The sequence below is a fragment of the Oncorhynchus masou genome, chromosome 11, assembly GCF_036934945.1.
Source record: "Oncorhynchus masou masou isolate Uvic2021 chromosome 11, UVic_Omas_1.1, whole genome shotgun sequence".
Classification (NCBI taxonomy): Eukaryota; Metazoa; Chordata; class Actinopteri; order Salmoniformes; family Salmonidae; genus Oncorhynchus; species Oncorhynchus masou.
Window position 1 is genome coordinate 11940280 of NC_088222.1, and position 60000 is coordinate 12000279.

The 60000-nt window shown below is 44.0% G+C and overlaps 1 protein-coding gene across 1 annotated transcript; it reads right to left on the minus strand.

The window, feature by feature from the left end:
* Positions 1–26964: 26964 nt before the first annotated feature.
* On the minus strand, positions 26965–48733 carry LOC135548114 (UV excision repair protein RAD23 homolog B-like). The gene is made up of 10 exons (XM_064977402.1): positions 48514–48733; positions 47730–47811; positions 44488–44567; positions 34006–34181; positions 33386–33441; positions 32993–33120; positions 31193–31313; positions 28972–29099; positions 27838–28017; positions 26965–27561 (listed from the first exon to the last, which is right to left on the minus strand). The coding sequence occupies exons 1-10, from the start codon at positions 48577–48579 to the stop codon at positions 27448–27450; spliced, it is 1131 nt and encodes a 376-aa protein (XP_064833474.1). The 5' UTR covers positions 48580–48733; the 3' UTR covers positions 26965–27447.
* Between the last annotated feature and the right edge of the window lie 11267 nt (positions 48734–60000).

Sequence of the window (60000 nt, forward strand, 5' to 3'; positions counted from 1 at the left end):
AGAGAGGGGGAGGGGGTAATGGGGAGGCAGTGGGAGGCATGGGGAGGCAGGGGAGGCATGGGGAGGCAGGGGAGGCATGGGGAGGCATGGGGAGGCATGGGCAGGCATGGGCAGGCAGGGGGAGGCAGGGGGAGGAATGGGGAGGCATGGGGAGGCAGGGGGAGGTATGGGGGGCAGGGGGAGGCATGGGGAGGCAGGGGGAGGCATGGGGAGGCAGGGGAGGCAGGGGGAGGCATGGGCAGGCAGGGGGAGGCAGGGGGAGGCATGGGGGAGGCATGGGGGGCAGGGGGAGGCATGGGGAGGCATGGGAGGCATGGGGAGGCATGGGGAGGCGGGGAGGCATGGGGAGACAGGGGGGAGGCATGGGGGCAGGGGGAGGCTTTGGGAGGCATGGGGGGCAGGGGGGCAGGGGGAGGCATGGGGAGGCAGGGGGAGGCATGGGGAGGCAGGGAGGCAGGGGGAGGCATGGGCAGGCAGGGGGAGGCATAGGGAGGCATGGGGGGCAGGGGGAGGCAGGGGAGGCATGGGGAGGCATGGGGAGGCAGGGAGGCATGGGGAGACAGGGGGAGGCATGGGGGCAGGGGGAGGCTTTGGGAGGCATGGGGAGGCAGGGGGAGGCATGGGGAGGCAGGGGGAGACATAGGGAAGCATGGGGGGGGCAGGGGAGGCAGGGGGAGGCATGGGGAGGCATGAGGAGGCATGGGGGGCAGGGGGGCATGGGGAGGCATGGAGAGGCAGGGGGAAGCAGGGGGAGGCATGGGGAGGCAGGGGGAGGCAGGGGAGGCAGGGGGAGGCATGGGGAAGCAGGGGAGTAGGGGAAAGCAGGGGAGCAGGGGGAAGCAGGGGGAGCAGGGGAAGCAGGGGGAGCAGGGGAAGTGGGGGAGTAGGGGGAGCAGGGGGAGCAGGGGGAGCAGGGTGAAAGTGGGGGAGTAGGGGGGAGCAGGGGGAGCAGGGGAAAGCAGGGGGAGTAGGGGAAAGCAGGGGGAGTAGGGGGAAGTGGGGGAGTAGGGGAAAGCAGGGGGAGCAGGGGGAAGCAGGTGGAGCAGGGGGAAGCGGGGGAGTAGGGGAAAGCAGGGGGAGTAGGGGGAAGAGGCTATGTGTGTCTGACCGCGCTGAAAATAGCCACTTTGACATTTGAATTAGCTTGAAACAAGACAGTTGAAGTCGAAGTTCGGTGCTGCAGATATTTTGCTCAGTGAGAAAACAGCCAGAGGGCCGGGGAACTGGACTCATTTCAACAGTGGTGAAAAAAGTACCCAATTGTCATACTTGAGTAAAAGTAAAGATACCTTAATATAAAATTACTCAAGTAAAAGTCAAAGTCAAAATATTACTTGAGAAGGGCCTCCCGGATGGCGCAGTGGTTGCTGTGCCGCCAGAGACTCTGGATATCAGCCCAGGCTCTGTCGCAGCCGGTCACGACAGTGAGGTCCATGGGACGACTCACAATTGGCCTAGCGTCGTCCGGGTTAGGGAGGGTTTGGCCGTTAGGGATATCCTTGTCTCATTGCGACTCCTGTGGTGGGCCGGGCGCAGTGCACGCTGATCAGGTCACTAGGTGCACGGTGTTTCCTCCGACACATTGGTGCGTATGGCTTCCAGGTTGGATGTGTACTGTGTTAAGAAGCAGTGCGGCTTGGTTGGGTTGTGTTTCAGAGGACGCATGGCTCTCGACCTTCGTCTCTCCCGAGCCCGTACGGGAGTTGTAGCGATAAGACAAGATAGTAATTGCTAACTATTGGATACCATGAAAGGGGGTAAAAAATATATATTACTTGAGTAAAAGTCTAAAGGTATTGGTTTGAAATATACTTAAGGAGAAACAGTAAAGTGAAAATATTTTCTAATTCCTTATATTAATCAAACCAGACGGCACCATTTTAGGTTTTTACCTATTTATCGATAGACAGGGGGACACTCCAACACTCAGACATAATTTACAAACCAAGCATTTGTGTTTAGTGAGTCCGCCAGATCAGCGGTAGTAGGGATAACCAATGTTGTTCTCTTGATAAATGTGTGAATTGGTGTCACACCCTGACCATAGTTTACTTTGTATGTTTCTATGTTTTGGTTGGTCAGGGTGTGATCTGAGTGGGCATTCTATGTTGGATGTCTTGTTTGTCTATTTCTATGTCTGGCCTGATATGGTTCTCAATCAGAGGCAGGTGTTAGTCATTGTCTCTGATTGGGAACCATATTTAGGTAGCCTGGGTTTTACTGTGTGTTTGTGGGTGATGGTTCCTATCTCTGTGTTTTGCACCAGATAGGACTGTTTTAGGTTTTTGCACGTTTGTTGTTTTGTTAGTTTATTCGTGTACAGTTTCTTTATTAAAATAAAATGAATAACAACCACGCTGCATTTTGGTCCGCTCCTCCTTCTACAGACGAAAGCCGTGACAATTGGACCATTTTCCTGTGCTGCTAAGCATTCAAAATCTAACAAATACTTTTGGGTGTCAGGTCAAATGTATGGAGTAGAAAGTACACTATTTTCTTAAGGAATGTAGTGAAGTAAAAGTAAACGTTCTCAAAAATCTAAATAGTTAAGTAAAGTACAGTTACCACAAAAAAATACTTAAGCGGTATTTTTATTTAAGTACTTTACACCACTGAATTTCAACAATGATTAACACTCAATATAGGTGGTCAATCTGACCCCATGGTCAGGACTCAGGAGTGGACCTCCTGCACCAGCATCACAAAAACGTGTAGAAACAAAGGATAGAAACTAACCTCAATCGACTGACAATAAAACGGCAATTAGCATTTATGAAAATATAAATGTAGTCTAGACGAGCTATATTAAATTAAAAGGATATTTTACGTGTGTATAATTTTCCGTGAAAGCAAAACGATGTCTGCCAGAGAGCGACGGCTTAAAGCATTGTATTTTCTAAAAGACGTCATAACCCTCTACAGCTAATTGCTGATGCGAGGGGAAAGAACGCTTCTGTTTGATGAAGTCTGGATCAAACTGCCATGTTGGAAAAAGCTCATGGGTTTCATTGTTGAGCTTACTTCATTTTTGTTATATTGTCATTGAAGTGGTTGTTAACATAAGTGAGCCATAATGTAGCTCTACAACTATGGTGTTGAAGATCACAACCCATTCTCTCTGAGCAACGTTGTGGGGGGTTTTTCAACACAGTGACCGACTGGCATCACCACTGTCTCTTACTACAAGGCATTAACCCTTGAAGTGTTAGAAATTGGTCAAATGTCAGCATTTGCATGATGTCAATTCAATTGTTCATTTGTCAATAATTTACAACTCAGAGTTACTACTACTGAAGCACCACATAGTTCTAGAAACCTATAAGAATTCTGTGTGGGAATTAAGTTATGTCTCTTTTATAGACTATAGCAGTATATTCTGTCTGTGTAAAGAAACCTTTAGATTGCTGAGTGAACAAAGTTGCAAAGTAAATTGGCTAGCCAGTTAATTAGTGGAAACTCCTATAAAGGAAGCAGCAGCTATTATTTCTGTGATAGCAGTGGAAAAGCTGTGTACACATAGCGTGTTCTACAACACAGCATGTAATATATCACACGTTTATGGGCTCATGATAAACAGAATTAGAGCAAGCAACATTCTCAGATGTGAGTGAATGATTTATAGAGATGTTCTTTTAAGTTTCTAACTTTACTTTATGAGTGTAGCGGCTCTCGTTGGTAGAAGGAAGAGTGGACCAAAGCGAAGCGTGGAAAGTGTTCATGATACTTTAATCAAAAACACTCAAACAAAAATAACAAACGCGAAAACGAAAGCGTACAGTTCTGTCAGGTACAGACACTAAACAGAAAACAAGATCCCACAAAACCCACAAGGAAAATGACAACTTATATATGATCCCCAATCAGAGACAATGATAGACAGCTATCGGAGCCATGTGTGGTTCCCCTCTGATTGGGAAATAGAAACATAGACTTTCCCACCCGAGTCACACCCTGACCTAACCAAACATAGAGAATAATAAGGATTTCTAAGGTCAGGGCGTGAGCCAATCATTTGTCTGATTTAAAACATAGGCATCTTTACCACAGACTTTACATTAAAAATTTTGTTTTGTTTTTAACTTTCAAATAATCTTTTCCTTATTCCTTGTACTTTTGAACCTTCGTAGCATAAACACCTGCCATAATCACGTTGATTTATTTCTCTCCAGACCAGCTTTCTTTTAAAGCGCAATGAATGGTTTGTTTGATAGAGAGGAGAGTTAATGTTACAAACAGGATATAGTTCAAAAATAGGATGTATTTATTATTTACCAGTGAGTGTAAATAACTCAGTGTCAGTGTGAAACGTACACAAGGTGACGGTAAGCAGTCGTCAACTTTGATAATAGCCTTCATGCTTTGACACATCTTTGTATGAGTTTATCAACAAATGACATTATTTTAACATAATAATCAATTGACAACATTACTTAATGGTACTCATGACTGTTCAAAAGTCTCTTTAAAGAATACCTAACAACTGTTAGGCCTATATCTGAGGTAGTGTCCTCATGGGGCCTCTAACTACACGTGGGACAGGGCAGATATACTATAGACAACCAAGGTCCAAAATAGCTGGTTATAATTTCTACCGAACAAGCAGTTCATTATAGCACACAGAGAAGACGCTGACTGCTGATATTTCTGTTTGTTTAAACTTTTACTCGCAGTGAAATGACATTAATTATGGTTTGTGGGATGTTGGTGGTTTGGGGATTATGGAGTCCGTGTTAAAGGGACAGTACAGTCAAAAGCATGATTTTCCTGGGTTTCATATACACTGAGTATACAAAGCAAGCTCTTTTCATGACATAGATTGACCAGGTGAATCCAGGGGAAAGCTTTGCTCTCTTATTGATGTCCTTTGTGTTAAATCCAATTCAATCAGTGTAGATGAATGGGAGGGGGAGGTTAAAGAAGGATTTTTAAGCAATTGAGTGTGAGAAATTGAGTGTGTATGTGTGCCATTCAGAGGGTGAATGGACAAGACAAAAGATTTAAGTGCCTTTGAACGGGTTACGGTAGTAGGTGTTTGTGTCAAGAACTGCAACGCTGCTGGGTTTATCACGCTCAACAGTTTTCTGCGTGTATCAAGAATAGTCCACCACTCAAAGGACATCCAGCCAACTTGACACAACTGTGGGAAGCATTGGAGTCAACATGGGCCAGCATTCCTGTGGAACGACACCTTGTAGAGTCAGTCAGTATTAGAAAGGTGTTCTTAATGTTTTGTACAGTCAGTGTACAATGGTTAGATGTACATATACAGTGCATTCGTAAAGTATTCACACCCCTCGACTGTTTCCACATTTTGTTACGCTACAGCCTGATTAAATTGTTTGTTTATCCTCATCAATCTACACACAATACCCCAAAATGACAAAGCAGACACAGTTTTTTAGACATTTTAGCAAATGTATTAAAAAAATAAAACAACTGAAATATTACATTTACATAATTATTCAGACCCTTTACTCAGAACTTTGTTGAAACACCTTTTGCAGTGATTACAGCCTCGAGTCTTTTGGGGTGTGACGCTACAAGCGTGACACACCTGTATTTGAAGTTTCTCCCATTCTTCTCTGCAGATCCTCTCAAGCTCTGCTAGGTTCGATGGGGAGCGTTGCTGCACAGCTATTTTCAGGTCTCTCCAGAGATCAGGTTTAAGTCCAGGCTCTGGTTGTTCCACTCAAGGACATTCAGAGACTTGTCCCGAAGCCACTCCTGCGTTGTCTTGGCTGTGTGCTTATGGTCGTTATGGTCTCACAGTCCTTGCCGCTGAAAAACCTCCCCACAGCATGATGCTACCACCACCATGCTTAAACGTAGGGATGGTGCCAGGTTTCCTCCAGATGTGACACTTGGCATTCAGGCCAAATAATTCTATCCTGGTTTCATCAGACCAGAGAATCTTTTTTTCTCGTGGTCTGAGAGTCCTTTAGGTGTCTTTAGGCAAACTCCAAGTGAGCTGTCATGTGCCTTTTTACTAAGTAGTGGTTTCCGCCTGCCTCTCTACCATAAAGGCCTGATTGATGGAGTGCTGCAGAGATGGCTGTCCTTCTGGAAGGTTCTCCCATCTCTACAGAGGAACTCTGGAGCACTGTCAGAGTGACCATCAGGTTCTTGGTCACCTCCCTGACCAAGGCCCTTCTCCCCTGATTAGTCAGTTAGGCCGGGCAGCCAGCTTTAGGAAGAATATTGGTGGTTCCTAACTTCTTCCATTTAAGAATGTGGGAGCCACTGTGTTCCTGGGGACCTTCAATGCTGCAGAAATGTTTTAGTCCCCTTCCCCAGATCTGTGCCTCAACACAATACTGCCTCAGATCTCTGCTGACAATTCCTTCGACCTCATGGCTTGGTTTTTGCTCTGACATGCACTGTCAAATGTGGGACCTTATATAGACAGGTGTGTGCCTTTCCAAATCATGCCCAATCAATTGAATTTACCACAGGTTGACTCCAATAAAGTTGTAGAAACATTTCAAGAATGATCAATGGAAACAGGATGCACCTGAGCTCAATTTTCGAATCTCATAGCAAAGGGTCTGAAAACTTATATAGCTAAGGTATTTCTGTTTATATTTTTACTACATTTTCATGCATTTCTAAAAACCTATTTTCGCTTTATCATTATGGGGTATTGTGTGTAGATTAATGAGGTTTTAGTTCATCCATTTTAGAATAAGGCTGTAACGTAACAAAATGTGGAAAAAGTCAAGGGGTCTGAATGCTTTCTGAATGCACTGTATTTGATCCTTGATGAAGATGAGCAAAAACAGACTGAATAAAATAAATAATACAATTACTGAGCTAAATTCTCACAGAAAAAGGAAAATTGTATTATTTTATACCAATACACTTGCTCAGAGAAAGAGATTTTGTTAAACAACTAATAAAAAAAATCGAAAAAAGTTAAGTGTCAGAATTCCTGCCACCCCTTAGTTCAATATTCCGGCACCCTCCTCTTGCAACGATAATGGCCCTGAGCCTTTTCTAAAATGTTTTATGAGATTGGAGAACACATTCGGAGGGATCTTAGACCATTCCTATATACAGAATCCTTCCAGATCCTTGATCTCCTTCATCTGCGCTTATGGACTGTCCTCTTCAATTAAAACCCCAGGTTTTCGATGGAGTTCATGTCCGTAGTATCAGATATGAAGGTAAGACCCAGATGCAGACAACGTCGAATTAACAATGGTTTAATAATCCAACAGGGGCTGGCAATAGACAGGTCAAGGCAGGCAGGGTTTAGTAAACAAGAGGTAGGGCATCGATACCGGATGGCAGGCAGGGTCAAGGTAGGCAGAGTGGTCAGGCAGGTGGGCTCAGAGACGAGAGCCCTGGTGAAAGGCAAGCCTGGAGGAATGGGCCCACTCCGGGACCGCAGAGCGGATATCGTCAGGCACAAACATCCGGTTTTCTGGGCCCCCCAGGGTTCGGGTGGGACTGCTGCGCTTCCCGGACCTGTTTCCCTGTACCCCAGCTGAGTGCCGTCGCCAGGCACGAGGTGGGAAGGATGGTCTCTGTCTCCGGGGTGTAAATCGTGGGGTTATAGCTGCGAGACAGGGCATCCGGCTTGACGTTCTTGAACCACGGCCGGAAGAGAGGGAAAAGTTGAACGGGATAAACAGCAAGGCCCATCTCGCTTGCCTGGAGTTGAGGCGCTTGGCGGTGTGAAGATACTCCAGGTTTTTGTGGTCGGTCCACACAATGAACGGATGTTCCGCCCCTTCTAGCCAGTGCCTCCATTCCTCCATCTCCATGTTCACCACGAGAAGCTCCCGATTCCCCACATCGTAGTTCTTCTCCGTGACGTTGAGGCGGTGGGAGAAGAAGGCGCAGGGATGCAGCTTAAGGTCCAGGGCAGAACGTTAGGACAGGACAGTCCCCACTCTGACATCCGAAGCATCGACCTCCACCACAGGAAGGGTCAGGATGAACCAGGATAGGAGCAGTAGTGAAGCAGTGTTTAAGGTCCCGGAACGTCCGGTCAGCGGCAGATGACCACGTGAATGGAACTTTGGTAGAGGTGAACACAGACAGGGGGAGGCCAGGGTGCTGTAACCCCGAATAAAGTGGAGATAAAAGTAGGTGAACCCCAGGAAGCATTGCATCTGCACCCAGGATGTAGGCTGAGGCCAATCCACCACAGCTCTCACCATCTCGGGATCCATCTGACACTCTCAGCAGACATGATGTAGCCCAGAAAGGGAATGGTGGAGTGATGGAACTCACACTTTTCCACCTTAACAAACAACTGGTTCTCCAGAAGGCGCTTGAGAACCTGTCGGACGTGGAGCACGTATTCTTGGGGGGAGAGGGAGAAAACGAGGATGTCATCAATGTAGCCGAAGATGAACCGGTTCACCATGTCACAGAGAACATCATTCACCGGAGCCTGGAACATGGCAGGGGCGTTGATGAGGCCAAAGTGCATGACCAGATATTCGTAGTGGCCACTGGCCATGTTGAAGGCGGTCTTCCACTCGTCCCCCTCTCATATCTGCACCAGATGGTAGGCGTTACATAGATCCAGCTTGGAGAAAACAGTGGCCCCCTGGAGCAGTTCGAAGACAGAGAAAATTAGTGGTAGCGGATAACGGTTGCAGACAATGTCGAATTAACAATGGTTTAATAATCCAACAGGGGCTGGCAATAGACAGGTCAAGGCAGGCAGGGGTCAGTAAACCAGAGGTGGGGCAACAGTACCGGACGGAAGGCAGGCTCAAGGTCAGGGGCAGGCAGAGTGGTCAGGCAGGCATCTCAGAATCAGGACAGGCAAGAGGTCAAAACCAGGAGGGCGAGAAAAAGAGAGACTGGGAAAAGCAGGAGCTGAGACACAAAAACACTGGTTGACTTGACAAACAAGATGAACTGGCAACAGACCAACAGAGAACACAGGTATAAATACACAGGGGATAATGGGGAAGATGGGCAACACCTGGAGGGGGTGGAGACAATCACAAAACAGGTGAAACAGATCAGGGTGTGACACGGAGACTGAGAAGGCCTTTGCAAAATATTGATTTTGTGGACAATTAACAATTTCTTTGTGGATTTTCATGTGTGCTTGTGGTTATTGTCTTGCTGGAAGAGCTACAAAAGCAATTGTATTAGCACAAAATAATAAAATGTAACAAAAAAAAGATTTAAAAAAGTGAGTACAATATGTTTTGCATTCACTGTTTCATGCAGTCTTTATTGCTCATCTTCATCAAGGGTGACAATAATTTCGCTCGTGACTGTATATAATTGTATGTTGATTTTCAACTTTCAAATGGTAAAATTATAAATTTAGCAAGACAACACAACATCATGTTCCTCGGTAGTCCTTTTAAATGGGAATCCTCAAAACATTTATACAAAAGATCCAAAGAGTGTTCAGGCTCCTGGTTGAAGAATCATTGAATAGCAGAGTGAATGTGAGAGTCCCATTCCCAGCTAGTATCATGAGGTTTCGTTCCCACTAGTCCCAAAATAGTCCCTGAGGACTTTTCAATTATATGGACCATTCTGTACTATGGAAGGGGGCAATCATAAAACCAGAGTTTACTTACCCTGAATCTTATGTTCCTTTGATGGAGTCGAGGAGAAGAAGAAGAAAGCTTGGATCTGATGCGAGCAGGAAACACTGTACAATGACATCTGTAATTGTCAACCATCTTTGACATGAAGCATAAGAAACAAAGCTTTAGTGCACCACTACTTTAGTTCAAACTATAAACCAGAATTATAGAGTACTCCAAGTTCAGCCATGATGAAACAGTTGAGATGTGGCTCAGTTGGTAGACCATGGACCTCTCGTCTCTCCATGGTTGTCGGTACGCTTCCCATGGGGGACCAATACGAAACAGTATGAAAATGTATGCATTTACTACAGTAAGTCGCTATGAATAAGAACTTCTACTAAATTACAACAATGTCAAACGTAGATATACCGAAAAACTTCAATTAATAGCCTGGCTGTTTATTTGCTTGAATCACAACACAACAGGTGCTTATGAGAGACAGGCTTAATTTTGAGCCAGGTGTCTATTTCCTTAATGTACACAGCTTTTGCTAATTTGCATAGTTAATTGCTTAATTCCAGCATTCACTTTAAGTAATTTCAATCCATTTCTTCATTTCCTGCACTAATGTGTTATTGTGTACACACTGTCGCATTTCTTTTCTCTCAGGATGCCTCTATAAAAAAAGAATTATCCTTGCCAGAATAATTATTGTAAGTCGCTCTGGATAAGAGCGTCTGCTAAATGACTTAAATGTAAATGTAAATTATTCTCCTTTTTTGACTGTGCATTTGTCAGTTCTTACTTTCGTCACTAGAAGGCGATCAGACAACTCCCGAAACCTGTTGATTGTTTTTGTGCTTGCCAGTTAGCTAGCAGTCCTAAGCTGTTATTAGCCAATGGCTAGCAGTTCTAAGCTGTTATTAGCCAATGGCTAGCAGTTCTAAGCTGTTATTAGCCAATGGCTAGCAGTTCTAAGCTGTTATTAGCCAATGGCTAGCAGTATCTTACTGACGATAAAAACGGATGTTTGCCATAATTATTTAAAGTCATTAATGAATTGTTTAATGTCACAATGTCATGCTAAACCTCGTAAACAATTCATGGTAATTCATGGTAACCCTGTAAGCAATTAATTTAAACCCGCCTGTATTTGAAACAGGTGTTTCTTTGCTGAAATGTGTGCCATTGCACTGCTATTAAAAGGGATTGGGGGCTATTTGAGACTGCGTTTATCTTAAGTTTTACATTAGATAGGTCAAACTAAACAGAGGCCTTGCCTTAAGTCTCAAGCATTGTATCTTCAGAAATATGGTTAATTTAGCATCATGCTAGCACAAAGCTGGTAAAATATGATTCAAAAATTACTTTAATGTACAACGCTGTAAAATAGTCTTTTGTGATTTGAAGACAAAGGGTGGTGTCAGAGTATTCCCTCGCCGGCAACATGAAACAGGGCTGCTCTGACGGACACCCAGGTAACACATGACTGTGTGTGTGTGTGTGTGTGTGTGTGTGCGTGTGTGTGTGTGTGTGTGTGTGTGTGTGTGTGTGTGTGTGTGTGTGTGTGTGTGTGTGTGTGTGTGTGTGTGTGTGTGTGTGTGTGTGTGTGTGTGTGTGTGTGTGTGTGTGTGTGTGTGTGTGTGTGTGTGTATAATGAGTGTGTAATTACACCTTTGACTGTAGCGTAGCGGGGTGGGGCTTTAGAGGTGGGAGGAATTTTGCATACCGTACTCATTTTCCCATGATTCATAGTCATGTTGTGCTGCTAGATACCTGTAGGACCGGATGAGTAACAGCTCTCTCATTGTCTTAAATCAGGCAGAATTACTCCCATGAGACGCTCGTATCTGTACTAACAAAATGCTCTCAACGGCCCACACGGTACAGTAATGGTGATGTGTTGTCGAACTCAGGGTTTCCCTGAGTGTGAGCCTTGATATTAGAAGGCAATACCATTTACTATCCATATACTATAACCAAGAGTACACAACTGACTCTTTGGTCCACCGATATTGACAGGTGATGCCAAACTGTAGCAAAGTCGTAAAGAATAAATTAAAATCTTCTAAAAGAAAAGGCTTTGATACAGCATAAATGATTCATGCGCTATTTTAAGGGTAACTTTGATTTGTTGATCTTTTATTCAGCAGGTCAGTGGCAGGATTAACAGCCTTGCAGGTCTATGTCTCATGGCTGGGTGCTATGAGGATTGGATACGTCCCAAATGGCACCCTATTCCCTGTATAGTGCACCACGTTTGACCAAGGCCTATAGGGTTATAGTGTGCTATGTAGGGAATAGGGTGCCATTTGGGATGCACACTAGGTATTTTAACGAGCTCATGGGAGTAATCAAGATAGGTGGTAAATTAATCCTAATGAATATTTTAAAGCCAGGCATATATCAACATTATCAAAGTGGACTAATTGATGTGTATCCACAAACGTTTTTTTCTTTAAAAAGAATGGATCAGAACAGAGCAAATCAGAGACTTAAAGTTGATCTGATTCATAAAAAAACGAATGGTTTCTTTCAATGCATTAGTCCAGTGTACTAGAATCTTACAGTATAATGATGCTGTATCTACATGACACTGTCAGGTCATCAATGGCAGGCAGTGTTTTCTTTACTTTGTATGCCGGGTCTTTGGTGTTGTGATTTTTTGATGTATTGCACCGAGAGGCCAAATCAGGAAAACAAATCATATTTCTTCGACAACGACGAGCATCAAACACTTTTCCCATTTTCCTCAGTCGCTATGGAAACATGAACATTGCAACCAGTGCCCTCTATAAAACAAAATGTAACATAAGGCTTTTGAATTCATTAGTCTGATCAAGCTGGTTGTTTGTGTTTGATATTGTGCAGAAAATGCTGATGACCATATGAGAAATACCGTCAATACCGACTGTGCAGAGGTTTCTGCCGAGGTCAGAATCTAACGCCCGAGGGAAGCAGGACAGACGTCAAATAAGGATTATTCATGTTGATCATGACATGACGAAAGCAACCCTTTATACTGCTGGAATAAGGTATAGGTTTTCACAGTCTTTTTACTGTTGTTTTATTTCTTTACTTACCTATTGTTCACCTAATACCTTTTTTTGCACTGTTGGTTAGAGCCTGTAAGTAAGCATTTCACTGTAAGGTCTACTACACCTGTTGTATTCGGCTCACGTGACAAATAAACTTTGATTTGATTTGACATGGGGTTAGTGAGAGAGCTGGGAAGCAGGTATCAAAGGAGGGAGAGGGAGAGTGAATGTCATGCCTACTCCTGCTCCCCCTGTCCGGCACTCGATGGTCTACTAACCACCGGTCCTGGCAACCCATCACTACGCACACCTGGCAACCCTTCATTAACCATTATCACTTCCCTGATTACTCCCTCTATATATAGCACTCAGTTGTCATTTCCCGTCAAGCGTTATTGTCTCTGTTTATGTTCTCATGTCCAGACGCTTCTCTTGTTTTTGTATCATTACGTGTTAATTTATATTAAACTCTCCGACGACACCTGCTTCCTAACGCCCTGCGCCTCCATTACAGTGAGAATCAATCAAGCCAACTTCTGTACCGATGCTGATAGAATAGAGTGTGGCATGTGTGAGCCAAGTCCCCGAGGCAGCTCGTTAAACACATTAACCTTATCAGTCCCAAGATTCCAGCAAAAAAAATAGACTTTGAATAGATCTGACTTTCATTTACAGTAGCTGCATGTCCAGCCCTTTTACATTAAAGCCTCACAATGAAGTGTTTTACCATTGTCTTTTCAGAACAACCAGGGCGACAAAAAGAACACTAAACTATTTGCCATAAACAGTTTCATTCATGAGTTTTATTAACAAATGTCAATGAAAAGTAAGGTCAGCCAAAGCAAAAACCTGATAAAAATGGATTTATATGAATGCTGTAAGTATAGAAATTGTTTACTCGCTGGAAAATGAATATAAAAACGAATCAGTGACAACTGTGTGGAGTTTGGAGTTTGTGACAGCAACTATGTGAGCTTATAACAGTATTATAGACAATATGTCCTGTGATTTATTATGATCTTCTATGTAGAAGAACCCCTTACTGCCTAATGACTCTTGTATAGCTTGTGAGTCTCAGCTTTCCATAGATAGCTTTTAATAGTTTGTAGCTCAAACTATTCGGACTCTTCAGACGTTTTTTGTATAACAGACCCTTAGGTCCCTATAAAATCTTTTTTTTATTTTTTTTTGCCTGATTCTGTTTAGTTTGTATAGAAACTAAATTGGATGCTCTAAGTCCACAACAATGCTTAAACTATATCAGGAGACCACTTTGTTTATTTTGGGGTGTAGTTACCATAGCAAGAGGCTGTTGTTTTGCTCTGTTTTTGTAGCGCACGTAATGGTAGAGTTATCAAAACTAATACCCACTGGATTGATGCTAATAATCATGATATCATTACGCCAGGTAAGCATAGGCTACTTTGTAGTTAACATTTCACTGAGAAGGTTTTTGGGAAAGCTTTTCCATCTCTCAGAAGATTTTTTTATTTAGCATCATTGCTAACGGCTACACACGGTGGTAGCTGCACGCACCGCACATACACAGACGGGGGGATTCTTGTTGCCGCTTCAGAAAGCTGCTGGAGATACGAATAACTGATGCATTCTGTTCATGTCTTATGATCAACTTATTCCCCACAGTTGAATATTGTTGAATTACGTTTTATTGTCCGGGCGGCAGGGTAGCCTAGTGGTTAGAGCGTTGGACTAGTAACCGGAAGGTTGCGAGTTCAAACCCCCGAGCTGACAAGGTACAAATCTGTCTTTCTGCCCCTGAACAGGCAGTTAACCCACTGTTCCCAGGCCATCATTGAAAATAAGAATTTGTTCTTAACTGACTTGCCTGGTTAAATAAAGGTAAAAAAAAAAATTCTGTGATTTTGTCTGCGTTCTCTGTATCACAGATTTGATAGGGCCCCCTTGGGATCCGCCCGCCTCACAAACACCGCTCAGCCCCCGTTAATCACATAGATTGATACCAACAGAGACATAAGAAATACACTCTTAGGGAAAAAAAGTGATATCTAGAACCTGTCTCTGTCTCTCTCTCGCTCATAGTAATGTCTGAGGTAGTTCAGTGTTACTGCGTGGATCAACTCCAGCTTTATGGGACTGGCTAAAGCTAAGTGAAGATAAGTGATATGAAAATGACAAAGGAATCACTCTTATACCAGAAACATGCCAGCGAGAGAGAAGGAGAAGAGAGAATGAGAGAGAATAGGATAATGAGAAGAAGAAAGAGAGATAATGAGAGAGAGAGAGAGAGAAGGAGAGAGGGGGGAGAGAGAAGGAGAGAGGGGGGAGAGAGAAGGAGAGAGAAAAGGAGAGAGAGCAGGAGAGAGAGAGAAGGAGAGGGAGAGAAGGAGAGAGATCAGGAGAGAGAGAGGAGGGAGAAAGAGCAGGAGAGAGAGAAGAGAGAAGTAGAGAGAGAGAAGGAGAGAGAGCAGGAGAGAGAGAGGAGAGGGAGAGAAGGAGAGAGATCAGGAGAGAGAAGTAGAGAGAGAGAAGGAGAGAGAGCAGGAGAGAGAGAAGTAGAGAGAGAGAAGGAGAGAGAGCAGGAGAGAGAGAAGGAGAGAGAGAGAGAGCCCGAGAGAGAGACTCACTCATCAGAGACAGAGGACTGGCACCCAGTCAGGTATACTGTGAGACGAGCCACATTAACAGATCCTCATGACAGATTTAACACTCCAAAACATCACAGGGGAAGACTGGAGTTGCGTACCAAATGACAGCCTCTTGCCTACATAATGCAGTACTTTTCACCAGAGCCATATGGGTCCCGGTCAAAAGTAGTTCACTATATTGGGAATAGGGTGCCATTTGGGACACAGCCTAGTGTCCAGAAGACAGCTTCATATTGCAGTAACCAAAGCAAAGAGAGAAACAATGTGTTGATGGGTGTAAAGACTATAATCTACTATGTAAAAAAAATGTAACTATAATTTGGCAATGACTTTGTATGGAAAGAAGAGCAATAATGGTCATAAAAGAATGATGACATGCCAAGGCACACTGTGAACTGTCCTCCAGTTGGACAGGGATATAGACTGTCACTGTAAAACCATTATAGACACAGCCAAAACAACAAGCCGATGATAAACATCAAACCAATCAAAAGCATCATGCTTGTTACCAGGATCAAGTAGTTTGACAAAGATCAATGTCGCTGACATGGTCAGCATGTAGTCTACATAGATCACACTGATGATTAAACGATTTGAGTGATCAGGGGCCTCCCGCGTGGTGCGCCTGCGTTCCTACAGTATGCATCACTACAGATCCGGGTTCGATCCCAGGCTAGGAGTCCCATGAGGCAGCCCAGCGTAGTCCAGGTTAGGGGAGGGTTTGGCCGGCTGGGTTATCCTTGTCCCATTGAGCTCTAGCGACTCCTGTGGAGGGCCGGGCGAAATGCACACTGACAAGGTCGCCAGGTGTACAGTGTGCAGTGTTTCCTCCGACACATTAGTTACGGGTTAAGCGAGCATTGTGTCAAGAAGCATTGCGGCTTGGCAGGGGTCGTGTTTCGGAGAACGCACGGCTCTCGACCTTCGCCTTTCCCGAGTCCATAAGGGAGTTGCAGCAATGGGACAAGACTAACTACCAATTGGACATCACGAAATTAGGGAGATTTTTTTTTGTTTTTTACAAAAATAAAATAAAATTTCAGTGATCTCAAACTCAAATGTTTAGATGTTAAATAATAAAGAGACAGCATCCGCGATCAACTGTTTGTAGACCGACGGCCCGGGGCCACTATGTAGGCTACATAAACCTTATTGTCATCACATACTGCCGGGTTGGCCTATGATAGGTCAGTGCTATCTGAACCCTAACTCTAACCTACCCTAACCTTTACTTCAATGGGGTAGGGATGTCCCAGGGATCCCAGATAGCAAGTACCTGTAACGGTTTTCTTGTGGTGAAGGAGAGTCAGACCAAAATGCGGCGTGGCTATTTAGATTCATGTTTAATAAAACAAAGGTAACACGAAACAGGTAGCCTAGTGGTTAGAGCGTTGGACTAGTAACCGGAAGGTTGCAAGTTCAAACCCCCGAATTGACAAGGTACAAATCTGTCGTTCTGCCCCTGAACAGGTAGTTAACCCACTGTTCCCAGGCCGTCATTGAAAATAAGAATTTGTTCTTAACTGACTTGCCTGGTTAAATAAAGGTAAAAAATAAAAATACAAAAACAATAAACGTAACATGAAAACTGAAACAGCCTAAACTGGTGCAAACTAACACAAGAATACTCACCCACAAAACCCAACACCAAACAGGCTACCTAAATATGGTTCCCAATCAGAGACAATGACTCACACCTGCCTCTGATTGAGAACCATATCAGGCCAAACATAGAACTTGACAAACTAGACATGAAACATAGAATGCCCACTCATATCACACCCTGACCAAACAAAACATAGAAACATACAAAGCAAACTATGGTCAGGGTGTGACAGTACCCCCCCAAGGTGCGGACTCCGGCCGCAAAACCTGAACCTATTGGGGAGGGTCTGGATGGGCATCTGTCCGCGGTGGCAGCTCTGGTGCTGGACGTGGCCCCCACTTCACCATAGTTTTAGTCCAACACCTTGTCCGCTTCCGTGGTCTCCGAACCACGGCGACCCTACTTAATGACCCCACTGGACTGAGGGGCAGCTCGGGACAGAGGGGCAGCTGCTCGGGACAGAGGGGCAGCTGCTCGGGACAGAGGGGCAGCTGCTCGGGACAGAGGGGCAGCTGCTCGGGACAGAGGGGCAGCTGCTCGGGACAGAGGGGCAGCTGCTCGGGACAGAGGGACAGCTGCTCGGGACAGAGGGGCTCTGGGAGACTCCGGCAGCAGCGCCGAACAGGCGGGAGACTCCGGCAGCAGCGCCGGACAGGCGGGAGACTCCGGCAGCAGCGCCGGACAGGGCGGGAGACTCCGGCAGCAGCGCCGGACAGGGCGGGAGACTCCGGCAGCAGCGCCGGACAGGGCGGGAGACTCCGGCAGCAGCGCCGGACAGGGCGGGAGACTCCGGCAGCAGCGCCGGACAGGGCGGGAGACTCCGGCAGCAGCGCCGGACAGGGCGGGAGACTCCGGCAGCAGCGCCGGACAGGCGGGAGACTCCGGCAGCAGCGCCGGACAGGCGGGAGACTCCGGCAGCAGCGCCGGACAGGCGGGAGACTCCGGCAGCACTGGAAAGGAGGAAGGCTCCGGCAGCACTGGAAAGGCGGGAGACTCCGGCAGCGCTGGAGAGGAGGAAGGCTCCGGCAGCACCTGTACGGATGAGCCGGAGCGACAGCCTGGTACGGAGGGCTGCCACCGGAGGGCTGGTGCGTGGAGGTGGTGACGGATAGACCGGACCGTGCAGGCGCACTGGAGCTCTTGAGCACCGAGCCTGCCCAACCCTACCTGGTTGCATGCTCCTAGTCGCCCTGCCAGTGCGGCGAGGTGGAATAGCCCGCACTGGGCTATGCAGGCGAACCGGGGACACCATGCTCAAGGCTGGTGCCATGTAAGCCGGCCCACGGAGACGCACTGGAGACCAGATGCATAGAGCCGGCTTCATGGCACTTGGCTCGATGCCCACTCTAGCCCGGCCGATACGCGGAGCTGGAATGTACCGCACCGGGCTATGCACACGCACTGGGGACACTGTGCGCTCCACAGCATAACACGATGCCTGCCCGGTCTCTCTAGCCCCCGGTAACCACAGGAAGTTGACGCAGGTCTCCTACCTGGCTTCGCCATACTTCCTGTGAGCCCCCCCCTAATAAATATTTTGGGGCTGACTCTCGGGCTTCCATCCATGCCGCCGTGCTGCCTCCTCATACCAGCGCCTCTCCGCCTTTACCGTCCAACTCATCCTCCCATGTCCAGTCTTCCAAATAATGCAGCCTCTCCCACTGCTGCTGCTGCTGCCTGTTGTCACGCCGCTTGGTCCTGTTGTGGTGGGTGATTCTGTAACGGTTTTCTTGTGGTGAAGGAGAGTCGGACCAAAATGCGGCGTGGCTATTTAGATTCATGTTTAATAAAACAAAGGAAACACGAATCAATACAAAAACAATAAACGTAACGTGAAAACCGAAACATCCTAAACTGGTGCAAACTAACACAAGACAGGAACAGGAACACTCAAACACAAAACCCAACACCAAACAGGCTACCTAAATATGGTTCCCAATCAGAGACAATGACTCACACCTGCCTCTGATTGAGAACCATATCAGGCCAAACATAGAACTAGACAAACTAGACATGAAACATAGAATGCCCACTCAGATCACACCCTGACCAAACAAAACATAGAAACATACAAAGCAAACTATGGTCAGGGTGTGACAGGACCAAAGATCTTTGGACTATAACATCAAAAAATACTAGGCCTACTTGCCAATTTTTGATCAAAAAGTTTCCCTCATAGGGGACAGTGGTAGGCTACTACATTTTGATCGAACAGGATTGGCTGAGGATGATCAAAGAGTAGTTTTGACATGTCTTCAAGCAGGGACGTGAGAGGAGCAATAATTCACCTGGCCTCCATAGTTCTGTCTTCTCCTCCCCTCCCACTGGGTTTGTGAAAATGTTTCTGGGAGCCAAGGAGGATTGGAGGCGGTGAGGATGGGAGGGGAGGTTGGGTGTCTGACTGGAGCTAAGCTGGCTTTGGTCTGTCTGACAGGTAGTTCTTCTGACTACCACAGGTGATGCAGTACAAACTGCTCGTCTGTCATCGTCGATGTGATTAAAACTGTAAATTCAGGCTGAAGGCTTTAGGGCCCTTTAAGCCTTTTATTGTATCTGGAGCCTGGGACGATTTTACATCTGTTGCACAAGGTACTGTCAGCTGATACAGTTGAAGTCGGAAGTTTACATACATCTTAGCCAAATACATTTAAACTCAGTTTTTCACAATTCCTGACATTTAATCCTAGTAAAAATGCGCTGTTTAAGGTCTGTTAGGATCACCACTTTATTTTAAGAATGTGAAATGTCAGAATAATAGTGGAGAGAATTATTTATTTCATCTTTTATTACTTTCATCACATTTCCAATCGGTCAGATGTTTACATACACTCAAATAGTATTTGGTAGCATTGCCTTTAAATTGTTTAACTTGGGTCAAATGTTTCGGGAAGTCTTCCACAAGCTTCCAACAAAACGTTGGGTGAATTTTGTCCCATTCCTCCTGACAGAGCTGGTGTAACTGAGTCAGGTTGGTAGGCCTCCTTGCTCGCACACGCTTTTTCAGTTCTGTACACAAATTAACTATAGGATTGAGGTCAGGGCTTTGTGGTGGCCACTCTAATACCTTGACTTTGTTGTCCTTAAGCCATTTTGCCACAACTTATGCTTGGGGTCATTGTATGTATGCTTGGGGTCATTGTCCATTTGGAAGACCCTTTTGTGAGCAAGCTTTAACTTCCTGACTGATGTCTTGAGATGTTGATCAATTTATCCACATCATTTTCCTGCCTCCTGCCTCTATTTTGTGAAATGCACAGCACCCTCACAACATGATGCTGCCACCCCCGTGCTTCACGGTTGGGATGGTGTTCTTCGGCTTGCAGGCGTCCCCCTTTATCCTCCAAACATAACAATGGTCATTATGGCCAAACAGTTCTATTTTGGTTTCATCAGACCTGGGGACATTTGTCCAAAAGTACAATCTTTGTCCCCATGTGCAGTTGCAAACCGTAGTCTGGCTTTTTTATGGCGGTTTTGGAGCAGTGGCTTCTTCCTTGCTGAGCGGCCTTTCAGGTTATGTCGATATAGGACTCGTTTTACTGTGGATATAGATACTTTTGTACCCATTTCCTCCAGCATCTTCACAAGGTCCTTTGATGTTGTTCTGGGATTGATTTGCACTTGGAAATTGCACAAAATTGACACAAGTAATTGCACAATTACTTGTGTCATGCACAAAGAATATGTCCTAACCAACTTGCCAAAACTCTAGTTTGTTAACAAGACATTTGTGGAGTGGTCGAAAAAACGAGTTTTAATGACTCCAACCTAAGTGTATGTAAACTCCCGACTTCAACTGTAGATACTGGGGTTTTGATGTGTAGAAAGTCAATGTGAGAGATTTGTCAAAAATGTTGCTACTTCAGGTGATTGTGCAATACATATCATGGTTGCACAATCAGATGCATTTTGCATACAGTAATGCTAGTGTGTTATACATTCAAATGGGAAAAAACATTATCATGTATATAGAGATAACGTGACATGACACATGGCTGCACACACACACATACACACACACACACACACACACACACACACACACACACACACACATACAGAAAAGCTATCTGTGCTTCCACCTTAACCAACACAAGGTACGGCATCCGGCTTGTTGGCAGGTTGGTTCTACCTCCAGGGCCTTTGTTCCGTGACAATCCAAGCGGCAGCGTCAGCAAGACATGGGTCTTCCCTCAGACGGCCTCCCGTCGCCAAGACAACCTCATTCCAGACTCTACAAACATCAGGGCAGACTGGAGCTTAGCATTCCAGAGGAACTCCCGGGAGGCAGGGTTCTCTCTCTTGTTGTTGTTATTGTTTGTTGTTGCTAAGGAAGTGCAAAGCTGGCAGGTCTACTACCTCTACCTACTGTACGGAGGCTATCCCTCCTTTATTAAAGCTGATATTGCTGCCGTTGACAGTGTCGTACATGTACTTGCAGAGCTAACCACTATGGGAAAGATGTGTGTTCTTTCGAAGGGTAATCCTTCAGGGAGTATTGCAGAGCGAGGCGTTGTGTGACTTAACAGTCTTAACAGTTAGTCTTAACAGTGCCATTTAATTAAAGCACAACCCAGAACTCTTTGTGGAGTTAGCTGACTCGACCCAGGACCTGCTGGGGTAGAGTAGTCTGGTGTGTGTGTGTGTGTTTCGTCATGTTCACTCGGGAGGCGTGAGCATCACAGCCGTTTTGCACAAACACAAACCAGGACCATCTGCAGCTTTGGCTCTGGTCCAAGAGCAATACTAAGACCTGTACACTTTCCCTTCATCTGCTCTCAATAACACACACACTGCATGCCTGTGATGTCATGGTTCTGGGTGTACATGTAAATGGCTGCCTGCCTCTCTGTGTTTAAATGTCCATCTAGCTACAATGTCAAAGGTTCAGGAACCAGAACCTTGTAATTATGTAGTCATTTACACTCTGGGTGAGTTTTATGACTATAGTGACTTATTCAGCTGGTAGAGAGGCCATTTGTAACCATTACGATTATAGTTGTGGTATAGACAAGAAACAACATTCACACAGAGAGGTAAAGTATTAATGATACCTCTCCTCACCAGCTACAGTTCAAGCAATAGCTTAATTCAGCAAGGTAATGTTGTTGAGAGGAGCAATGGGAGCATTAAGCACCATCCAGAGAGTTAGAACAGTATTTAGTAGCAGCAGGCCTGAGTGAAGAATACCACAGTCAAAGCCAGAGTTCCCATCCGGTTCGCATGCTGCAATGTTTTTCACAGAACATTTGAAACTTATACAAACCACAGAGCCAGGGCACAGTTTCTGTCACATACCTCTGGCAGTCCACGGTCTGATCTGTACAATGTAGAGCAGGAAACTTTCTGTGTGTGTGTGCCTATCAACGCACACTCAAGGGTCTTCAAAAGGGTCATTTGGTTTCAATTGTATCTGGCGTGTTGTGTCGACTTCATAGCTGTTAATGAACATAAGATAAATGACCTACACCAGGTTACCATGACACCTAATGGACTTCTGATGTTCCCACTGTGTCATGTTAAAATTTGGGAGCGGGCCTCGCGGTTGAGCGGTTGGCAGTTTAACTGGTATGCTGGGATCCAGAGAGGGCTATTGGGCTCAGATTTTAAGAAAAATTGGCAGGTTTTTTTGTTTTTTCACAATAGAACCTACACATAAAGTCAACGGAATTTTCATAAGCAAGCTGCTTAAGGGATTTGATAGAGTAAGAAAAATATTTCAGGGATACGTTGTATCTCGGCTGTATTCCCCAATCTCAACTAAAAACTGCCCTTCACAGTCCTTTGTAGACCATAGCCTTCCTTCAGACCGCCTCACCATCCAGCAGTAAGTCTGGGAAAGAGGGGTCCTCCCTGGCTCTGGCCTTAGACAATAGATGCGGTAAAGAGGTCAATGGAACTCAGCCAAAACAATGGAAATGGCATGAAGGTGCGGTGAGATCCCCAATCTCCTCATTGTCCCCCAGCAGAATTAGGCTACATTTAGGCTATTACTTGTGTTTATTTCACTCTATGTTGTGGTAAATGCCATGGGGAAGGTGCGGTGAGATCCCCAATCTCCTCATTGTCCCCCAGCAGAGCTAGGCTACATTTAGGCTATTACTTGTGTTTATTTCACTCTATGTTGTGGTAAATGCCATGGGGAAGGTGCGGTGAGATCCCCAATCTCCTCATTGTCCCCCAGCAGAGCTAGGCTACATTTAGGCTATTACTTGTGTTAATTTCACTCTATGTTGTGGTAAATGCCATGGGGAAGGTGCGGTGAGATCCCCAATCTCCTCATTGTCCCCCAGCAGAACTAGGCTACATTAAGGCTATTACTTGTGTTTATTTCACTCTATGTTGTGGTAAATGCCATGGGGAAGGTGCGGTGAGATCCCTAATCTCCTCATTGTCCCCCAGCAGAATTAGGCTACATTTAGGCTATTACATGTGTTAATTTCACTCTGTGTTGTGGTAAATGCCATGGGGAAGGTGCGGTGAGATCCCTAAACTCCTCATTGTCCCCCAGCAGAGCTAGGCTACATTTAGGCTATTACTTGTGTTAATTTCACTCTATGTTGTGGTAAAAATGTGAGCATAATGCTTGTATGGATGTCAGGCCATAAACGACTTCAACCACCACCACCAAGTTCTGTATGCTAGCTATGCTAACCAGGCTATACAAACAGCAGTCACTTGTTCTAAACCTGAAAAGGAACAACTTCTAAATGTTATGCAGACAAGCAGCAGCATCCTATGGTCAATGAGTCAGGCAGACAAGCAGCAGCATCCTATGGTCAATGAGTCAGGCAGACAAGCAGCAGCATCCTCTGGTCAATGAGTCAGGCAGACAAGCAGCAGCATCCTATGGTCAATGAGTCAGGCAGACAAGCAGCAGCATCCTATGGTCAATGAGTCAGGCAGACAAGCAGCAGCATCCTCTGGTCAATGAGTCAGGCAGACAAGCAGCAGCATCCTATGGTCAATGAGTCAGGCAGACAAGCAGCAGCATCCTATGGTCAATGAGTCAGGTAGACAAGCAGCAGCATCCTATGGTCAATGAGTCAGGCAGACAAGCAGCAGCTTCCTATGGTCAATGAGTCAGGCAGACAAGCAGCAGCTTCCTCTGGTCAATGAGTCAGGCAGACAAGCAGCAGCTTCCTATGGTCAATGAGTCAGATAGACAAGCAGCAGCTTCCTATGGTCAATGAGTCAGGCAGACAAGCAGCAGCTTCCTATGGTCAATGAGTCAGGTAGACAAGCAGCAGCTTCCTCTGGTCAATGAGTCAGGCAGACAAGCAGCAGCTTCCTCTGGTCAATGAGTCAGGCAGACAAGCAGCAGCTTCCTATGGTCAATGAGTCAGGTAGACAAGCAGCAGCTTCCTATGGTCAACAGGCTGTTACACTCTTGATCTAATGAACAGTGCACTGTTGGGAGACATTTGGACAAATGGTCTGTTGATGTGGGACATGACGCTGTAGTACTGTATTTACATCATCATCAGGGGGTGCACTCAATGGCCAGTTTATTAGGTACATGCATCTATTACCGGGTCAGACCCCCCCCCCCCCCACACACACACACCTTTTTGCCTCCAGAACAGCCAGAATTCTTCAGGGTATCACGCAGTTGCTGCCAACAGCATGAATGCATCTCATCCCAGAGACTCTATTGGGTTTGGTGAGCAACAATTCTCAAATAGGCTGTGGCGTTCAATCGTTGCTCCATTGGTATCAAGGGTCCTAACGTTTGTACACCAACACACCAGTACACCAACACCAACAGCCTGTACCGTTGACACCATGCAGGATGGGGCCATGGGCTCAAGCTTCCTATGTGAAATCCTGACTCCGCCATCAGTATGACGCAACAGGAACTGGGATGCATCAGACCAGGCAATGTTTTTCCTCTCCTCATTTGTCCAATGTTGGTGATCGCGTGCCCACCGGAGCCGCTTGTTGTTTTTAGCTGATAGGATAGAACCCGGTGTGGACATCTGCTGCAATAGCCCATCTGTGACAAGGAGCACCCTGGGTATATAGGTAGGTAAACCCATAATGCAAAAAAAAAACAAATACAATTATCTTGCTAAACAGACCTAAACCCTATCCACATAATAAAAAAGGTGGGGAAACTGAGGTTCTTGAGTTTTACCCTTACCACTGATTATCATATGGGGAAGATTTTAACTTAAAAAAGGTACTGCCAAAATTTTTTTAGGCACGTGCAGATAGGGCATTGCCTGTGCAGAACACATTCCCCATTTGCCCTTCATCTCTAGTGTCCTTTTGTTTTGGGTAAAAATACCTTTTTGTATACAGATTGTCGTTGTTATTCTGAACCCTCTGCCCGCAAGTTGTTAAACTTACCGTTAATGTGTCATTTAATTAGCCATTAATATTTGGCCATCTATTGTTTTTTTTTTTGTAACAATAAATCAAGCCATAATTGCCCAACGAGTCTGTGACCGAAGGCTTCGGGGGGATTATTCTTTTTTTTTTGGGGGGGGGGGGGCTTTTTTAAGTTTGAGCACCTGTCACCAAAAGGCCTGCGCACGGGCCTGTCTAAATCCATTATATTTGGACATGATCATGAGTGGGAAAGATGTCATGCTTGAGCGCTACAGACAGATGAGTCACCCAGGCAGGTTGATGTACCCGGGGAAAGTCGATGTTTAGGTAACAATCACACAGAAATCTGCTGGTAACTGCGCAGAACTGAGGGTATTATTTATTGGTACTGAAGAGGGCTAGACATGCGCAGGGTTGGGGTGACGTTATCCTTAGACACTAATCCTGGGTCAGTTTTGCATTGCTCCGACTTTCAATGCGTGGAGGGGCAAGCTGATCCTTGTGTCATGTGTTTTTATAACTATCCTAATGCAATCTCCCTTCTCTGAGTGAAATCATATACTTGACTTGAATGTTTGCCATTTGACTGACTGATCTTGAAGACTTAACATTCAAATTATATTTAACCAGGCAAGTCAGTTAATGGCTTCCTACAACGTTCTCTTTTCCTATGTTAGATGATCACACGCTGTTCCGTCAAAGTTGGCCTTGCATAAATCAAAATGTCTCCCCAGCTTCATATCATAGTTTGAATTAAAGTAAATCAGAGCCAGCTTGCATTATAGTGGTGAATTTTGATGTCAGACAGTTACAACAAATGTTGACTTGAAAATAACATTTATATTCGGTTTCTGAGTGGAAACAGAGAAGGCTCATTTAAGGGTCATAAATCACAAAATATCAAACCCTTGAAAAGAATAAAACACTAGATATTTAATTGCCAAAGTTCGTTATAGAGATGTCAATAAGCAACACAGATGCACGATGCCGAACTTCACTTTCAAACGGAACACATGTCACAGTACAATAATGTACCAAGCGTAGTTAAGTCAGTCAAAAATGTCTTTCATTGAGTGTCAAGTGACATATAACATGTGGAACGCCGGTTCACACACACACGCACACCTAGTGGTCTGGATCGAGCATTTCAATGTATGTTGGTCAATACTGCCCCCTGCTGGTCTATGTAGAACAGTCTGCTCGGGGAGGGAGGATTGTTTACATGTGATCGAGTATGGTCGCATGGTTTCCTCTCATGTAGGCATTTTTTTTATACCTTTATTTAACTAGGCAAGTCAGTTAAGAACAAATTCTTATTTTCAATGACGGCCTGGGAACAGTGAGTTAACTGCCCATTTGCCACTTTCACCGATTATCATGGGTTTTCAGATGACAGCATACCAATTAGATAAAGACTTGTGTAGAAGACTATGGTGGTACAGAACCTGACCAAATGCATTTTTAAATAAGAACAATATCCTATTCCTAGTCTTGAGTATTATTCATGGGGTTAACTGTTAAGTCAAGAGGTTTTTACCCCCACCAACACAAATTGGGCATTATTCATGTTGAAAAGTTTTATTTATGTAAAAATGACAGTAAATCAAGTTGATAGTAACTGTAAACACTAAGCAAGAGAAACCATATACATGCCTCGGATGACAAAGAACTAGGTTCAATTTCTTTTTTCAGGTTGCATGAAAATACGTCAGTACTTCCCATATTTGTACAGTTGCCTTGGCAACTCATTTTAGATGCTGTATCACACTTCTCTAGAAGTTCATGTCGGAAGTTTAATACAAATTTAAAAGTTAACAATGTTGCTCGTTTAAAAAATTTCACTGTAATTTCAAATTGCATTTTTATTTATTTATTATGTACTGGGATCCCTATACTGGTAAATTGAGACAGAAAAAAAGCAACAATTATGTATAGGAATGAATATACCATAAACTTCCCAATCACATACAAGCTCATCTTTTATAACAACATTGGGAAACAACGTTCTGTGATCAACCCTTTAAACCAGTATTTATTTCCTTGTGAGAAACAATCATGTTGGTCTTTGGCTGAATGAAATAAAAACAGGTAGTACACTGGTGATCTGATGAACTAAGTAACTGTTACTCAATTCAACCATTAAGGTGATTAGAAAAAGCTTTTATTTCTTACAAAAACTATGATCCACTGTTACCAAGAAGATGTATCATGTATTTGTAGGAAAATTCAGGAAACTGAAGACCCATGTTTTTATGCTTTTATGAGATATTGATCAATCAAAAAAGTAGAGGGGGGAAAAAAGGATCAAAATGACTATCATGGCTCCCTTTCTAGTCATCGTCAAAGTTCTGTTGTAAAAGGAAGTTAGCAGCCAAGTTCTCGTTCTTCTCACAGGCAAAGTAGGCCTGTATAACAAGTCCTTCTGGGAATCCTAGGGCTTTTAGCTGAAGAGGAAGCAGACAAAGTCAACATGGAAATTAAATTAACAAAGATCAGAAATTACAGGATTTGCATGACTTGTTCAGATAGATATCTATGTAATGGAGTCATTCGTCTTCAGTTGAAAACAACAAACACTTGGCTTTTTGTTATTAGGTTTATTTGACATGGAGAATGCAGATTAACTGACATTTCTGTAAATGTTCCAGATTTAGCTAACTAGCTAATTTTCAACTGTAGCCACATAACAGCCATCATGACCTGTGAGATTCCTTCCTTACCCGCTCAATGGCCTCCTTCTCCTGGGGTGTGACCTGGATGTAGTTCATGCCACTTCCAGCCTCCCCACCAACCCCCACTCCACCACCACCACCACCTCCTCCACCACCACCACCCTGTCCTCCCTCCTGGGCTGGCTCGTTCAGCATCTGGATAAACTGCTCTTGGTGGCTGCTGATTTGCTGGGAGGGAAACAAACAAGACGTGTTCATTAGGGCACACTGTAGCAAAACATTTCCAATGGAAAAGAATAGCCATTTCTTAAAGGGATACTTCGGGATTTTCACAATAAGGCCCTTTATGTACTTTATTTTTTAAATGTAACCTTTATTTAACTATGCAAGTCAGTTAAGAACAAATTCTTATTTACAATGACCGGCCTAGAGTCAGATGAACTTGTGGATAACATTTTTACGCATCTGTGTCCAGAATGAAGGAAGTTAGTGTCGCAAGGTAATACAAACTAGCACTAGTGCAATGACTGGAAGTCTATGGGTATCTACTAACATGCTAGTAGATGCCCTGGTCAAAAGTAGTGCACTGTAAAAGGGATTAGGGGGCAATTTGGGACATTCAAGTGTTTTAGTCTCCCAGTGGGGGCCTGCTGCAATGCCTTCAGGTTCTGATCTCATCACTATGCAGAGGCCTAAAGAGATGAAGGATACAGAGGGGAATTGATTTGGCAGACGAAACTATCTGGAATTCAGCATTCAACTAGTCTATCTACTGCTCATTTTAACCAGTTCAACTACAAGATTGTGGAATAATAGTCTGGATCATCCATTCAGGAGTATATCGTAAATAGCAGTGCTTGTAAATAGCAGTGTGTGTGTTGTGTCTTTGGTGGCGGTAAGAGTGGCGCAGCAGGCTCCCGAGTGGTCTAAGGCACTATATCTCAGTGCTAGAGGCATCACTACAGACCCTGGTTCGATCCCAGGCTGTATCACAACCAGCCGTGATTGGGAGTCCCATAGGGCGGCGCACAATTGGCCCAGCGTCGTCCGGCTTAGGGGAGGGTTTGGCCGTCAATGTAAATAAGAATTTGTTCTTAACCGACTTGCCTAGTTAAAAGGTTAAATAAACTCAAAAATAATAATTATATAATTCTAAAAGAGTAGTGTGCGAGTCATCCATACTTGCAGAAGCTGGGGGTTCTCCCTCCCTATCTGCTGTAGTAAGGCAGGGAGCAGAGAGGGGTTCTGCTGGATGATCCGTCTCATCTGGAGGAACTGAGGCTGGTTAACCAGGAACCCCAGAGGATTGGCTGGATACACAGCGGGGAGAAGAGGTGTTCTGTTTCCACAGTTCAACATTACATGTCCACACAGGTCCTTGTACTATACTGATAAATGTAAAACGCAACTTCTTCAAATATTTTACTGAGTTACAGTTCATAAGGAAATCAAGTCAATTTAAATAAATTAATTAGGTCCTAATCTATGGATTTCACATGACTGGATCAGAAAACCAGTATCTGGTGGGACCATCATTTGCCTCAGGCAGCGCAACACATCTCCTTTAGAGTTGATCAGGCTGTGGAATGTTGTCCCACTCCTCTTTAATGGCTGTGGAATGTTGTCCCACTCCTCTTTAATGGCTGTGGAATGTTGTCCCACTACTCTTCAATGGCTGTGGAATGTTGTCCCACTCCTCTTTAATGGCTGTGGAATGTTGTCCCACTCCTCTTTAATGGCTGTGTGAAGTTGTTGAACATTGGTGGAACTGAAACACACTGTCGTACACGTCAATCCAGAGCATCCCAAACATGGCGTCTGGCGAGAATGTACACCATGGAACATTTTCAGCTTCCAGGAAGTGTACAGATTAAATCCTTGTGACATGGGGCCGTGCATATTATAACCCGACCTCCACCACGGGGCACTCTGTTTGCAGTGTTGACATCAGTAAACCGCTCACCCACACGACGCCGTCTGCCATGTACAGTTGAAACCGGGATTAATCCGTGAAGAGCACACTCCTCGAGCATGCCAGTTGAAACCGGGATTAATCCGTGAAGAGCACACTCCTCGAGCATGCCAGTTGAAACAGGGATTAATCCGTGAAGAGCACACTCCTCGAGCATGCCAGTTGAAACCGGGATTAATCCGTGAAGAGCACACTCCTCCAGCATGCCAGTTGAAACCAGGATTAATCCGTGAAGAGCACACTCCTCCAGCATGCCAGTTGAAACCGGAATTAATCCGTGAAGAGCACACTCCTAAAGCATGCCAGTTGAAACCGGGATTAATCCGTGAAGAGCACACTCCTCCAGCATGCCAGTTGAAACCGGATTAATCCGTGAAGAGCACACTCCTAAAGCATGCCAGTTGAAACCGGGATTAATCCGTGAAGAGCACACTCCTCCAGCATGCCAGTTGAAACCAGGATTAATCCGTGAAGAGCACACTCCTCCAGCATGCCAGTTGAAACCAGGATTAATCCGTGAAGAGCACACTCCTCCAGCATGCCAGTGGCCATCAAAGTTGAGTGTTTGCCCATTGAAGTTGCCTTACGACGCCAAACTGCAGTCAGCTCAGGACCCTAGTATGGACGACTAGCACGCAGATGAGCTTCCCTGATACAGTTTGACAGTTTGTGCAGAAATAATTTGCTTTTGCAAACCCACAGTTTCATCAGCTGTCTGGGTGGCTGGTCTCAGATGCTCCCGCAGGTAAAGAAGCCAGATGTGGAGGTCCTGGGCTGGCGTGGTTACACGTGGTCTGTGGTTGTGAGGCTGGTTGGATGTACTGCCACATTCTCTAACATTGGAGGCGGCTTATGGTAGAGAAGTTAACATTAAATTCTCTGGCAAAAGCTGTGGTGGACATACCTGCAGTCAGCACGACAAATGCATGCTGCATCAAAACTTGAAACATCTGTGGCAATTGTGCTGTATGACAAAACATCACATTTTAGAGCGGCCTTATTGTCCCCAGTACAAGGTGCACCTGTGTAATGATCATTCTGTTTAATCAGCTTCTTGATAAAGCCACACCTGTCAGGTGGATGGATTATCTTGGCAAAAGAGAAATGTTCACTAACAGGGATGTAAACAAATTTGTACACAACATTAGAGAGAAACAAACTGTGTATGGAATATTTATGGGATCTTTTATTTCAGCTTATTAAACCTCCAGTATGACATGCCATAAGCGGTTTGGAACAATCGATCCAGTGCAGCATGGAGGTCATCTCAGAATCTAGCTGATGCTGAGAATGGTCAGTCAATATGTTACCAGTTTCTTATTATTTCAGAGAAAAAAAGAGAATAAAAATGCATCAAATGTTTTCTTAGTGTCCACAGCATACATAAGTGTTGTTACCCAGTGTAGAGGCAGCGCGCCCACCCACACTCACCTCCTGTTGCAACGCTGGCGGGGGTCGTCATACTGCCTGTGTTGAGAGCTGGAGTTCCTCCACCCACAGAGGGCACCACTGGGTCAGCACCCACATGGCTCTCCTCCCCAGCTGGGATCCCCTGAAGAACACACACGACAACGTTCACTACCGTATTAGCGACCCAACGTGAGAACTGTCCGACTGTGGAGGAATCTAGCTTGCTTCATTCCAGCTTTAAGTAACATGTGGATGAAAACCTGAAGTACTTGAAAAGGGGTATTTTGTTTGTTTTACTATGGAATAACCAGTCAATATCATGTGTGACTCATTTCAGGAAACTCGGCATATGGCGCACGACACTACTTCACAGGAGAGGTATTTGAACTAAAACATAATTATAAAAAAATAAATCGAAATGCGTTTTTCTGTCGTTGCAGAAATGCCTACTGGAACATGTGAACTTTCATGTGCCATAATAAACGTGTATGCCATCTGTAAATATTAAAAATCATTCAATTACAAACCTAGTCGATTTAGCCACGGAAAAAGCCAGGAACCTTCCCGCTAGCCATGATTGGCTGAGATAATGGATGGGCTGGACATGCCGAGAGATGAGTTCGGATTGGTCTGCCATGAAGCACGCTTCTGTCTATAGCATGAGCTGCTCAGTATGTGTAGATAATCCTTTCCACTGCAGCTTTTTTGAAAGATATCATGAATAACCACAAAAGTGTTGTTTCTGATGACAGTGATGGGGAAGAAATGGCAATCACAGAAGTTGAGTTTTGAAATCAGTCAAATGCCCGGTGGAAGAGTATGATAGCTAAGGAGATGGAGATAATTCTGGCATTTTGATTGCAAATATGTGGAGGGAGTTGAAAAGAGAACACAGGAGGCTGTTGGATAAAACACCTGTCCCCGGATAACATCTTCAAACTAAGGGCATCCACGGCATCGTGACAGAGGAAGAATCGTTCATTCATACGGGTAAGAGTCTCGATAGCTACATTTTAAGATATTATACATTTCTAATTTTGTCAGAAAGTCATTATCATTCATTGCAAGTTAAAGTTAGCTAGCTTGCGTTGGCTGGCTCGCTAGCGTTACATGTATGATCTCTGAAATAATATTATTTAACATTGAACCTAGTTAGTTAGCTTTAGTTAGCTTTAGATACCTGCAGATTCAAGCTTGGTGGCTAGCTATGACAATCAGTTTTTATTGCTAGTAGTATGGGTTGGAACTATTGCCCCATTCAAAACAACTGGCAAGTCGGAAATCTCTGACTTCAGTGCGTTCAAGACAACTGGGAACTCTTGGGGGGGGTTCATTGTTTAGCTAGCTACCTACTTGTCTAAACAAAATACTCAAATTCTCTAGATGATTACATGACCCATCCGGTTAGCCAGGTGTGTCTGTGTTATTACGGCCATCTATTGTATTTAATGAAGATGTGTATACGTCTAGACAATAGTTACCCATCCATTAAGCTAGATGTGGCTGGGGGTTGGTTAGAGCATTTCTTTCACACTGAATAAAAAGGCGTGTCAGACTAGAGAAGTGTATGGTGTGATGGGGAGATACTGTTAGCAGGTATTCCACAGCTGTCCGGGTTGCTAAAGCTGTGTGTGTGTGTGTTTACTGTAAGCAGGTACTCCACAGCTGTCCGGGTTGCTAAAGCTGTGTGTGTGTGTGTTTACTGTAAGCAGGTACTCCACAGCTGTCCGGGTTGCTAAAGCTGTGTGTGTGTGTGTACTGTAAACAGGTACTCCACAGCTGTCTGGGTTGTTGAAGCTGTGTGTGTGTGTGTGTGCTTACTGTAAGCAGGTACTCCACAGCTCTGTCTGGGTTATTGAAGCTGGCTCTGAGCGCTGCCACTACCTGCTCCCTCTCGTAGCCCATCAGCATCATCTCTGTCACCATGTTCTCATACGATTGGCCTGTCACTGAAGAGCAGGAAGAACAACAAACCAACCAGACAGCATTTTGATCTGAGAGATTCTGCAAGCTTCAGATGACATCATTCACTAGGATAAACATAGCCTAATAAAAACAGATTGTGAGGCAGAGCTATGCCTTTCACTTCTTTATCTATATAGGGAAGACTACCAAGACACATGGCCATACACCCATCTATTACAGGACAAGGTAAAGGATTATCAATCACATAAACACTCAATAATGTTCACTTATATCAGGAAGACCATTTACCCAGAGCAGAAGTTGCCTCCTCGAACATGTTCACATTTGTCAATAGACCAGAGGAACTGAAAGAAAAGGAGCGTGACACTGATGAGTACTGTTCAAGTAGTATATCACATGGTCTGCCCTGTACTAAAATACAACCACAAAGAGATGCATTCATCCTTCTATAAGCTCAGACACTAGCAACATGTCTACTGGCCTCGTCTTAGGAGAGAACACACACCGCACGTCCATCTGCCGTTCGTTCAGTGTGTTTCAGGGACCACCCACCGGTGGGCGACTGCTGACATTTTTACACATGATTCTACATGTAGAATCAGTTCGCAAATGACGGCTGGCACTCTGTTCAGAGGTGCTAAGTAGTCTCAGCTGGCAAACGCTACCGGCGTGTCTGTGCCTTTGCATGAGGCTACCGTTGAGATGGACCGGTAAAAACAGCCTCCTATTAATGGCTGCCAGCTGGGCTGTGGTCTTCAGGCCGAGGTAACATCGACAGCATCCCCAATGGCACCTTACTCCCTATGTAGTGCACTATATAGGCAACAGGGCTCTGGTCAAAAGTAGTGAACGATATAGAAAATAAGTTGTCATTTGTGACACAGCAGTGACTGCCAAACCAGACCTACCTGGTGGGGGTTGATGCTGGTGCTGAAGTGCTGCAGGGCCTCTCCTCGGCTGGCTTGGACCCCTCTGGTGGGTCATCTGAGCCTGGCGAGGCAGCCGTGGGTACAGTGGGGGCTGTAGTGCTGGAGGAGGTGGTGGCAGAACCAGAAGGCTGGGCAGCTGCTGGGGCTGCTTTAGGCTACAGAGAGAAAAGGGGACACCCACAGCGCTCGGTTTTTGTTTCTTTCCAAGGCATCTTTTTAAAAGAACACTTATGCCTATAAGTGATACAGTAACAATGATTTAACCAATATGGATCGTGTCATGTAAGAAGCCTGTGATCTGCTTTAGGCTACATACAGACATGGACACATTGGGAATTACTGTGAAGCAATAGTATTCATTTTAGGCGACTTTCACTTTGTGAGGTAGCAATAGTTCCTTTTTTACTAAGCAAAAACACAGCAAGAAAACAAGCTTGCCAGCCTCGTAGGCTACTCATCTTGCTTAAAGTTAGATTTTCCCATCAATATAGGATCAGAGCCAAGACTCATAGATATTGAATGGTAAAGATGGTTGTTTATTTGCATCTTTCAAGGACACTACCTGCTGCCGCCTGTCAGACACTCAAACTGCGCAGAAGTGACATATTGTAGCTCAGTGTGGTAGAATATTCAATCATTGGATGAACTGTTGCTGCACCTGTAAGCATGGGAAGGGGGGCTGTAACACTGATTCCAATCGACTCTGCACAGTGGGATGCAATCTGCATTCTGTCAGTGTGATATTGAGGTGTGTGTCAGCTAATTTCGGCACTTATTTTTTAGATTTAGTCATCGACTAAAATATCACTAAGTCTTATTCAAATGACAAAAAGGATTTAGTCTACAGTGGCAAGAAAAAAGTGTGTAAACCCTTTGGAAATGTCTGGAGTTTTGCATAAATTGGTCATAAGATTGTGATCTTCATCTAGGTCACAAGAATAGACAGTCTGCTTAAAATAATAAACAATTATACGTTTCCATGTCTTTACTGAACACATCGTGTAAACATTCACAGTGCAGGGTGGGAAATGTATGTGAACCCTTGGATTTGACCCTCCTTTGGCAGCAATAACCTCAACCAAACGTTTTCTGTAGTTTCAGACCTGCAGAGCTGCTGGCAAAATGCAGGAAAGTGCTGTTTGAATGAATGCTTACGAGCCTGCTGCTGCCTACCACCTCTCAGTCAGACTGCTCTATCAAATCATAGACTTAGTTATAACACACAGAAATACGAGCCGTAGGTCATTAATATGGTCGAATCCGGAAACTATCATCTCGAAAACAAGACGTTTATTCTTTCAGTGAAATACGGAACCGTTCTGTATTTTACCTAATGGGTGGCAGGCAGCAGCAGGCTGCATTGCACAACCTTCAATGTTATGTCATAATTATGTAAAATTCTAGCAAATTAAGCGGCCCAAACTGTTGCATATACACTGACTCTGCGTGCAATGAAAGCAAGAGAAGTGATAATGTCACCTGGTTAAGATTGCCTGCTAACCTGGATTTCTTTTAGCCAAATATGCAGGTTTAAAAACATATACTTATGTGTATTGATTTTAAGAAAGGCATTGATGTTTAGGTACACATTGGAGCAACGAGACGCACCGCATCGACTATATGCAACGCAGGACACGCTAGATAAACTAGTAATATCAACCATGTGTAGTTAACTAGTGATTATGATTGATTGTTTTTTATAAGATAGGTTTAATGCTAGCTAGCAACTTACCTTCGCTTACTGCATTCGCGTAACAGGCAGGCTCCTCGTGGAGTGCAATGAGAGGCAGGTGGTTAGTGTTGGACTAGTTAACTGTAAGGTTGCAAGATTGAATCCCCTGAGCTGACAAGGTAAAAATCTGTCGTTCTGCCCCTGAACGAGGCAGTTAACCCACCATTCCTAGGCAGTCATTGAAAATAAGAATGTGTTCTTAACTGACTTGCCTAGTTAAATAAAGATTAAATAAAAAAGGTGTAAATTATTTTAAAATCGGTGTCCAAAAATACTGATTTCCGATTGTTATTTAAACTTGAAATCGGCCCTAATTAAAATCGGCCGTTTCGATTAAATCGGTCGACCTCTAGTTTGTTGTAAACTGCTCTCGAGATCATGCCACAGCATCTAAAAAAATCAGGTTGAGGTCAGGACTCAGACTGGGCCACTCTAGGTGTATTTTCTTCTGTTGAAGTCATTCTGATGATTTACTTCTGTGTTTTGGGTCGTTGTCCTGCTGCACTACTCAACTTCTATTTGTACATTCTCCTGCAAAATGCCTTGATCGACAGAAAAATACATTTGAAAGTTTATGATAGCAAGATGTCCAGGCCCTGAGGCAGCCCCCCCAACCATGACGCTCCCTTCACCATACTTTACAGTTGGGATGAGGTTTTGATGTTGTGCTGTGCCTTTTTTTTTCCAAACATAGTGTTGTGATCCTTCCAAACAACTCAACTGTAGTTGTTTCATCTGTACACAGAATATTTCGCCAGTAGCGCTGTGGACATCCAGGTGCACTTTTGAAAACTTCAGATGTGCAGGAATGTTTTTTTTTCAGACATTAGTGGCTTCTTCCGTGATGCCCTCCCATGAACACCATTCTTGTTTAGCGTTTTACGTATTGTAGACTCGTCAGAGATGTTAGCATGTCTTTAGCTGACACTCCAGGATTCTAGGACTGCTCTTGCAGTCATCTTCGCAGGACGGCCAGTCCTAGGGAGAGTAGCAACAGCGCTGAACTTTCTACAATTATAAACAATTTGTCTTACCGCGGACTGATTAACATCAAGGCTTTTAGAGATAATTTTGTAACCCTTTCCAGCTTTATGCAAGTCAACAATTCTTAATCTTAGGTCTTCTGAGATCTCTTTTGTTCGAGGCATGGCTCACATCAGGCAATGCCTCTTGTGTTTTTTAATAGGGCAAGGCAGCTCTAACCAACATCTCCAATCTCATCTCAGTGATTGTACTCCAGGTTAGCTGACTCCTGACTCCAATTAGCTTTTGGAGAAGTCATTAGCCTAGGGGTTTCACATACTTTTTCCAACCTACACTGTGAATGTTTCAATTATGTAATTTTTTGTCTATATCGAATACAATAATATGTGCGTTAGTGTGCTTAAAATGTATTTCTATTGTTGTGACTTTGATGAAGATCAGATCAAATTTGATGACCAATTTATGCAGAAATCCAGGTAATTCCAAAGGGTTCACATACTTTGCCACTGTAGTTGTCAAAATTACAAAAGCACTGGGCCATTTGAATCAACTAAATTACCTTTCATTTGTATTGTATCATTAACCAATAGTAAACAAATCAGTGTTTCCCCTGTATTAATCTAGTAGCGGTCGGCCACTGTTGCTAAACCGTGGCCACCACTCCAAAAAAATAAATTAAATTTACACTTAAAGTATTTTAAAACTAATAATAAGACAGTCGGGAGAATGTCAAATCTCATGGCATCCCCATTGATTTTACGTTTGAGTCACTCAGCATAAGAACCCGACAAACCAGGCCAAAGTGTAGAATTGCAGAAAATGTGCTTAAACTAAAATTCTCTCCGCACCATGCCAAAATGTGTAGGATTGCAGGAAATTAATAGTCAACAAAATGGCTACAGGGACTGAGTTGACCATTGTATTTAATATTATACTAACTCCACACAATCTTTCTTGTGCTCTTCTATTTATCATGAGTTTTTGTTCCACCTTGCTATTTTTAGTATTACATTCATAACTGCATTTAGAACTGACAAGTCTCTCTCGACACTTCTTCAAAGTATTTGCAAAGTAGTATGGGTTGCATCTCAGTCACATTGTCATCGTTATCAACGGTCCAACAGCCCAATGTTATTTACTCAATAAATTGTTTGTGCCACCAAAATGTTTGCATTCAGGCTACAGGGCCACGTTCAGTTGCAAAAACAGAGCTGATGTTATTCCTTATTCAACATGTCAGACAGCCAAGTTTGTTCTACAAAGCTGAAAGTTACCAAACGTTACATCCCGCTGAACGCAACCCAGGTTGTTAGCAATAGCTAGCTAATGAGATAACATGACTGAAGGCGTAGCCTAAACAAATGGTTAACAATCCGGGCCACAAATAGACTTGTTTTAGAATGGCCCGCAAAATGCTTTATGAATGGAAAATGCGGCCTGCCAATGTAGCGGAGGTATTATGGGTCATATGTTTTGAACAGTAATGGCTAGAATCAAGCCGCTTTCTCTGAAGAAAAAAGGTGGACTTAGCTAGTACATTGGCTACAGAACCTGTCTAAGAAATGCAGTGAGGAAAGTGTGAGGGTTGCGCAAGACTAAAAATGTAAATACTTTTCTATACTCAAGTGAGGGAAAAACAGGTAGTGCCTTGAGAATGAATTCACACCCCTCGACTTTCTCCACATTTTGTTGTGTTAAAGACAATTTAAAATGAGTTCAACGTGGACCCCCCCACTGGCGTACACACAATACCCCATAATATCAAAGTGGAATTATGTTTAGAAATTAATTACAAATGAAAAGCTGAAATGTCGAGTCAATAAGTATTCTATCCCTTTGTTATGGCAACCCTAAAGTTCAGGAGTAAAAATGTGTTTAACAAGTCACCTAATAAGTTGCATGGACTCACTGTGTGCAATAAGTGTCTAACCCATCTCTGTAGCCCACCCATACAGATAATTGTAAGGTCTCTCAGCCGAGCAGTGAATTACAAAACACAAAGACCATAGAGGTTTTCCAAAGCCTCCTTCCAATGGCACTTATTGGTAGATCGGGCAATATTTTTTTATTTTTTTTAAAGCAGACATCAAAATATCCTTTTGAGCATGGGGAAGATATACTACACTTTGGATGGTGTCTACACACCCAGTCACTACAAAGAGACAGGGGTACTTCCTAACTATGTTGCCGGAGAGGAAGGAAACCACTCCGGATTTCAACATGACGCCAATTTGACTTCAAATCTAAATGCATTTGTCACATGCGCTGAATACGACAGGTGTAGACCGTAGTGAAATACTTGCAGCCCTTAACCAACAATGCAGTTAATAAAAATATGTGTGAAGTAAAAATAGATAAGAAAAATATCAAATAAATAATTGAAGAGCAGCAGTAACATAACAGTAGTGAGGCTATATACAGGGGGTACCGGTACAGAGACAATGTGTGGGGGCACAGGTTAGTTGAGGAAAGATGTACATGTAGGTAGTTATTAAAGTAACTATGCGTTGATGAACAAACAGAGTAGCAGCAGAGTAAAAGAGGGGGTGGGGTGGGGACAACGCAAATAGTCTGGGTAGCCATTTGATTAGCTGTTCAGGAGTCTTATGGCTTGAGGGAAGAAGCTGTTAAGCCTCCTTTTGGACTTATATTGGTACTCCGGTACAGCTTGCCGTGCAGTGGCAGAAAGAACAGTCTGACTAGGGTGGCTGGAGTCTGACAATTTTTAGGGCCTTCCTCTGACGTCGCCTGGTATAGAGGTCCTGGATGGCAGGAAACTTGGCCCCAGTGATGTACTGGGCCGTACGCACTACCCTCTGTAGTGCCTTGTGGTCGGAGGCCGAGCAGTTGCCATACCAGGCAGTGATGCAACCAGTCAGGATGCTCTCAATGGTGCAGCTGTAGAACCTTTTGAGGATCTGAGGACCCATGCCAAATCTTTTCAGTCACCTGAGGGGCAATAGGATTTGTCGTGCCCTCTCCACAGCGGTCTTGGTGTGTTTGGACCATGATAGTTTGTTGGTGATGTGGACACCAATGAACTTGAAGCTCTCAACCTGCTCCACTACAGCCCTGGCAATGAGAATGAAGGCATGCTCGGTCCCCCTTTTCCTGCAGTTTGCAATCATCTCTTTTGTCTTCATCACTTTGAGGGAGAGGTTGTGGTCCTGGCACCACGCGGCCAGGTCTCTGACCTCCTCCATATTGGCCGTCTCATCATTGTCGGTGATCAGGCCTACCAGTGTTGTGTCGCCGGCAAACTTAATGGTGCCTGGCCATGCAGTCAAGACTGAACAGGGAGTACAGGAGGGGACCGAGCACACACACCTGAGGAGCCCCTGTGTTAACGATCAGCGTGGCGAATGTTTTGTTACCTACCCTTACCACCTGGGGGTGGCCCGTCAGGAAGTCCAGGATCCAGTTGCAGAGGGAGGTGTTTACTCCCAGGGTCCTTAGCTTAGTGATGAGCTTTGAGGGCACTATGGTGTTGAACGCTGAGCTGTCGTCAATGAATAGCATTCTCACATAGGTGTTCCTTTTGTCCAGGTGGGAAAGGGCAGGGTGGAGTGCAATAGAGATTGCATCATCTGTGGATCTGTTTGGGCAGTATTCAAATTGGAGTGGATCTAGGGATTCTGGGATAATGGTGTTGATGGTGTGTGTGAGCCATGACCAGCGTATCAAAAGCACTTCATGGCTACAGATGTGAGTGCTACGGGTCAGTAGTAATTTAGACAGGTTACCTTAGTGTTCTTGGGCACAGGAATTATCAAACCTGCCAACCCTGTCCAACTTTTTAGAGTACCAGCTGCGTGCGGTAAATTGTGGATTCAACTCGCTCGCGTTGCACGTGCCGAATTGGGTTCTTTCCCCCCCCGCATGCTTGTGCTGTTTGGGTCTGATCACTTTTAAAACACGGTTCCTAATGAACACTAAAAGCAAAATCATTTTTGAAAACATAAAAACAAATGATCACATTGACACAAACCGCAAACTGACTAGACAAAGCTTAAGTAGGCTACCGCAAAGGGAATCTGAACGCTGTTCGCTAGAAGAGTCCGGTGTTTCAGCCTATGTAAAAGGTGCCTATTGGATTTGTATTTATTCGCATACATAATTTCAGATTTTCGAAATTGATAAAATCTCAAATCTAGTGCAAAGGCCTTTTAGAAGCATTGCCTCTATAGCTAATACCGGACACTCATTCATTAAATCGCTCAGTCTTCTAAACTCCCGACATTTAATGCCAAGATGTTTACATTTATTTTTGATTAAACTTCTGTAATGATTTTTGTGACGTGGATCATAATTAGTTACAGTCTATCAGGTTGCGTGATCCTCGTAATGGAAAATACAACTAATGGAATGCAGAATTAAATGTATATCACATTCGCACAAATATATACAGTGGGGCAAAAAAGTATTTAGTCAGCCACCAATTGTGCAAGTTCTCCCAATTAAAAAAGATAAGAGAGGCCTGTAATTTTCATCATAGGTACACTTCAACTATGACAGACAAAACGTGTCCCCCTGTCTGTATGTCCTGTACAGAGCCTCAGTCTTGTTTATAAGATGGTGTGGGTCTTCATACATTACATTCCATGTAAGTAGAGAGACAGAGATAGAGAATGGGGCTAGGGTGTAGGGAGGGAGTTCCCTCCTGGCCCCTGTACTGTTATTGCTGTGCCACTGTGGATATTCTAAGGCGGCGTCCCAAATGCCACCCTATTCTCTACATAGTGGAGTACTTTTGACCAGGGTCCTTCAGGCTCTGGTCAAAAGTAGTGCCCTATATAGGAAATAGGGTGCCATTTGGGATGCACATAGCTCTGTGTTTACTCCTCTATCTGTACACCACTCCCTGGAGGCCTGCTCACAACAAACAGGTGGGGCAAACACGGGGTAGCTACGTCAAATAATAATGTATTAATCTCCATGTCCGTTGACACAAACTCCGTACATGTCGGTCTGTTGCAGCTCGAGAAACGGGATGTTAGATTTACCCAGTGAATTTATTTTGTATTAAAATGTCAAATAAATAACAAATAACATTTCTGCTTACTATTAAAATCGGATCTCGTACCTGCGTTCATGGACAGAGAATAGCGTAGTTGGTACGCAAAATGCGTGCATGTTGGCAGGTCTGGACTATAGTGGTCTGCTTGAAACATGTTGGTATTACAGACTCAATCAGGGGCAGGTTGAAAATGTCAGCGCATGCTCGGTGTACACATCCTGGTAATCCGGTCTGGCCCTGCAGCCTTGTGAATGTTGAATGTTGACCTGTTTAAAGGCCATACTCAAATTGGCTACTGAGAGCGTGATCACAGTCATCCAGAACAGCAGATGCTCTCATGCATGCTTCAGTGCTCCTTGCCTCGAAGTGAGCATAAAAGGCATTTAGCTCATCTGGTTGGCTTGTGACACTGGACAGCTTGCGACTGGTGCTTCCCTTTCTAGTCTAATAGTTTGCAAGCCCTGCCACATCTGACACGCGCCGGTGTAGTACAATTCGATCTTAGTCCTGTATTGATGCTTTGCCTGTTTGATGGTTAGTCAGAGGGCATAGTGGGATTTCTTAAGCGTCCAGATTAGAGTCCCGCTCCTTGAAAGCGGCAGCTCTACCCTTTTGTGCAGTGCGGATGTTGCCAGGAATCCATGGCTTCTGGTTGGGGTATGTACGTACAGTCACTGTGGGGACAACGTCATAAATGCATTTATTGATGAAGCCAGCGACTGATGTGGTGTACTCTTCAATGCCATCGGAAGAATCCCGAAACATATTCCAGTCTGTGCTAACAAAACAGTCCTGAAGCTGAGCATCTGCGTCATCTGACCATTTCTTTACTGACCGAGTCACTGGTGCTTCCTGCTTTATTTTTTTTTGCTTGTAAGCGGGAATCAGGAGGATAGAATTATGGTCAAATGAAGAGTGAGGGAGAGCTTTGTATGTGTCTGTGGAGTAAAGGTGAACTAGAGGGTTTTCTTCTCCTCTGATTGAACATTTAACATGCTAGAAGAAATTAGGAAAAACAGATTAAAGTTTCCCGGCATTAAAGTCCAAGGCCAAATCACATCTTCCAATCAAATGTTATTCGTCACATGCTCCAAATACAACAGCTGTAGACCTTACAGTGAAATGCGTACTTACAAGCCCTTAACCAACAACGCAGTTCAAGAAATAGTTAACAAAATATTTACTAAATAAACCAAAGTAAAAAAATGTAATCAAAAGTAACAAAGTAAAAACAACAACGAGGCTATATACAGGGGGTACCAGTAACGAGTTAATGTGCAGGGGTACAGGTGAGAGTCAAGGTCATTTGTACATGTGGGTAGGGTAAAGTGACTATGCATAGATAACAACTAATGTCTAACAGCAGTGTAAAAACAAAGGAGGGGGCAACGTAAATAGTCCAGGTGGCCATTTGATTAATTGTTCATCAATCTTATGGCTTGGGGGTAGAAGCTGTTAAGGAGCCTTTTGGACCTAGACAAGGCGCTCCGGTACCGGAGAGAACAGTCGAAGACTGGAGTCTGACAATTTTTTGGGCCTTCCTCTGACACTGCCTAGTATACAGGTCCTGGATGGCAGGAAGCTTGGCACCAGTGATGTACTGGTACGCACTACACTAACTTTAAAACAGTTACAGAGTTTAATGGCTGTGATAGGCAAAAACAACATTGTAGTTACTCCACAATATTAACCTAATTGACAGAGGGAAAAGGAGAGAGCATGTACCGTATTAAAAAAATGCAAATCATGCATCCTGCTTGCAACAAAGCACTAAAGTAATACTGCAATGTGGCAAGGCAATTAACCTTTTGTTGTGAATACAAAGTTATGTTTGGGGCAAATGCAATACAACATATTACAGAGGATCACTCCATATTTTTAAGCACAGTGGTGGCTGCATCATGTTATGGGTATGCTTGCAATCATTAAGAAATAGGAAGTTTTTCAAGATAAAACATGTACTTAATGGCGCTAAGGACAGGAAAAATGCTAGAGGAAAACCTGGCTCAGTCTGCATTCTACTAAACACTAGGAGATGAATTCCCCTTTCAGCAGGACAATAACCTAAAAACGCAAGGCCAAATCTACACTGGAGTTCCTTACCAGGAAGGAAATAAAAGTTGCAGGGTGGCCGAGTTACAGTTTTGACTTAAATCTGCTGTAGGCTAGGCGTGTGCGCCCAATGCTGAAAAGAACTGATGTAGGCTAGGCGTGTGCGCCCAATGCTGAAAAGAACTGAGCATCTGTGCTGCTAATATTAATTGTGCTCGTCACTGAAAAGCACTCAATCTCTCCAAAAACTATTGTTCAGTCCACTGAAATTTTAGTCACAGGGATAGTCTCGTTTCAGTCAACTGAAATTAAAAATAATTTGTTTAGTAATTTTTTCCTGGGTCTATTTAGTCAGTTATAATCTCATCAATTGCCACTGAAAAGAAATTGATGTTCCATTAATATTCCATTAATATGTCACAATTTTTGTTGACTAAATTAACACCGCTGTGACAGGCCTAGGAAATCTACATCACACACACAGACACGTACGTCCAATGACATGGAAAGTTAATTAAGTCCATCTGCCAATATCAGTGGGTGCCACAGTATGTGTGTTATGGTCTGGTGTGTGTGTGTGAGAATGGTTTTACGATGCAAAAACAGTTCTGTGCCATCTACTATTAAATTCTCCACCACAATAAAAGGCCAGATCTCAACCCCTCTAATACCTTACCTTTGCCACCATGACAACCACAAAGTTCTTCTCATCAATCTTATAGTCCTTGATAGCAGTGTCATCATTTAGGATTTTCCCTGCAAGGAACAAACATGAAGATTAGAGGTCGACAGATTCATTGGAACGGCCGATTAATTAGGGCCGATTTCAAGTTTTCATAACAATCGGAAGTCAGTATTTTTGTACACCGATTTGGCAGATTATTATTATTTTTTTTACACATTTATTTAACTAGGCAAGTCAGTTAAGAACACATTCGTATTTTCAATGACGGCCTAGGAACGGTGGGTTAACTGTCTTGTTCAGGGGCAGAACAGATTTTTACCTTGTCAGCTCGGGGGATTCAATCTTGCAACCTTACAGTTAACTAGTCCAACACTAACCACCTGCCTCTCATTGCACTCCACGAGGAGCCTGCCTGTTACGCGAATGCAGTAAAGCCAAGGTAAGTTGCTAGCTAGCATTAAACCCATCTTATAAAAAACAATAAATCATAATCACTAGTTAAACTCGTAATATCATCAACCATGTGTAGTTATCTAGCATGTCCTGCGTTGCATATAGTCGATGCGGTGCGTATCGTTGCTCCAATGTGTACCTAACCATAAACATCAATGCCTTTCTTAAAATCAATACACAGAAGTATATATTTTTAAACCTACATATTTAGCTAAAAGAAATCCAGGTTAGCAGGCAATATTAACCAGGTGAAATTGTGTCACTTCTCTTGCGTTCATTGCACGCAGAGTGTGTATATGCAACAGTTTGGCCGCCTAATTTGCCAGAATTTTACGTAATTATGACATAACATTGAACGTTGTGCAATGTAACAGGAATATTTGGACTTATGCATGCCTCCCGTTAGATAAAATACAGAACTTCACTGAATATATTTCACTGAAAGAATAAACGTCTTGTTTTCGGGATGATAGTTTCCAGATTTGTCCATATTAATGACCTAATGCCTTTCTGTGTGTTATTATGTTATAACTAAGTCTATGATTTGATAGAGCAGTCTGACTGAGCGGTGGTAGGCAGCAGCAGGCTCGCAAGCATTCATTCAAACAGCACGTTTTGTGCGTTTTGCCAGCAGCACTGCTGTTTATGACTTCAAGCCTATCAACTCCCGAGATTAGGCTGGTGTAACCGATGTGAAATGGCTAGCTAGTTAGCGGGGTGCGAGCTAATAGCGTTTCAAACGTCACTCGCTCTGAGACTTGGAGTAGTTATTCCCCTTGCTCTGTATGGGTACAACTGCTTTGAGGGAGGCTGTTGTCATGTGTTCCTGGTTTGAGCCCAGGTAGGAATGAGGAGAGGGACGGAAGCTATACTGTTACACATAAGAACATCCAATAGTCAAAGGTTAATGGAATACAAATGGTATAGAGAGAAATAGTCCTATAATTCCTATAATAACTACAACCAAAAACTTCTTACCTGGGAATATTGAAGACTCATGTTAAAAAGGAACCACCAGCTTTCATATGTTCTCATGTTCTGAGCAAGGAACTGAATCGTTAGCTTTCTTACATAGCACATATTGCACTTTTACTTTCTTCTCCAACACTTTGTTTTTGCATTATTTAAACCAAATTGAACATGTTTCATTATTTATTTGAGGCTAAATTGATTTTATTGATGTATTATATTAAGTTAAAGAGTTCCTTCAGTATTGTTGTAATTGTCATTATTACAAATAAAAAAAAAATAAAAAAAATATACATCAAAAATAAAATATCGTCCGATTAATCGGTATCGGCTTTTTTTGGTCCTCCAATAATCGGCGTTGAAAAATCATAAATCGGTCGACCTCTAATGAAGATAGTTATCAGCCAACAATGCTTCAAGAACCCTGACATTCTATGCCAATGAAATTCACAGAAGCCTAGCCTATCCCTGGGGAGAACCCTGCTATCCTGTCACCTATAAGTTAAGTCATAGTGGTGAAGAAACATTAAAAGATGCACTATGCTGAAACCACTCCACCATTTCCTAGTTACTAAGAATCTAACAGTTCGCCTAAATTCAGTTTATTTACAAAACAAGCAACTATAGTGTAGATAATCATTATACCATCTAAACCGCTGTGAAATATTTTTCATAACCAAAAATTAAACAAAAACTAAACTTAAGATCAGGAAACATAGTGTACATAGAAACAGCTCTACCACAGACTTTCTTTAATAACAGATCTATAACTTACATCTATGTGAATTTGTTCGTCTCCCAAAAAGTCAGATTTTGCAGCATTAAAATGTCACATACACGGACTGAATACTAATTTCTGCATTCCCATAACATAATTATACTGATCAAAAATATCAAAAACGCAACATGCAACAATTTAAATGATTTTACTGAGTTAGTTCATAACGAAATCAGTCAATTGAAATAAATTCATGAAGCCCTAAAACTATGGAATTCACATGACTTGGCAGGGGCACAGTCATGGGTGGTCCTGGTAGGGCATAGGCTAACCTACTAAATCAAAATGATTTTTTCCCCACAAAGGGTTTTATTACAGGCAGAAATCCTCCTCAGTTTCATCAACTGTCTGGGTGGCTGGTCTCAGACGATCCCGCAGGTGAAGAAGCTGGGTGTGGAGGCCCTGGGCTGTTGTGGCTACACGTGGTCTGCAGTTGAGGCTGGTTTGACGTACTGCCTAATTCTCTAAAATGACGTTGGAGGCGGCTTATGGTAGAGAAATGAACATCTCTGGCAACATTCCTGCAGTCAGCATGCCAATTGCACACACCCTCAACTTGAAACATCTATGGCATTGTGTTGTGTGACAACTGCAAATTTTAGAGTGGTCTTTTTATTGTCCCCAGCACAAGGTGCACCTGTGTAATGATCGTGCTGTTTAATCATTTTCTTGATATTCCACAGTGTCTGCTGGATAGATTATCTTGGCAAAGTAGAAATGCTCACTAACAGGGATGTGCACAACATTTTTGATAAATAAGCTTTTTGTGAATATGGATCATTTCTGGGATCTTTTGTTTCAGCTCATGAAACATGGGACTAACATTTTACATGTTGTGTTTATATTTTTTTTGTTCAGTATACATGAAAACATTGAGATGACAACATGTGTACTGACATACTTATGCAGCTCTCTTATCAGTGAGGCACAAGGCAAACCAACAGGAGACATGTATTATATTATGACAGCACAACGATTTATCCTTATACTGCCAGAGGAAATGTAGATAAGGGTAATAAAATACAAACTGTACCTGCATATATCAATTTCTGCCCTGCAACCGGAAAACCATCGTTTCCCTTCTCATTCTCAATTCTTTCCTTTAAGGTTTTTACCTGTAAAGAAAAAGAGTAGACAAAGTATAAAGGGATCGAAGTCCATTGTGAGAAATATATGTTGTCAAACCTAGAGCTGTCGTTGGATAGCTAGCTATATGGATCAATGATTTGAACCATTACCTAACTAATCAACTGCTTCATAATTAGCTAGCTACCGAGCTACGTGTGACTAAAGTTAACAAATGAATGTTAGCTAGCTATAATAATGACTAATATTACTTAACAGTAGTTAGCTAGCTAACTAGCTATAAAAACAAACCCAAAAGTTGCCGTTTTATGTTTATTATAGATATTTATTCAAATTGCAACTATGCATGACAGAAGTGATTTAACTAGACAGCGTTAACTAATGAGCTCGCAAGTTGAGATTGATAAAGTTCAGCTAATTAGGTAGCTAACGTTACTAGCTAAAGCTAGCATAAATCAGACAACGTTAGTTACTATTTCCTCAAGTTTCAGATCTGTTTTTGCATCATAAAAATCGCAATAAGTGTATATGAAGCAATTTACTACTTTACGTTAAATACTATTACTAATTCACTACTTGAATGGGGACTTGAACATGTTTAAATTGCTTCGCTACCTACAGTAGTTATCCATGTCAAACGAGCTAGAATGTGTGCTAGCTAACGTTAGCCAACGGTAACTTAGCCAAAGCCACCCACCCCCTTCAACAAATACATGGTGGTTTCAACTCACCGTCTCCTCTTCGTCTATGTCGATTTTAAATGTCTGCTGCTGGAGGGTTTTCAAAGTGATCTGCATTTTCGCGATGAGCAATTTATCTTAGGTTTCTTTACTTATTTCACCACGTACTCTTTCCGAGGGTGTAGGTCGATTCGTTACTATTCCCGCTAGCTCATCACAACCTGTCCGGCGCCATTACGCTTTTGGCTTTTCAGTGCATAAACAAACCTGACTTTGCACAAAAAGACGAGTAGGCATGTGCAACTGGTGACGCAAGGGCGATATTGCAAGAAACATGGGAAATTGAGTATTCATTTGAATTAATCCGTCCATTCATTAATTCATACATGCATTCATTGTCAGCAGCGCATCACAGATTTAAAAAAAATACAAAAAATAAAACTTGTTTTGAGTGCATCATCATCAACACCAGCATCATCGGCGCGGCCATGATCATTCCCGATCGAGGGAATACTTTTTTTGTTTCTTCGCGACAAAAGATAAATAGTTACCCACTCACTAGCTTTTAGGCAGGTGTGTGTCTTTAACAACATTAGCGTCAGCAACAATAGTGGAATCGGCGGTTCGCCTTCAAAAGAAGGATAAACAGAAGGATAAACATTGTGAAAACATGCCACAATTGGACTAGATAATGATAAACAAGGTTGGAATGTTATATAAATTCAACAAAAAAACAATTATGAATCAAATTGACCCCCAAAAAGTACAAATATGTTGAAAATGCAATGTGGATGCATTTAAATTCAGAATTGCATTGGGCGCATGCTTATACGCACTGTAAAGCCTAACCTATGGATTGAGCATCCATGAAATGGGGTATAAACCTACACAGTGACACCCACAGAACACAACAATACGGAATATGCATTTAGATCTTCTTGTAATTGAATGACTGTTTCATTTGCAAATTTGAGCAGATGGTGCTAACAAACTACAGTGTATATACTTTCTGTATTTCCTGCACCTCCTGCTTAGTGGTTTACATTCGAGCACTGTTGCGTTTTGGCCTCATGCGATTTTTTAGTTGTTGGACTATTTAGCTAACCATCCTAGAACATTTTTTTTACTTAACCTTTATTTAACTATGCAAGTCAGTTAAGAACACATTCTTATTTACAATTTACAAAAATCTCATAATAAATTAGGTGTTGTTTTTGGTGTAACAGTAACGTGATAGTATGCTATTATATATGTTTCTCTTATGCAGAATACTAATGAATCATTATGTGATCTTCCAAGACATTGATTCAGCTTTGATTTTACTAAACGAGCACCACTGTGAGAAGTGGCGACGTGACGCTCCGGTGCGCTCTGGCAGCACTTCAGTTTAACAACCCCGTGCAGTTCGCTACACAGAGCGAGCTCATTTAAGCGCACCAGCCACACCTAGTCTATTATTTTTCCTCGTGCAAACTTTGGTGATGCAAAAACGAGAGACCACAAGTGTGGCTGTTTTATGACAATCTGGGAATATGTCGCCCAAGAAACATTCATGGTTGGTCTCAGGGAATGTAAAATAGTTAGGGAGACTTCTTAAACGGTATTGAGTGAAGAAGCGGCAAATGTGTTGAATGAGCAACTAATGAGCATTGAGACTGGAGAACCTGACAAGTTTGATTAAATGATCTTATATATTTCAGTCTAATTCGGCTATTTAGTTACTTTTGCTCTTCAGCAGAAGTAGTCAGGACTAACTGTCCTCTTCAAGGTCAGCTGGAATTTAGCCCGAAAGGATTTCAAAAATGTGATTGGTTGACTATAGGCCTGTGTTATTGGCCTACTTCTCGTCTTGCGCTCCGCTAATATTAGATCTCAACAATAAAGGGACAAGCGTTAATCACCAGTACCACATCCTTATATGCTATATATATTTTCATACAAGCAGCATGATTGCAAGAGACAGGTTGGAAAGTCTGACTGGAATACGGGACAATTTACCTTTTGTGGTGTATGAATTTGTTGATGAAAATGGTTGCAGGACGTGGAATAAAGGGCCAAAATGGAGGACTGTCCCGCACAATTTGCGTCACCAAACTATGTCTCAACAAGTAGGTTGATACCCCAATTTCATTGGTGCACAATCTATATGTCAGTCTGTACAGTGCAAAATTAATGTTCATTACACACAATAGACTAACTGGGGAGGTGATTGTCCACAGTCAAAGTCCCGAAATAAGATTATGCTTATATTTGTTCAACTCTACAGCGTTGTGTTCTGTGGGAGTCATTGAGTAGGCTGATACCCAGTGGTGGAAGTAACGAATTACAACTACTCACGTTCCTGTAATTGAGTAGCTTTTCTGTGTACTTGTACTTTTGAGTATTTTTTAAAGGCTGTACTTTTACTTAAGTACATTTTTAATAAAGTACATTTTCAAAATCATCTGTTACAGAGTACAATCTAGAAATTTGCGCCTTTTGTAGCAGCTAGAACTTTTATTTTATTTTTATTATTAACTCAATACAGGAAGTACATGTGGGAACACAAGTATATATGAAAAATATACAATGGACAATTGGGCTAGGGGGTACAATACACATTACACAAGCACCTTAAGGGACATACTGTCAAGAGTCCGTATGCAGCAGGTACATACTTACTCTGAAAATCACAAACAATTCCATACAGGGAAAAATATTCCAGGTCGACACAACAGAGCGACTACTTAACAAAGAACAAACACGCACAAAACCATGTGGGAACCAGAGGGTTAAATAGGGAATAAATTAAAACGTAATGGAAACCAGGTGTGTACAAGCGAGACAGAACAAATGGAAAAAGAAACGTAGATCAGTGGCGGCTAGAAAGCCGGTGACGTCGACCGCCGCTCAAACAAGGAGAGGCACCAACTTCGGCGGAAGTCGTGACAGTAGCCCCCGCCCCTTGACGTGCGGCTCCAGCAGTGCGCCGACACCGGCCTTGGGGACGACGAGGCACAGGACAATCTGGGTGGAGACGGTGAAATTCCTGCAGTAAGGAAGGGTCCAGGATGTCCTCCACCCAGCATCTCTCCTCCGGACCATACCCCTCCCACTCCACGAGGTACTGAAGGCCCCTCGCCCGACGCCTTGAGTACATGATGGCTCGCACAGTATACGCCGGGGCCCCCTCGATGTCGAGAGGGGGCGGAGGAACCTCCCCTACCTCAGACTGCTGGAGCAGACCAGCCACCACTAGCCTGAGGAGAGACACATGGATCGATGTGATAATATGGTAATCAGGGGGAAGCTGTAACCTGTAACACACCTCGTTCAGTCTCCTCAGGACTTTAAATTGCTCCACAAACCGCGGACCCAGCTTCTGGGAAGGGCAGGCGAAGGGGTAGATTTCGGGTCGAGAGCCAGACCCGGTCCCCCGGTGCATACACCGGAGCCTCACTGCGGTGGTGGTCGGCGCTCGCCTTCTGCCGCCTGATGGCCCGCTGCAGGCGCACATGGGCAGCGTCCCATGTCTCCTCCGAGCGCCAAAACCATTCATCCACCGCAGGTGCCTCAATCTGGCTCTGATGCCACGGTGCCAGGACCGGCTGATAACCAAGTACACACTGAAACGGAGATTAGTGGAGGAGTGGCAGAGGGAGTTTTGGGCCATATCTGCCCAGGGGATGAAAGCCGCCCACTCCCCCGGCCGGTCCTGGCAATAGGACCACAGAAACCTACCCACATCCTGGTTAACTCTCCACCTGCCCGTTACTCTCGGGGTGAAAACCTGAGGTGAGGCTGACCGAGACCCCCAGGCATTCCATAAACGCCCTCCAGACTCTAGACGTGAACTGGGGACCCCGATCAGATACTATGTCCTCAGGCACCCCGTAGTGCTGGAAGACGTGGGTGAACAGGGCCTCCGCAGTCTGTAGAGCCTTAGGGAGACCGGGCAAAGGAAGGAGACAGCAGGACTTAGAAAACCGATCCACAACGACCAGGATCGTGGTGTTTCCTTGTGACAGAGGAAGATCCGTCACGATATCCACGATAGGTGTGACCACGGCCGTTGTGGAACGGGTAGGGGTTGTAATTTCCCTCTGGGCTGGTGTCTAGGTGCCTTGCACTGGGCGTACACCGAGCAGGAGGAAACATAAACCCTCACATCCTTAGCTAAAGTGGGCCACCAGTACTTCCCACTAAGACAGCTCACTGTCCGACCGATGCCAGGATGACCAGAGGAGGGTGACGTGTGGGCCCAACAGATCAAACGATCGCGGACATCAGACGGAATGTACAGACAGCCAACTGGACACTGGGTAGGTGTGGGCTCTGTACGTAACGCCCACTCTATGTCCTCGTCCACCCCCCATACCACCAGAGCCACCAGGCAAGAAGCCGGAAGTATGGGAGTGGGATCCGTGGACTGCTCCTCTGTGTCATACATCTGGGACAGTGTGTCTACCTTAGCATTCTGGGAACCTGGTCTATAAGAAAGGGTGAAAACAAAACGGGTGAAAAACATGGCCCACCTTGCCTGGCGAGGGTTCAGTCTCCTTGCCGCCCAGATGTACTCCAGATTGCGGTCGTCAGTCCAAATGAGGAAAGGTGTTGTGCCCCCTCAAGCCAATGGCCTTCACGCCTTCAGAGCCTTGACAACAGCCAACAGCTCCCGAGCTCCGCCGGGCTGAGCTTCTTCGAAAAGAAAGCACAGGGGCGGAACTTTGGTGGCGTACCCGAGCGCTGAGACAGCACAGCTCCTATCCCAGCCACACGTCCACCTCTACTATAAATGCCATGGAGGGATCAGGTGACCAAAAGCCCTGTCCGCCCCAGCTGACCACTGCATTCGCACTGATCCCCCCTTCAGCAAGGAGGTAATGGGAGCCACTACCTGACCAAAGCCCCAGATAAACCTCCGGTAGTATTTGGCAAACCCCAAGAACCGCTGCAGTCGGGCAATTACGCACGGCTGAAATGCGTACATTTTCCATCTCCACCCCTGACTCTGACAGGCGGTACCCTAGGAAGGAGACGGACTGTTGGAAGAACAGACATTTCTCAGCCTTGACGTACAGGTCATTTTCCATCTCCACCCCTGACTCTGACAGGCGGTACCCTAGGAAGGAGACGGACTGTTGGAAGAACAGACATTTCTCAGCCTTGACGTACAGGTCATTTTCCATCTCCACCCCTGACTCTGACAGGCGGTACCCTAGGAAGGAGACGGACTGTTGGAAGAACAGACATTTCTCAGCCTTGACGTACAGGTCATTTTCCATCTCCACCCCTGACTCTGACAGGCGGTACCCTAGGAAGGAGACGGACTGTTGGAAGAACAGACATTTCTCAGCCTTGACGTACAGGTCATTTTCCATCTCCACCCCTGACTCTGACAGGCGGTACCCTAGGAAGGAGACGGACTGTTGGAAGAACAGACATTTCTCAGCCTTGACGTACAGGTCATTTTCCATCTCCACCCCTGACTCTGACAGGCGGTACCCTAGGAAGGAGACGGACTGTTGGAAGAACAGACATTTCTCAGCCTTGACGTACAGGTCATTTTCCATCTCCACCCCTGACTCTGACAGGCGGTACCCTAGGAAGGAGACGGACTGTTGGAAGAACAGACATTTCTCAGCCTTGACGTACAGGTCATTTTCCATCTCCACCCCTGACTCTGACAGGCGGTACCCTAGGAAGGAGACGGACTGTTGGAAGAACAGACATTTCTCAGCCTTGACGTACAGGTCATTTTCCATCTCCACCCCTGACTCTGACAGGCGGTACCCTAGGAAGGAGACGGACTGTTGGAAGAACAGACATTTCTCAGCCTTGACGTACAGGTCATGCTCCAACAGTCGACCAAGCACCTTGCGCACCAGGGACACATGCTCGGGTGCATGTATATATTATATATTATATATATATATATTAGAATGTCATCTATATACACCACTACACCCTACCCGTGCAGGTCCCCGAAAATCTCAGCTACAAAGGATTGGAAGACTGATGGAGCATTCATCAACCTGTAAGGCATGACGAGGTACTCATAATGCCCAGAGGTGGAACTAAATTCCGTCTTCCACTCACCGCCCTCCCGGATACGCACCAGGTTGTAAGCGCTCCTGAGATCTAATTTTGTGAAGAAGCTCGCCCCTTGTAATGACTGTCACACTGGCTATGAGAGGCAGCAGATAACTGTACTTCACCGTGATCTGATTTATACCTCTATAGTTAATGCACGGGCGTAAACCTCCATCCTTCTTCTTCACAAAAAAGAAACTCGAGGAGGCAGGTGAAGTGGAGGGCTGAATGTATCCATGTCCCAGAGATTCTGAGACATATGTTTCCATAGCCACCGTATCCTCCTGTGACAGAGGATACACGTGACTCCTGGGCTGCGTCTACCAGGAGATTTATTGCACAATCCCCCTGTCGATGGGGTGGTAGTTGAGTCGCCTTCTTCTTACAGAAGGTGATAGCCAAATCGGCATATTCAGAGGAGATGCACACAGTGGAGACCTGGTTTGGACTTTCCACCGTAGTCGCACCTATGGAAACACCTACACACCTCCCTGAGCACTGACGTGACCATCCCTTAAGAGCCCTCTGTTGCCACAAAATAGTGGGGTCATGATAGGCCAACCAGGAAAGCCCCAACACCACAGGAAACACAGGAGAATCGAGACTAATTCTCGAGACTAATTCTCTCCTCATGACCTTCCTGCATTATCATACATAGTGGAGCTGTGACTTCCCTAATCAGCCCGACCCTAAAGGACAACTATCTAAGGCATGTACAGGGAAGGGCACATCAACAGGAACAATAGGGATCCCTAATCTAAGTGCAAATGACCAGTCAATAAAGATCCCAGCTGCGCATGAATCTACTAGCGCCTTATGCTGGGAAAACTCAGGAAATTCTATACATACACAATACCACCCGAACAAGGAGAGGCACCAACATCGGAGGAAGTCATGACACATACACATACACTTATAATTCTAACAGCTTTTTTTGTTAGCAGAGTATTTAATTGTCTTAAAATACAGTTCAATTTATTTTTGTAAGGTAAGAAAATGTGTTTTTTTGTTTGTACATTTACATTTGTGACTATGAAATGTGGCCAAAAGAATAATTAAAATAATTACATAAACATGTTTCAGCTTATTTCCATCATAGATAAAGAATCAAAGCGGTACATCTCTCCACAATAGTGTAAAATCTTCATAAAAAAATGTGTTCAATTATAAATCTACTGATGTCTTACCAAAGTTTTCTTATATGACTACAATGGCAAAAAAAAGATTCAACACTGTTTCTTAGTGGTCATTACAAAAGGAGCAATTCGAGTTGATGTTTTCCTTAAACTTCTTTATTTTGTAGCAGCTAGAACTGTTCACTTCTTTGTCAGTGACAAGTTACATGACCAGATGGACCAATATAATTCAATTTCACGCATCGCACAAAAAACGACCCAATCACAGCTGTGTATGCAAACCAAATGATGATCGGTAGCAGGATTGTGTAACGGTAACAAAAAAAACGTAGCTACATGCCATGAAAAAAGAAGGTTGTCTAATCAACTTAAAAAACAAATTGAGCAGGAGGTTCAGGAGACACATACAGAGACAGTGGCCGGGTCTTCTGAAGACCACGAGGAAGGAAATCCCTAACCGCATCTCAAAAAACACAAGCAGAGAAGAGGAGAGAGACAGTGTAACTATGGAATGTAAACTCTGTGTAACAGTATAATTTTAAACCGTGCCCTCGCCCATACCCGGGCACGAACCAGGGACCCTCTGCACACATCAACAACAGTCATCCTCGAAGTGTCGTTACCCATCGCTCCACAAAAGCCACAGCCCTTGCAGAGCAAGGGGAACTACTACTTCAAGGTCTCAGAGCAAGTGACGTCACCGATTGAAATGCTATTTAGCGCGCACCGCTAACTAAGCTAGCCATTTCACATCCGTTACACTCACCCCCCTTTTGACCTTCCTCCTTTTCCGCAGCAACCAGTGATCCGGGTCACGGCACCAATGTAACAGTATAATTTTAAACCGTCCCCTCGCCCATACCCGGGCATGAACCAGGGACCCTCTGCACACATCAACAACAGTCACCCTCGAAGCGTCGTTACCCATCGCTCCACAAAAGCCGCAGCCCTTGCAGAGCAAGGGGAACTACTACTTCAAGGTCTCAGAGCAAGTGACGTCACCGATTGAAACGCTATTTAGCGCGCACCGTTAACTAAGCCAGCCGTTTCACATCCGTTACATCTGCTTACCAAAGATGTTGGAGGTGGCTGCCTATATTTACTATGCTTCAAACTTGAGGAAACATGTTAAGTTAATGGTATGAAAATTTAAGTTATAAATATATTTTATCGCCATGAATGTCGTTTGTTGTGTAGGCTACGTAATGTAGCTAACAAAGTGTTGCTATTAGCCAGTTGCATTCAATCTGTAGCATAATGCTAACGGCTAGCTCATCCTGTTGCTAGCTAGTTAGAAGCTAACCCTTACCAATGTCTTTACACAGCTGAAGGAACTATATAGAAGCTGTAGTGCGGGCTACCACCTCATTGACATTATGGAGGCTAGTAGCTAGCCATCCCCATAATTTAAGATGTTGGTGATAGCTAAACCCCATTATTTCTATCTCTACTTTGCACATTCTTCCACTGCAAATCTACAATTCCAGTGTTTTACTTGCTATATTGTATTTACTTCGCCACCATGGCCTTTTTTTGCCTTTCCCTCCCTTATCTCACCTCAATTGCTCACATTGTATTTAGACTTATTTTTCGACTGTATGTTTGTTTTACTCCATGTGCAACTGTGTTGTTGTATGTGTCGAACTGCATTGCTTTATCTTGGCCAGGTCGCAGTTGTAAATGATAACTTGTTCTCAACTTGCCTACCTGGTTAAATAAAGGTGAAATAAAAACACGTGAAATGAATGAACTTGTGAAGATAAAATTAATAAATAATTTTGAGACCTGGGATTTGTAGGTGTGTGCATTCTTTTTTGTTTGTTTGCTTATTACCTAGCTATATCTGGTTGGATCACTGAGTTTCAAATAATAGCCAAAAATCATGTTTGGTAAAACTATAGTTCTTATAACTGTGGAAAAGAAAGAACAATATTCCCCAATATCCATATGTATTTGGACACTGACATTATTCAAAACACCTTCTTATAGCTGACAGTCTGCACTTTAACCCCATTGTCATTGTATATTTTAAAATCCAATGTGCTGGACTACAGAGCCAAAACAAAAATGTTTTCATTGCCCAAATACGTACAGATTGCACTTTAAGTGCTGGTTTAAGTTCATTTGTATAAAACCAAACTGGTCAGGCTATATACATTTTGCCCAGACTGATGCAGTCATTTTGTCCACAGAGGAAACATCCATTAAAGATGACAAACTACAATATGTTCACCTCTGCAACCACATACAAACGAACCAAGGAACTATCAAACACCTCTTCAACTTACAAGCAAGCAATGATGTCTGATGATGGCAGTGGGAGCAGCCAGGTGCATCTCACAGGCAACCGTTGACAAGCTTGTCATTAATTTGATCTGTGAGGGCCGACAGACATTCTCTTTGGTCATACAAGCAGCTTTTAAAGAGTTGGTAACCACCCTGCATCCTCAATGCAAAGTAATCTCCAGACCTACTGTTCGTTCAAGAATACATGAAGCTGCCAATCACAGGAAGACAGTTATGGCACACCTTGGCAGGGTAAATTATGTTGCCGCCACCACTGATTGTTGGACAGCTCATCACAGGAGTTACATAATATAATAATAATAATAATAATAATATAATAATAATATATCCCATTTAGCAGACGCTTTTGTCCAAAGCGACTTACAAGTCGGCTGGGGCCACTACTTTTACATATGGGTGGTCCTAGCGGGAAACGAACCCACGACGCTTGGCGTTGCAAGCGCCATGCTCTACCGACTGAGCCACACAGGACCCCTGTGGGGTCACATGTCACTGGATAGATTAAGAAACTCTGGTGAGACATTCTGCTGCACTTGCTTGCAGGAGATTGAGAGGTTCCCATACATATGATGTGCTTGCAGGTGCCCTCGATGACATCCACTGTGCATACAGGATCAGAGGGAAAAGTGGTAAGAACCACAACAGACATTGGATCAAACTTCATCAAAGCGTTCAATGTTTTTGGTGAGCAGAGCCAGGCAGTCGAGTCAGCAGACCGAGACTCAGATGCTGAAGAGCCAGCAGAGCAGGTTGAATACCAAGACACCTATTCCATCCTGGAAAATGCCAGTGGCCTAGAATATCAACTCCCTCAGCATCAACGGTGTGCACGTCACCTGCTGAACCTGATTGCAACAACAGATTCTGCGTTGGCAGAAACAAATAGTGATGGCTACAAAAGGTTGTCCAGGTGGTCTTTTGCCAAATGCCAAGTGGAATAAAGCGGTCCGGACAACCTTAGCTGCCGAAGTTTTAGAGAATGAGTGCAAACTGCAGATGGTCAGTCCAAATCAAACACGTTGGAACTCATCTTACCTGGCTGTGGAGAGGATCACAGGTATCATACAAGAGAAGGGGGAGGATGCCATTACAAATGTGTGTGAAGAATTCAAAGTGAAAATGTGAGTAGCAATTCTTTGAATCAATGTAATGCTTTCCTATTACAGTAATATGTATTGTTCATGAAATGTTAGTATTCTAAGAGGTATTACATTTACCTTACCTTGTCTTTCAGGCTGAGCCCGGCAGAAAGGTCCTTCTTGAATGTGTACTGCAAAGTTTGGTCTCAGCTTTGAACATTCTACAGTCTGAGACCTCACACTCAACGTCAACAAAACAAAGGAGATGATCCTGGACTTCAGGAAACAGCAGAGGGAGCACCCACCCTATCCACATCGACGGGACAGTAGTGGAGAAGGTGGAAAGTTTTAAGTTCCTCGGCGTACACATCACAGACGAGCTGAAATGGTCCACCCACACAGATAGCAACAGCGCCTCTTCAACCTCAGGATTCTGAAGAAATTTGGCCTGTCACCAAAAACACTCACAAACTTTTACAGATGCACAATCGAGAGCATCCTGTCGGGCTGTATCGCCGCTTGGTACGGCAACTGCTCCGCCCACAACCATAAGGCTCTCCAGAGGGTAGTGCGGTCTGCACCATGCATCACCGGGGGCAAACTACCTGCCCTCCAGGACACCTACACCACCCGATGTAACAGGAAGGCCAAAAATCATCAAGGACAACAACCACCTGAGCCACTGCCTGTTTACCCCATTATCATCCAGAAGGCAAGGTCAGTAAAGGTGCATTAAAGCAGGGACTGAGAGACTGAAAAACAGCTTCTATCTCAAGGAAATCAGACTGTTAAACAGCCATCCCTAACATTGAGTGGCTGCTGCCAACATACAGACTCATCTTTAGCTACTTTAATAATTAATAATTGGATGTAATAAATGTATCACTTAAACAATGCCACTTTATATAATGTTTACACTACTCATCTCATATGTATATACTGTA

What these genes read in the sequence shown, in the direction of transcription:
- LOC135548114 (XM_064977402.1), bottom strand. Translation starts at nt 48,579, where the DNA reads ATGCAGATCACTTTGAAAACCCTCCAGCAGCAGACATTTAAAATCGAC. An exon ending in TGGTTGTCATGGTGGCAAAG is followed by an intron (nt 34,182 to 44,487) that starts GTAAGGTATTAG and finishes TTCTCTCTGTAG; the next exon opens with CCTAAAGCAGCCCCAGCAGC. An exon ending in CGCCAGCGTTGCAACAGGAG is followed by an intron (nt 29,100 to 31,192) that starts GTGAGTGTGGGT and finishes CTGTGTATCCAG; the next exon opens with CCAATCCTCTGGGGTTCCTG.